This window comes from Phoenix dactylifera, chromosome 7 (assembly GCF_051530095.1).
Source record: "Phoenix dactylifera cultivar Ajwa chromosome 7, Ajwa_hap1_PhDact_Kaust_v1.1, whole genome shotgun sequence".
NCBI lineage: Eukaryota > Viridiplantae > Streptophyta > Magnoliopsida > Arecales > Arecaceae > Phoenix > Phoenix dactylifera.
The window spans coordinates 25,906,164-25,978,252 of record NC_143196.1 but is presented as its reverse complement, the minus strand read 5'-3'; the positions used below and the strand labels follow the sequence as shown (position 1 = coordinate 25,978,252).

General features: G+C 40.4%; 4 protein-coding genes across 5 annotated transcripts; 2 read left to right on the top strand and 2 right to left on the bottom strand.

Moving 5' to 3' along the window:
• Positions 1-8,265: 8,265 nt before the first annotated feature.
• LOC103718735 (plant cysteine oxidase 4-like) lies at positions 8,266-11,642 on the bottom strand. The gene is made up of 5 exons (XM_008807683.5): positions 11,438-11,642; positions 11,189-11,334; positions 10,735-10,879; positions 8,561-8,767; positions 8,266-8,453 (listed from the first exon to the last, which is right to left on the bottom strand). The coding sequence occupies exons 1-5, from the start codon at positions 11,616-11,618 to the stop codon at positions 8,344-8,346; spliced, it is 789 nt and encodes a 262-aa protein (XP_008805905.3). The 5' UTR covers positions 11,619-11,642; the 3' UTR covers positions 8,266-8,343.
• A 13,066-nt stretch (positions 11,643-24,708) lies between these two features.
• On the top strand, positions 24,709-25,155 carry LOC103718745 (uncharacterized). The gene has a single exon (XM_008807693.2). The coding sequence runs from the start codon at positions 24,709-24,711 to the stop codon at positions 25,153-25,155; it is 447 nt and encodes a 148-aa protein (XP_008805915.2).
• Positions 25,156-31,233: 6,078 nt separating this feature from the next.
• Positions 31,234-34,683, top strand: LOC103718734 (14-3-3 protein 6-like). The gene is made up of 4 exons (XM_008807682.5): positions 31,234-31,897; positions 32,037-32,159; positions 34,170-34,286; positions 34,391-34,683. Exons 1-4 carry the CDS (start codon positions 31,415-31,417, stop codon positions 34,442-34,444), a joined length of 777 nt encoding a protein of 258 aa, XP_008805904.1. The 5' UTR covers positions 31,234-31,414; the 3' UTR covers positions 34,445-34,683.
• An 11,144-nt stretch (positions 34,684-45,827) lies between these two features.
• On the bottom strand, positions 45,828-57,990 carry LOC103718732 (O-fucosyltransferase 7-like). Of its 2 annotated transcripts, none has more exons than XM_008807680.4 (12): positions 57,565-57,990; positions 56,921-57,019; positions 56,602-56,704; positions 56,438-56,505; positions 52,934-53,022; positions 52,672-52,852; positions 52,365-52,493; positions 52,121-52,254; positions 51,797-52,010; positions 46,781-46,965; positions 46,551-46,646; positions 45,828-46,479 (listed from the first exon to the last, which is right to left on the bottom strand). In XM_008807680.4, exons 1-12 carry the CDS (start codon positions 57,718-57,720, stop codon positions 46,326-46,328), a joined length of 1,608 nt encoding a protein of 535 aa, XP_008805902.3. In that variant the 5' UTR covers positions 57,721-57,990; the 3' UTR covers positions 45,828-46,325. The 2 variants fall into 2 exon arrangements, with proteins under 2 accessions (XP_008805902.3, XP_008805903.3); XM_008807681.4 differs by having other exon boundaries at positions 56,602-56,713; positions 57,565-57,581.
• Positions 57,991-72,089: the final 14,099 nt, after the last annotated feature.

Below are 72,089 nucleotides of genomic sequence, written 5' to 3'. Positions count from 1 at the left end.
CCACGGAACCACATCCACTGAGCCCAGCAAGGCCTAGCCCACCGGGCCCGTCGGGTACTCAAGACCGTCAGGAAAGGGTGCCTTATGCTCCTGGTTGGGCAGTCTTCAAGGGCGATTCGGCCCTCGATAATCTCCAAATGGCGCATAAAGTTTTTCGGATTGCACTGCTCCCGGCCGACCAGGCCAAAATCAGGTCCATGAATTATGGCGCTTTTATGGACGCGACCCTTTTTCTGCCGTCCGAGTAAGTTTACCTTTTCATTCGTACAGGTTCATTTTGAATTGGTTTTGTTTCTCATCTCCTTCTTTCACAGCACCTTCACGAAATCGAGACGCTGATGCATATAGCCCAAGACTACCGGGACCGGGCCCTAAGGCATCAGCCTGGGCGGGAGGAGGCCGAGGCGAAGCGCCTCGTATCCCAGGCCGAACAGAAGATGCTCCAGACAAAGGTGGAGGCGGCTGAGGACGAGATTTGGGTTCTGACCGCCGAGCTTGAGGAGGAGAAGGGCGCGCACACCCTAGCCAGGTCAGAGGTGCGCGCTGCAGAGGCACGTCTGGCCGAGGCCACTTTGGCCCTTGCTATTCGTGAGTAGGAGGCGAAGGAAGCTCACCTCAAGGTCCGAGAGCTCGAGGCCCATTTGTCCGAAGCTCAATCCCTGCTCACAGTCCGTGAGCAGGAAATGAGGAATTTGGAGCAGAAGGCCGAGCAACACGAGGCTCGGGAGAAGGAGGCCAGGGAGCAGGCCCGAAACGCTGTCGAACTCTTCCGTGAATCGGAAGAGTTCCGCGACCTGCTCGAGGAGGAGGGGGTGAACGGGCTCACCCAAGGCTTCAATGACTTCCGCAATCAGCTACGGCGGTTCCTCCCCGACTTCGACCTCGATCTGCTTCAATCGGGAGCGGGGGTCGAGTTCGAGGCAGGTACTCCGACGGTCGACGAGGCCGCCGAGGAGACTGGGTCTGCTGCCGAGGAGGGTTCAGCGGGAGCGCCCGAGGCTGCTCCCAAGGCCGCCGAAGACGGCCATGCCGAGGCTTTGGCCGCGGAGGAACCAGCTGCCCCCGAAGCCACCGAAGACGATAGGGCCGAGCCGTAGGACTCGGTCATTTTTTGTATCTTTTTATCATTTGTGTAAAGAAGGATGGCCTTCACGTTGTTATACGGCCAAGCCTCGATTTCGTACTTGGCCCTCGGGCTTTTCTTTTAAATGAGTATACTTTTCTATGATTGATCCAAGTTTTGCTCCTCAATAAATGTAAATTTCTTCGATCGAATTCACTTTATAGACGGGCTCTGCGGCCTCGACTGCATCCGTTGCGTGGTTAGACTTAGGTTTAGGCTCGGCATATTTGCCAAGTCTTTGAGCTCGGGTCCTAAATTCCCGCTGCTCGGACCTTCGACCAGCGATATTGCGGTGTCCAGGTCCAAAAGATATACCCGGGCTCATCAAGCCTTCTCGAGCTCGGCGTAGAATTCTGCTGAGCCCTGGACCAAAGGTCACTAGCCTGACTCAAGTTTTATTCGTACTCTGCGAGCTCGGACCTCTAGTGGCCGAGGCGGATTGTAGGACTTCTCCGACTTAAACGGGTCCGATAAGGGTCCCAAGCTCGGGATAGGGTTTCGCCGAGCTGCCGGTATAAACCGAGCTAAGGTTCGGCGTCGAGCAGTGCATGCGGGGCAGGTGAGGTAGGCGACAATCGGCCCGGCTGAACGCCCTGGCGCCAGTCGGGGCTTTATTTAAGCACTTAATAGGTGCAGGAACGAATGAAATAATGCAACCTTTGATTAAAATGTACCTTTTGTAGTGTCAGAGTCGAGCGTCCCGTGCCGAGGTTGGCAGTTTTGCTCCTCGGCTAATTTTTGAGGGCGCTCTTCTGCTCGGGGTCCGCTCCCTGGGGACGCCGGCGCATTAGGAGGAATAACCCATTGATTTGTGGGCGTCGCTTTATCATCCACGGACCTTTCGGGAGCACCGTTGTCGATCACGAACATTTCGGAGGGCCGCGAAGGTACTACCCCGTCATCCCGAGGTCGAGGGAGCTGGGCTCGCACCGTCGACACTCGGGGCATCCCGACCTTAGTCGAGGAGGCGCTACGGGGGGCCGCGAAGGTACTACCCCGTTGTTGGTGTTGAGCACCACGGAGGACCGCGAAGGTACTACCCCGTCTTTCCGAAGTGTCGAGGGGTCTGGGCACACACTGTCGACACTCGGGGCATCCCGACCTTAGTCGAGGAGGCGCTACAGAGGGCCGCGAAGCTACTACCCCGTTGTTGGTGCTGAGCGCCACGGAGGGCCGCGAAGGTACTACCCCGTCTTTCCGAAGTGTCGAGGGATTTGGGCACGCACTGTCGACACTCGGGGCATCCCGACCTTAGTCGAGGAGGCGCTACGGGGGGCCGCGAAGGTACTACCCTGTTGTTGGTGCTAAGCACCACGGAGGGCCGCGAAGGTACTACCCCGTCTTTCCGAAGTGTCGAGGGGTCTGGGCACGCACTGTCGACACTCGGGGCATCCCGACCTTAGTCGAGGAATCGTACGCGAGGTCGAGGGGTCTGGGCACGCTCTATCGACCTGCGACGCTTTCCGAGGTCGAGGGGTCTGGGGATGCACTGTCGACCTCGAGGCATCCCGGCCTTAGCCGAGGTATTTGAGGGAGATCGAGACCGAGCTCGACATAATGCACTCCAGACTTCTGGCCAAGGCGCCCGGTGTTAATGTCCGCACGAGGTCGTATGCACGAGCCGGGCCAGGTCGTCTGAGAATCATGAAATATGTAGTCATTAGGAGGAACACTGGTTAAATGATTGCAGAAATTATGGAGAAGGCGAGATTTATGTTCCGATCAGAGGATCCCTCGGGGTCCTACTGGTAGTACATCCGGAGATTTTCAGAGCTCCAGCTTCGTGGAATAGGGGTCCCCTCAAGAGACTCCAATCTGTATGCTCCGGGCCGCTGGACGCGCGCGATCCGGTAGGGTCCTTCCCAGTTCGGAGCCAACTTTCCTTGCTCGGTTGGCCGAGAAGCTTCAGCCCTTCTGAGGACGAAATCCTCCATTTTGAAAGATTTAACTTTGACCCTGGCGTTGTAGTATTGTGCTGTTGCCCAGTAGATACAACCCAAGAGGGGGGGGTGAATTGGGTCTTTTAAAACTTTTAACCTACTTCTAAAAGTTTTTGATTAATTATGCTAAGTTGTATAGATGCACAGTGAAGGTTAAACTTAGCAACAGTTTGATGTATAGAATGTGACTTGATTGAATATGCTTGCTACTAAAGAATTCGCGGATAATAGTTAAGCACGTAATTTATCTAAGTGAGTAAGTGTGTACGTTAGACAATAACAAGAAGCATTACAAACACAACAAACATATAGTGGTTCGGTGCATCCCAGCACCTACATCCACTCCCCAAGACCTCTTGGGAATTTCACTATAATCCTACAGATTACAGCTGGTTGTTTTACAAGCTCACAACCCAACTTGTTGTTTTACGAGGTCACAACGAACTCGGTCGGTTTTCCCAGGCTCACCGACTAGAACCACCCCGATTGTTTTTCCGGGATCACAATCGAACCCTTACACCGTTGGTTTCAACCTAGGCTCACCAACAAACCTATTACCGTTGATTTTCCCTTTGGCTCACCAACAAACCTTAACCCCTTGATTCAATCTCTTGATTGAATCAAGTTACAAGATATTAAAATAAGGGTTTAAAAACAAATCAAAGCTTCTTAAACAAGCAAATATAACAATATAACCAAATAGGATAAAGAGAAGCCCTCAAACGAGTTTTGAAGATGAAGGAGCTCGGCTTCTTCTTTACTTGACCCTCTTCTGATTTGGCACGAAGTAGAGGATCACCGAGGCAGCACACGAATGGAGAGGAAGCTTTGGGATTCGCTTTGATGCTCTTCTTCTCTCTATTTCACTTCGGATGGCCCTTTTGTGCTTATGGGAGATTTCTCTTGTAATCTCTTTGAGATCTCTTCTCTAAATGTTCTTTCCCACTTCCATGCCTTCTCCCCTAGCTCTCCTCTTGTTTTTATAGCTTTTGATGGCGTGGAAACAAGAATCTAGCCGTTAGAGACAAAAATAGAGCCGTTGGACACAGTCTGCACTTCCTGACAATATTACCGTTAGGATTGGAGTCGACTCGCGCGATCAGGAGTCGACTCGCCTGTTGCAGGAGTCGACTCGTGTTTTACTGGAGACGACTCGGCCACTGTTCCAAATTTGAATTAATGTGCTTGCTTTGTCCTAGAGTCGACTCGGACCAAACTGGAGTCGACTCGCCAATAGCTGGAGACGACTCGGGCGCTTAGGGGTCGGCTCATTCTCAGGAATCCAGAGGACATATTTTCTGATTTTCTTCCTCGAGTCGACTCGGATTCTCTTGGAGTCGACTCGGCTCTCAGAGCCCGAAAACTGATCCTCTGTATTTTGGGGTCGCGCTGCCTTGGAGTCGACTCGAACTGTCTTGGAGTCGACTCGCCTCTCAGAGACGAAAATACCGTCTTCTGTCTTTGGGGTTGCGCTGTCTTGGAGTCGACTCAGACTTTGCGGGAGTCGACTCGGCTCTCAGTGTCTGAAATTGGCTCTCTGACTTTTTCCTTGTGTTCCTCTGAGAGTCGACTCTCACTTTCTTTGGAGTCGACTTGCCAACCATCGGAGTCGACTCGCGTTCCACTGGAGTCGACTCGAATCTCAGACCCGAAAACTCCTCTCTGACTTTTCTGCCTGTGACTCCTAGGAGTCGACTCATACTACCCTGGAGTCGACTCGGCAAGCATCGGAGTCGACTCGCGCTCTTCAGGAGTCGACTCGTTGACAGGTTCTGAGATGAATCTTTCTGTCCGGCTGTCTGTTGCTCCTTGGAGTCGACTCGGAACTGTAGGAGTCGACTCGAGTGCCTTTCCTTTGAATTTTTCTTAAAACTTGCTCTTCTAAATTGAATCCTTTGAACTTGAGACTTGGGCCAATAAATTGTAGCTTTCTTCCAACTTTTCTTGAGAGCTTTGGAGGCCTTCTTGTGTTCTTCCAACTTGCTATGTTCCTTGCAAAATAAATATCTTTCTCCTTGCAACACAAACATTAGTATTTATACTTCAAGGTTTTGTGATCATCAAAATCAATCTTTAAATCAATCTTTGGGTCATCATGTGCCGTCTTTTGTTGGTATCTCGCCATGCGGACTCGGGCGGCTTCCCTTGTCTCCTTGATTAGGTCCAGATTGTTTCTGAGCTGCGAAGAGCTGGAGCCGGCGTCATAATGCTCGACCCTTGAGGAAGGGAGTCCGATCTCCAACGGGATGACGACTTCTGTTCCATATGTCAAATTGAAGGGAGTCTCGCCGGTGGGTATACGGAACGTGGTCCGATAAGCCCACAGGACGTTGTATAGATCCTCGACCCATTGTCCCTTGGACTGGTCGAGCCTGGCTTTAAGCCCCTGCAAAATAGTTCGATTCGTTACCTCGGTTTCTCCATGCTGTGTGGCGCCCTCTACTGGCCTCTTCTCTTCACGCCGGTTCTGCACGAACCGGTTAAGCACTCCTCGACGGATGAGCGCCTCGATCTCGTCCCGGAGCTGGAAGCAGTCTTCCGTATCATAGTCGTGATCCCGGTGGAAGCGGTAGTACTTCTTGGGATTGCGCCAGGCCCCGGGGTCCCGCATTGGTGGCGGAGGCCGGAAATAATCCTGACCCTATATCTCCATGAGGATCTTAGTTCGAGGAGTGTTAAGGGGAGTGTAGTTCTCGTACCTCCCATTGGATATGCGAGGACACGGTGGGGATCTCGGACGTGGTGGGGACCGAAGTCGGGGCGGTCCTCGCAGCCGAGGCGGGCTCTTTGGGCAAGGCGGGTTCTTTGCTCAGCATGGAGATGGGCTTCTGGGGCGGCTGCGCTCCTCGCGACGCCTCTTTTGCTTCTTGGAGGCCTGCTCGGCCCCACCCCGTCTAGAAGCAATAGCTTCTTCAGCCTTCGCGTATTTCCGCGCCCGGACTAGCATCTCGGCGAAGTCGGCTGGGAAATTCTTCTCGATGGAGAAGAGAAACCTATAAGACCGGGCTCCAGTCTTGAGTGCCGACATGGCTATTGACTGGTCAAGCTCACGGACCTCCCAAGTTGCGGCAGTGAAACTGTCCAAGTATTCCCCCAGCGACTCTCCCTCCCTTTGCTTTATATCGAGGAGGGAGTCCGAAGTCCGCCGCTGGGGTCGGCTGGCAGCAAAGTTAGTAGCGAACTGCCTGCCGAGCTGCTCAAAAGAGGAGACTGTGCTGGGTTTCAGCCCGGTGAACCAAAGCCGAGCTGCTCCTCGAAGCGTTGCTGGGAAGGCCTTGCAGAGCATGGCCTCCGAGGATCCTTAGAGTGCCATCAAGGCCCGGTAACTTTTCAGGTGGTCGAGGAGGTCGGTCTTGCCATTGTAGGGCTCCACCTGTGGCATCTTGAACCTCGGCGGGATCGGCTCCTCCTCGATCTGGTGAGAGAAAGGGGACTTCGTGGTAAACTCGTAGTCACCCTCACATCTCCCCCTCTTGCCATTGAGCGCTTCAATCTGGCGCTCCAGCTTCTCGACTTTTTTGTCGAGTTCATCATTCCGAGGGATCGCCACAGTGGTCTGTTCGGGTGCGGGTTGTCTTGGGACTGATTCGACCTCTGACGGTTATGGCCAGTCGCCTGGACCCCTCGCTAGGGGCTCCCTCCAGAAGAATGGTCGGGCGAAACCCTAGCAGCGGCACCGCTCCTCATCGTTGGCCCTTGAAGAGGCGTGGAGATCGCGGCCTTGGGGGGCCGGTCCATTTGGAGGGGGCACCGGTTGGACCGGGGCCTGAGGAAGCGGTGCTGCTAGGACGCCCTCGGGTTGCAGGTTTTGGACAGCGGTGGCCAAAGCCTATACCTGTTGCACCAGGGCATCAAACTGCTCCGGCCGAACTTGCGGAGTCGAATCGGCCGGAGGTGGCGAGTTCTGGACAGAATGTCCAGGACTAGTTGGAGGATGTCGGGAGACATTAGAAGCTCCCTTGCTTCTCAGCTTCATGGCCGCGACTCGGGCGCTTCCTCTAGCGCCAACTGTTGCTGGAAATTGGACCCGGGGGCGACCGCTGGGCCAGGAAGGGGGAGCTCCGGTGAGAATCGGAGGTGATCGGCGGCGGTCCGTCGACGCGTGGCGTCCTCCGGAAGACCTTTAAGAAGCCGGTGGCCAGGATTTCCGGCGCCGGCCCTCCGATGCTTAAGTCAGAGGGGGCAAGTGTGAGAATGGAGACAATAGTAGAGAGTCTGGGTTTTTTGCTTTCAGCCCCCCTTAAAATGGAGTCCCCTTTTTATAGAGGGAACTGGGTTACCTATGATGTGATGGGGCAAACAGCCTGTCGTACAATCTGGTATGGAGTGAAAATTAATGCTCGATCGTGTGAGTCAACGCTGTTACTGTTGGAGATTAGGTCGAAGCTCTCGAGTCATCGTTGAATCATGCTATCATCAGTTGTCAAGTAGGTTTGCCGTAAGAGGCTCAATGTCCGTAGACGACAGAAGTCATACGCTTTAATTGTTGAGTGAACAGGAGGTCGGGAGAGGTCATACGCTTTGATGGTTGAGTGAACCGGAGATCATCATGAACCATGCCCATTTAATGGTTGAGTGTGCTGGAGGCCTGCAGAGGCCATGTGCAATAATAGTTTGACAACAATGGCAAGATACGGTGAGGTTGCGTATCTGGAGTCAGACTTCCTTAAGGAGTTAGGCCGGGGTCGAATATTTGGACAAGGCATTTCGGAATTCGGCACCTGGTCGAGTGCCGAGCCAAGCCAGTTGCCAAGCTGGGCGCATTCTAGTCCGAGCGTCATCAGGTCGGACGCTTCTGGTCGGCGCTCTCCGGTCGGGCGCTTCCTGGTCGGCACTTCCTGGTCGGGAGCTTCCTGGTCGGCGCCTTTCGCTCCAGGATGCCTTATGTTTTTCCCCCAACACATACCAATGTACCAAACACCATTCTTTTTCATTTTAGTTGACATATATTGCACAAGACTCTCAACGTACATTAACACAAGGTAAATGGTATTAATTTCTATACATACATGTAGGTTGTGACTTGTGAGTATAGCCAGTGGAGAACTTCGACAGTTACCCACACCATTAAATCGAGGCTAAAAACATATATTCTTTTTATACTACCTGAGCAACCATTTTAAACCGCAACCTGGTATGCATACACCATTTAATCGAACATGATAAAATCTAATTCAAAACAGGGGAGGAACTGCACTGATATTGAGCTTGAACCTCTGAACTTTTATTGTATCTATACTCATCGGAGAAGGATGTGTACAAAATAGATGATACATAGAGTTAGTAAAGTCCATCAAAATCTGGATCCAATATGAGCTCAGGACCGAGGTATGGTGCTCCAGCGACGACCAAATCTTCCGGTAAATCTATTTCTTCAAGTATGGAAAATCCTGAGTTACATGAACAATTATAAGAGTATGTCAGTCTCCATGCCTTTCAAGAATATTAACCTTGTAGCAGATTCACTTGATAGCAGTCAAGAGACCTCAAGACTTACGAGGAAGAGAAGGGATCGGTATTTCAGAGAAGTAGGTGCATAGCCTTCCTAGCTCATCAGAGTAAGGTGGTGCTAAAACATCCAAGATAGCACAAGGAGTTAGGGCAGTGAAGGAGTGGATGTTTCCACCACTTCTTGGGAACAACACTGATGCCTTGCATTGTGCTTGCAGGACCCAGTCATCCGCTACAACTTTAGCTAGCCCACCTGCAACATTGAGCCAAATAGGCTGAGCCACTCTCACTCTTGTCTGAGTTTATAAATCTCTCTAGTTTACCTTCCCTTTGGAAAGGGTGTCTTTAATACTATGTATATGAATTGGTATCTTATAAAAAGCAACAACTTTGACGAAACATATTAAAGAGGCTAGAAAATTCGAAACAACAATTGGCAAAGTCTTGGTTATTTTTCGCTCAAGAATTACATATTATGTTTAACATTGGACTTCACAATTAGAAGAGAGAGTGAGTATGAATGCTGTTCATGATATACATTCTCCGAGACCAAGTGCATGATTTCATTTGGGTATATATATTTGCATACTATAATTTCTTATGTGGTTTATCTTCACATTCTCTTCCTTGACTAACAGAAAAAGAAATTATATTTTTTACATATCTAGGTTTAAATGAAAAACATTGTTCTACAACCATTACGCAAGGTATTAGATTCTGATATTGCCTACAAGGAACTTGCACATCACAGGGAAAAATGTTACAGGAATATGCCATGTTTAGACCAGAAGGCAGCACATGATAGGTAGAAAATGGTAGTCATATTATTAGAAATGAGAAAAATAATATTATTGTCTAATAGTTCTATGAGAGAAATTATTTTTAGTTTTAGACTTTTAGGGTTACAGAGGGAGCTCAATGGCATGCAGGCCTAAGGGGACACATATCAGAATAGGTAGATGTTGAATATGTTGGTATCATGAGACTGTTTCTTGATTTATAACTCATCAAGACATGGTATATTAACGACGTATTTATGGATAGTTTCTTTTGTCTGATGCTAGAACCTCTCATCTGATATTTTGGAAAATTATTGTGACAGGTTTATCTTACAAATAAAAACTACACCAACCTTCTTGCTAATGGGGACTGCAGCCAGGAGTTGCAGGTCTTCGCATCATAAAAGAAGTAACAGAGTCAAGAAATTCCCTACCAACTTGCCACATTAGGTCTCATCTTCAAAGCTTAATTAGCACAAAGCTCTTGTTTATTAAGTATCTTAATTGATTTTTATTTTTTTAAAAAAGAATATCTGTCAATAAATTATGAACAATCCCTTACTTTACATATTAACAAAATTTAGGTCTTGCATATTACCAAACCTGTTAGATATAAACATAATGAAATTTAAAAATTTATGAAGTCATATAATTTTGTTTATGTGTTACTTTTGACAAGTGAACAAAGAAAAGTATGGACAATCCCTAAAATAAGAATCATTATGTTATGATGGTATAAATCAATATAAAGGAATTATGCAAACAATTCTCTAATTTACTTTGAATATATTGATAAATGCATTGCTCTTTATTAATTTATAGGGACCCATCTGTGAAGAACACTACCCATATATTTAATTTGTTAAACAGGTCATACATGCCTAAAATTATGATGATATAATTAGTATTACTGCTAATATACCCACCAATGATTAATTGAATTCATGTGTTAGCCCTATGGCATATAGATGTATTACATGGTAATCTACAGGAGAGTGAACTGTTTTTGTTGATTCACCAGGTTAAAGATAATCCTTGCGCGCATTCTCAAATTTGTGCTTATAAAGCGAACCAAATATGTTAGGGTAGGTTGCTATTGATTTTTTAATTTTAATTTAACCAATCACACATCTACCATCGCTTGTCTAGATTCATGAACAAACACTGAATAATTAAAGGGAAGAAATTAAAGAATGTGAGCACATAAAGGGAGAAATATTCTAAGGTGATTTGGCACAGCTTTGATGCGAAATCCTTATATATATTGCTACAATGGACCAAACCCGGATTAAATTTGACCAATTTATCCAAACACGATATACCATGGGTGCAGTTTTATGCTATATTAAAAATAAGTATTCCATGATCAATGTTTTTGCAACAAAGATCTAAAAGAAGTAGCGTGTTTAAAAATAAAGGGCTTAGCTTCAAGGCTGCTTACCCTTCCTTGGTCTTGAACTTGGGGTGATAAACCAGTCATAGGACTTCACTGAGACTGAGCCATACAGTACTTTGCTGAGGACCACCATCCCTGGGTGATCATGGAGAGGTAGGCTCACTCCGGCCGGGAAGCAGAACACCCCCATCTGCCATGCCAAAACTATTGATAATGATGCAATCAGATGTCAAACCGAAAAGCATATCCTTTCATCTTCACAAACTTAGATCTATATTGAAGGTGACAATGCTTGAAGATTTCATGGTGATCAACATCCTAATTCAGAATACGGTCCAGTTATGCACATGCTGTGTTCACAAACAAAAGCAGACCTCTAAAGAAACACATCTACAGCAAGAAAAGGCTCATCATGATCATGCATCATTCAACTTTCCTCTAAAGAAACATCCACAGCAAGAAGAAGAGCATCAGAAGTTGGATTGAAGAGCCTGCTTACCGAGAAATCATCGCATTCATGTATGTGCACATATGTGATCTGCGTCAAGGCCTGTCCCAAGATAAGGCCATCTCGGCTCGCGATGCTCGGCTCATCCACTGGCGATCTGGAGCCATCAATTCCGACGTCGACCGGTTCCATGTTATCTACAATCCATATTACAGAGCACCAAGAAGGACAAGATCGAGAACATCATCATAAGCATTCAAAAAGGAGCTTAGCATACTTGAGAGAGGTGAAGTTTGGTACCAAGGATCTCTCGTAGCCATCTGATCTGCTTGAGTGTAGGAAAGCCCTCCTTCCCGGAGAAGACCGTGCTACACGCGTCATAAAGCTCTTGAACTTTGCTCCTCCCCTTGGAGTGGATAGCCATGGTTGGAGCTCTCTCTTGGATAAATGGCACCATATCTGTCGACTCCGATGCATTCATGTCAGTGGATTTATATGCGCATGATCCCTCTAGAACTAGAAAGTCTTTAAAGAGGGAAGGTTTTACCGCCTCCTGTACGTTAACGAAGCGAGAAACCGTGGGCTTGCCCTAGTTTAACCACGGGCTTTCTCTCTCACACTCCTACTGTTTTGTGGAGTCACGCACACCATGTCGTCTTACTCGGTTAGCAACGATCACAGCCTCCTCCACGTTAACATCCACCACCTTTGCTCCTCCCTATCCTCGCCATGGAACAATGGGTTACCCCAATGAGTATGCATCTTTTGCAGTACACAGGTAGCACCGCAGTGCAACACTAGATGGCCATTATCAAAAAAATAGATAACCATCAAAAAAGATAATTCATGAGTGCATACAATGTCCTATATAGCACACGTTTTTTGATGGTCATCCATCTTGTGATGGCAACCATTCAGAGATGTGGATCGTAAAGTATCTTAATTATAACCGAATCCTTTGAACAAACCTAATTTAGTCCGAAGTCGAGATCCGACATGTTGTTCTCAGTCTTATAAGACGATCTGCTCTCCAAATAGTAGGTCTCTGTGGCACCAAATTGAACCCGGACTAGCAATAGCTTAGCCAACTATTTGGACCATTTTGTTAATAGGTTGGACTGGGCTGGAAAAGCCAGCACTGGCGGTAAGCTTAGAAACGGTGACCGCAAACCAGTTTAAGGGGAAACAGCGGCTGGGAATACTAGCAGGCGGCATCCGGGAATGCCCCACGGCAGCCTATTTCAGCGGCCCCAGGGACCACCGATTTCCGATACGTCGGGAACCAACGTGCCGTCTCAAAATCAGAACCGTCCATACGGTGGGCCAAACACACATTGGCATCCACACCAGATCCGGGTGTGGGGGCACAATGGCTGTTTCATTTGAATCCACTAGTTTGGGACAGCATCTTGGTTCCTTTAATCAGACGGCCGAGACATTCCCAATTATATATTAGCTAAGGGTACACCCTGGATTTGTGGTCTATTGGCGGGAATCTTGGGCTGGAGACATGGGAGGAGTCTCAATTTGGGATCCGGACCCGGCTGTCCAATAGGAAATCGCCATGTGTGGTCAGATGCCATGCTATTTGTGGAAAAGGGAATCAGATAGTGCGGAAGTGATTGATCCAACTTTACAATGGATATATTTTAATTAAAACATCCACAGGTAGCGCCGGGTTAGAATTTATCTATTGAGTTATAAACAAAGTTTTGGTTGCTTGATTAACCAAGGAGTTGACTAACGAAGCTTTCCTTAAAAACGGCCATTGACCCATGAGATTCGCAGTCTGATGAATACAACTCCTACCAAATTTCACATGTATTTAGAGAGCGGCCAACAAAATGGCCGATTAAGTAACCTCCTATGTAGCCCACTACTCGGATAGTTTTATTTGAGTTAGAAGTAAGCATGTTATAGGGTTATTATGTAGTAGTTTATTTTTTAATTTTATTAGCCGTATTTATATCTCTAACATATGTGCTGCCCTTGCGCAAAAAAAAAAAAAAAAAAACCGGGGCCTCATGCCGTCCAGCTCCCGCCTGCCGCGCTTGGGTTTCTGGTTTTGACTAGGAAATGAAGCATGAGCATGCCCAAGTATGTAATTTTCTATGGTACGGGCTCATGGTATGGTGGATTTCTCTAGGGGCTTTTTATGGTGATGGTAGCTTATATGCATTGATATTGAGTAGTCAGCATCGATAATTTTTGTCATTATAGCTTAGAAAAAGATGTCTGCCACAATCTTTGTGACCCTAAGGAATGATGTAATGCTCTATTTGTCAACAACAAGTCAACATTTTCGGACCTTCTACGGTACGCATTTAGAAAGAGCTGTATCATCCTGGAATTTAGTGTTGGGCATCGGGCCGTGCCGGGCCGGCCCGGCCCAGGCCCACCGGGCCCAAGGTCTAAACGGGCCGTGCCTGGCCCGGCCCGCTTATGAAGCGGGCCGTGCCGGCACGGCCCGTCGCGGGCGCAAAAGGAAGCCCGGCCCGGCCCCCGGCCCATCTATTGGCGGGCCGGGCCGGGCACGGCACGCCACGGGCCGTGCCAGGCACGGCCCGTAACGGGTGCAAACGGGCCGTGCCAGGCACGGCCCGCAACGGTGAGGGGTGAGGAAAATAGCCGTTTCCAACGGCTATTTTGGGAAAAAGTCGGTTTTACCCCTCCCAACAGTCCAATAACGGCTGAATTGAGGGGTATTTTGGGAAAAAAATTTGGGCTTCTATAAATAGCCCTTTCCTCCCTCATTCTCACCACACCAAACCAACTATTCTCTCCTTCTCTAATACTATTATTTCTCTCTTCTAAAGTGCTCTTCTAGCAATTTAATTTTTAGTTTGCATTTAGCAAGTGTTCAAGTGCTACACAAGAGGAGGTTCCTGTTGAGAAGAGAAGGTCACTCCTGTTGAGAGCACAAGAGGAAGCTCAGAATCTCGGCTCTGCGGCTCTGCCTTTGCCCTCCGACCCTCTACTCAATTCCTCCAATCCTCCTTGTGGTTAGTTTTTATTTTTTTAATTCATCAATTTAGATATGTCATCTTTTGAGGAAAGTCAGTTTGGCATTCCTCCTGTTTCTGAGGGAGAAGAAACTAATCCCCAACCCCATGTTCCTAGTTCCTCTAGAACTAGTGAACCGAGTGAAGATCAAACCTCTTCTCGTAAGAGGACTAGTGCTGTATGGACTGAATTTGATAGAGTTATGGTTGATGGAGTCTGGAAAGCTAAATGTAAAAAATGTGCCAAACTTTATAGTTGTAGTAGTAGTGGGGGAACAGGGCATTTAAAAAGACATCAAGAGAGTCATAGGATGCATGATTCTCATGCTCAAACTCAAAGTACCCTTAATATACAAGGGGGATTACTTGTAGGTAATTTTGCATATAATCATGAAAATCAAAGAAAAGCACTTGTAAAATGGATAGTTAAGGATGAATTACCTTTTAGTTTATGTGAATCTTTTAATTTTGAAGAATATGTTCAATTAAACCTACAACCTGCTTACAAAAGAACTAGTAGGCGTACATTTAGAAGAGTAGCTATGACTAACTTTTTAGCAATGAAACAAAGTTTAATTGAATCACTTTCTACTTTAAATGTAAAAATTTCATTAACTTCTGATATTTGGTCAGCATCTGTAGGTAGTAATTGTTTTATTGCCATTACTGCTCATTATATTGATAATGATTGGCAATTAAATAAACGTATTCTTGCTTTTCGTGCTTTTGATTTTCCACATTCTGGGCAACAAATTTCAAATATCATTTATCAAACTGCATGTTCATATAATATTAATGATAAAATTATGTCTATTACTTTTGATAATGCATCTAATAATAATTCTGCTGTTGCATTATTAAAAGACTCATTGCATCCCATGTTAGATGGAAATTTATTGCATATTAGATGTGCATGTCATATCTTAAATCTTTCTGTTCAAGCTGGCATGGGTATGATTCAAGATGTGATTGGTAAAATTAGAAATGCAGTTTCTTTTATTCATGCTTCAAGATCAAGACTTCAAGAATTTAAGGAACTATGTATAAATCATGGTAAACGTTTTAAAAAATTTAAACTTGATGTAATTACTCGTTGGAACTCAACATATAGCATGATACATGATGCATACCCATATAGAAACTTATTAAGTGCATATATTAATGATCGTGGATTAGGCTTTACATTGACTGAAACTGATTGGAATAAAGGAAAAATTTTGGAAGATTTTTTGCTTAGTTTTTATAATGCTACCAATGTTCTTTCTGGTATTTATTATCCAACTTCATGTTCATTTTTACAACAAGCATATATAATTAGTCAAAAATTTGCAGAATATAGATATGATGATGTTTTAATGCCTATTATTGACCTAATGGAATCTAAATGGAATGAGTATTGGGACAAGATATGTCCTATGCATAACTTAGCTGCTGTATTTGATCCTAGAGTTAAATTAAATGGCGTGCTAATTTTACTTGATGCATACTGTGAAAATATGATTAAAGATCCTGAACCTGCTAAAAATGAGGTAAAACAACTTCTTTATGATATTTATGCTAATATGATGAAAAAATTCGTGGATCTAGAACACAAATACAAACCTCTATTTCTTCTTCTAGTAGTTCTCGTTTGTCATCTATTTTTTCATTCATTGCACAGAGAAGACACACACATGCTTCAAGTTCCTCTTCATCTTCTTCATCTTTAAGTAGTGAACTAGAATTTTATTTACGAAATGATCTTCATTCTGCATATGATGAAAATCAAATAGAGAATCTAGATGTATTATCTTGGTGGAAGAGTGTTAGAAATCAATATCCTGTTATGTCTGCAATTGCACGCGATATTTTAGCTGTGCCGATGTCCACGGTAGCATCGGAATCCGCTTTTAGTGCAGGTCGGCGTGTTCTTGACGAAAAGAGAAGTAGGATGACGGGCGAAACGGTGGAGATGCTTCTCTGCTTTAAAGATTGGTTGGATGCTGAGGCAAGACTTCAAGATAAAGGTGGACATAATACAACATCCTCTGATGATGATGATACAAACACTACTGAAGACTGAAGAGTGAATACTGATTCACTGAATCACTGATGATTAGTAAGATTTCTTAATTTTTTATAATTGTACATTTTTATTGTATTCTGGAGGTCAGACCAAGGTCCAAACCTCGGCCCTTTGGCCCCTTTCTTATTGTATTCTGGAGGTCAGACCAAGGTCCAAACCTCCCTTCATGTACCATTTTGATTTAAATTAATAAACTGGTAGGGGTCTATGCCAAACCCCCCACCATTAAGGTGGCTTTATATTCATAAATCCTTAGTTTTCAATATTTATTAATTTATTAAAAAAATTATGAAGCATTAATTTTTGCCGGGCCGGGCCGGGCCCAGGCCCGGACCGTGCTTGGCCTGCGGGCCTAGAGCGGGCCGTGCCGGCCCAGGCCCGAAGCGGGCCGTGCCTGGGTCGGCCCGCGGGCCAGTAACCTGTGACCCGGCACGGCCCCTTTAAATGGGCCGTGCCAGGCACGGCCCGGCACTGTAGCTATCGGGCCGTGCCTGGCACGGCCCTCTTTGTGCCGGGCCGTGGGCGGCCCGACCCAGTGCCCAACTCTATCCTGGATAGTAATCATATCATCCATCTTGAAGACAAACCGTTGTTGCTCACCTTGGAACATGCCACCCAAGGTACATCGCATGGATGAGCAATAGCCAACCGTTTTTTAGCAAAAAAAAAAAAAAAACCAACTATTTGCAAATGGATAGTGTGGTGCAATATGTTTTCTAAGGTTTTCTACCCCAAAAAAATATTGGTTAAAGCTATATATATATATATATATATATATATATATATATATATATATATATATATATATATATATATATATACTATTATTATGAATTGATATTGATGGGAGGTAAAATGGATCGTCCTACTCTAGCATGGAACCATCCAATTCCTACCGAGCGGGGCCAGCCTAGGTCCCACTAAGAGTTGAGCCGACCTTGGGCCCTGCCGAAGACCGAGCGGACCTCGGACCCCGCCGAAGGCTGATTCGACCTCAGCCAGAGGCCAGGCCGATCTCGACCCTGTCAACCTTAATCCCATCAAAGATCCCGCATATCCTCAGCACAAAAGGAATGGTTCCTTTCCAAAGCCTTATATAGCCTACCTCAACGGCTCTGATCGGCTTGCCTGGGCGGTCAAGCGGCCAGATCATGCCACATGGCAGACTCAGAAGCTTCCACAGCAGATATTCCTGGATTGCAGTATTAAAGGTTAGTCATAATGACGGCTGCCTCGGAGGGTGGAGCATTGATAATTGACCCCTCGCATACCATCAGGTAACACCTCGAGAAGGAGCGCGCACACAATGTGTTGCTGGAAATTGGACCCGGGGGCAATCGTCGGTCGAGGAGAGGGAGCAGCGAGTTCTCACGGCGGGGCGGCGGTCCGTCGGCGGGCGGCGTCCTCCGTCTGGGGCGGTCGGAGAGAAGGGACGGCTGGTCCACGGGGCGAGGCGACGATCCGTCAGCTGGCGGCGTCCTCCGTCTAGGTGCCTGCACACGAGCCGGTGGCCGGGTTTTCCGGCGCCGGCCCTCCGACGCTCAAGTCAGGGAGGGGGCAAATAGTGTAGGAAGGAGATAAACAGTGTCAGTAGAGTACATCCATCTTCCAACCCCCTCCTGAGAGGCCAAGGCTCCCTTTTATAGGCGGGGGTCGGTCTACCTGCGATGTAACAAGGCGAAGCCGTAGTACGGCTCGGCATGTCGTTCGGGTCGGCGCACGGTCAGGCGGATCATTGCACTGATGTCGGCGGTGAGGGCGTCGTACAGCCCGAACTAGCACGCTATCAGGCGAATTATTGCATTGGTGTCGGAGGTATGGCCGAGATCGGAGACTTATCATAGTTGACTAGACCCTGCTGGGCTGATTCGCCGTGGAGAGCTGAGAGTCCGTACATGACAGGAGCCATGCGCATTTATTGTGGAGTAAGCCGGAGATCCGCATTTATTGTGGAGTAAGCCGGAGATCCGCATTTATTGTGGAGTAAGCCGGAGATCCGCATTTATTGTGGAGTAAGCCGGAGAGTTACAGCGACCATGCGCAATAAATGCCAGAGGGGCGTCATGGTATGGTCCTCGGCCAGACCTCAGAGGCGCACGGCCGTAGTAGGTGGCTGACAAGAGTAGACCTCGAACATCGGGATTTTTCTTAGGTCGGAGGTCTCGAGGTCGGTCGTCTTGAGGTCGGGCGCTCCGAAGTCGGACGCCGACTTCGGCCGTCCGGGGTCGGAAGTTGTACGGCTTCTTAGGGGCATTTATGTCATTTGGGAAAAAATCTTATTCCCCCCAACACAATGCATTGAAGAGCCTTCCTCTATTACTTCCGTTTGAAATGACATGGCGGATTCTCAGAACAAATATAGAAAAATATCTCCTGAATTCTCCGCCGGTGGGATGGATCTCCGTAATTCACGCCACCTCCAGCTAATGGCCAGCTTATCACAACTCGGCCCGAGACTTCAGATAACAGCCGAAACTCTCACCCTATAAAAAGGAAGTAGGGAAAGACCCTTGGTAGACTATTTCAAGCTATTCTAAGTCATTAGAAGCATTTCAAAATACTCAGAAACCTTTCAAAAGGCCCGGCTAACTTAACCATCGGAGGGCGAAAGCTTTGTGCAGGGGCACTAGAGCGGAGGAGGTGGCCAGCTTTCTCCGTCCCCACCGGCGTCTCCTCGGCTTCCTCCAGTGTGGTCACCCTCAGGCCAAATTTCAACCACAACAAATATATTTTGAGGTAGTGACAAATTTAATAACAATATGTTAGCTGAATAAATTCATTCCCATTCTTTGGTACTAAGATTTTTCAATTAATCTAGGAGACGGAGATTGGATTCTTAATGGTGCCAAAGGGAAGAAGAGTGAGAAGCAATATCAAGATATAGAATGCTCAATGTTGATTCCCTTTTTATCTAATTGTGGGAGGAGAGCCACAAGGGTGAAAAATCTATTAACAAGGTAGCTTGATCAAAGTATATCGCTGGTTATGATAACCATGGTTAGATATATAAGAGACGAAGGGTTGCTCTTAAGAGCAACACTCAAGTTGGTTTTGTAGTCATTGAAGAATGATTTGAGGAGCATAACCTATCATGGCCCACCAAGACATTCTCATTTGAAGGAGGCCAGTATACGGAGAATGGCCTTATAGGTAATAAGAAAGATGAATTTAATTAATAAATGCAAGAAAATTAGCCAAAGTATTTTGATGTCACTCTATTTATTGGCGCATCCTTCTATAGATGCCACAATTGTTTTTCTTTAAAAAAAAACTTCAACTTCCAATATATATTTTGGTTAACCTTAGTATTGGGATCCAATTCTGATATGCAAGCTAATTGAATTTACAAATCTTGTCAAAAATAGAAATGGAAGAAGAATTAAATTTCAATATATATTTGTGCGTAAAGAAAGATCAAATTAATGAGAGAAGAGAGAAGAAGAAGAAGATAAAAAAACTCATCTTGTCACCTAAGTTCTACTAATTGAAACAAATACTAAGCAAGCTTGGTGGAGAAGGACAGGAGGTGATTCCGAACTTAGCTAGCATTGCAACTATTTTGTTGTAAGCATGATTTAAGAATCAAAACATGATGAGCAGTAGTCTTGCGGAAAATGTAGACCTTAAGTATAGTTGCAATTAAAGGAAAATCGAAAGAAGTTACTAACCAAGTAAAAACAGGAGATGATCTTGAGCTTAGCTTGAGCATGACTAAAGGATCAAGACATAACAATAAACTTTTAGAAAATTGAGGAGATGAATTATAACTAAACTTATAATATGAATCCTAAAGAGGGAAGCATTTCCCAATGTCACGAGTTATAATAGAATTCTCTCAAGAGCAAGTGAAATTTAATCTACTTTAAGATGCTTGTAGCAAATAGAATCTTGAACATAAATGCAATACGTGAAACAATCTGGGAATTAAAACAAACTTTCAATGAATTTCGCATGAACAACGTAGAGTAAAAGCAAAATTGGAAGCAAAAATAGCTCAGGTAGAGTTCACTTCTTGAAGGCCTTGTTTTTTTTTTTTTTTTTTTCTCGAATGCAAAGCAGAGGAATAAGGAGTGTCCCCCAATTTACTGTAAAAGTTAGAGATTTTGTCCTTGTGGTAGTATCCAAAATCATAACTAAGTCTAATGCATATCAACCGTGGAACTTATTCCTCCAATTAAATACACAAAATGTGAGGGCCTGGACCAATGACCAGCCCACGCATATATTAGGCTTGTGGGCGGGCCTGGAGAGACCAGGGCCCATTAAGGGCTGAGCGTGCCAGTTGCGCAGAAGAGATGGAACACTTCGGTTCTTCCTTTTTCGATTCCGGCGTGATCGAAGCCCAACTGAGTTCATCTAAAACTCGGAGATATCATCTACTTAATCCTCCTCCCCTCTAAGGCCCTCCAAGATGGTGATCGCATTTCCTTCTCTCTCTTTTCTCGCTTTGAAATCACTGCTGCCCATCACTCTGCTCGCCGAATCCCAGCACTAATAAACCAGATCCCATCAGAACTCCACAGTTAAGCATGCTTGGGTGAGAGTAGTACTAGGATGGGTGGCCTATGTGAGGACCCATACGGGCATGTGTTTAGCTCCACATCGTTTATTCGCTGGGTAGATCTTAGGTACTTATATAGAATTAAGAAACCCAAATAATACCTTCCAGTAAGCCATTTTAGATGAGGGCCTAGGTTGTTATATTCTATTCTTCAAGTAGATTTTTTTTTTAAAAAAAAATTATACTCTACACCACATGCACCAATATGGCTCTACGTCATGCCAAGCACTGCATCTCCTTCCTATGGGCCAATCACTGAGGCAGGCATATGATGAATAGGGCTTATAAGGAGCCAAGGTGATTGGCATAAGGTTCGCGTTGTATCTTTCGAACGAAAGAATGATTCACTTTTTTTTTTCACGATGTGCACCTTTGGATCATGCAATAGTTGCTACGAGATCTATACAAGCAGATGAAAAAGATTTTGGAATGCTTTGAGATCTGTGCGAGGCATGATCCAATAGTCGATGTTGCAAAAGAAGATCAATCATTCTTTCGTGGGAAAGATACCACCCGAACCCATTGGGGGTGAAGCACGCGGTGTCGGTAGAAGTGGCAATCGGATCGGGTCGGGTGAAAAATTCATCAACTCAAATTCGACCTATTTATTAAACAGGTCAAAATTTTAAATCTGACTCCGATCTATTTATTAAACAGGTAAACCAACCAGACCTACAAAATCTATTTATTAAACAGATTAAATGGGTCAGACAAATTTTTAACGAGTTAAATAGGTTTAAACAAGTTAAGCAGATTGGATTAAATAGGCTAGAAACAGGTTAAGCAGATTTCAAATAGGTTAAATAGGTTAAACGGGTCGGATTAGACGGGCCGGGTTATAATCCGACCTAATTATTAAATAGGTCAAAATAGAATAAATAGTTCAAAGGTTTAAACCTGAACTCAACTTATTTAATAAATAGGTTTAGAGGGGTTGACCTATCTACAACCTAAACTTATTTATGTCAAACCCAAGTCTACTAAAAACAGATTGTTCATGGGTTAAACTGATAGGTTGGATCATAAATTGCCATCATATCCCATCAAACCACCAAGCCTAGTAATGTGACCAGCCCCTAACCTTCCACCTTTATCTGTTCTGAAAACGCTCTCGTCTAATCCCAGGCCACCAACGTTACAACCCGGGCAACCGAGGATTTCAGAAGAAAAAAGGGTGAATTCATATTGTTAGGTGAAGCTATTTCAAATACGCGTTTCATGGATATATACGTTGCTCAATTATCATGGGGAGGCAGCCATGCAGTCCATGCATATGTGATATTGCACAAATGTTTTCTTCGATAGATACTGTCTCAACTTCTCTTCAATAAAACTATACAACTTTTTTTTGCTCTCTCTCTCTCTTTTTGAGGAAATCAAACTCCAAAGCTTCATCAAAATATGTATTTCATAATCAATTATTTTCATAAAAATATTAATTCTTTTTTAGATAGACAATGAAATATACATATACGTGCATATAATAATATAGAAACTCTATCAATTATTATGTATACTTAATTTTATTAGTTAAATTTTTATAATTTTTAATTTCAACTAGGCTGGTCTCCAGCCGGGGTTTAAGAACTATGATTCCACGTCAGCATTATGCTTCAAACAACTCAATGATTGGGGTGTTTTCACTGCAAGGTATCACTGGTCTACGACATGAGGGCATAGGACATTCCTAGTCTAACGGCATTTTATATATCTCTACTGCTGGTAAATTAGTTTTAGGGAACAAAAATCTCTACCTGATAAATTAGCTTTCATGTTAATGAATAGATTCAGGTTTAAATTCTCAAACCATAAGTTGATAGCCCAAAACCTTGAGCAAATTATAATATATAATTCATTTAATTCTTTGTAAATTAATTATTGCAACCTTTTACTTGTAACGAAGTTGTCCCACCAAGAATTGTGGCAATGATAATTTTGATGTTGTGATAGTATTTGAAAAATTTGCATTGAAAATAAAATTTGAATTACTTGTTTTATTCATGACGCAAGTGTGCTTTATATGCAAGTTGAGCCACTTGACTCGAAGGACCAAATATGGTAGAATACAACAACAAAATTCCATCATTTTGGAAAAGATACTAGGGACCATATATAGTATAATACAACAGCAAAATCTCATAATTTTGTACAAATACTAAATTTAAATATGACAATCAGATCCTATGATTTTTGGAAATTCCTCTAAGCTAATGCACTAAGATTATGTATGCAATATAAGACAACTGTGATATTCAAGATTGCATACTATAATGGGTGAGATTATGCATAATTCTGACAACTATAATAGATGGTATTCCTTATTTGGCTCATCATGTACACAAGACCTTCTTTTGAAGCTGAAACTCGTATATAATTTCATTAGAATGTTCGGTTATTTTGTGAGATAAAAGAAACCAGTTTACCAATGGGAGTCCTAGCATCTGAGGATGAAGAAACTGCATCTCCGGCGAGGGGAAGAATTGAGACAGCTCCTTGGTATATTGTGATCAGCCACTTGAACTATTATCACTGCAATGGAAAAGTTTCTGCTGCGATCTCCAAATGTAACATGCGTCATTGCTCGTGATCAATCACGAGTGATAATCACAGCAACTGTAGCATTTCACAGCTTTCATAATGTTTAGATGGCTGCGAGGGCTTCAAATACGATGGAAGGGAGCTTGGTGCTTTCCCTTTGTCATACCCTACACGCCCTTCTACAGTCCTACTTGCAATATCAACATTAAATGAAGAAACCAAAGTACTCTAACTACACTATCCCTATCCCTTCCCCACTCAGAAGAAAAGGACTTCTCACGTGGAAAAGAAGCTTATTTTTATTTGATGTACAAGAAATCTATTAAGACTCCCCTCAACTTACCTTACCTTTTGTTTGTACTGTATCGCCCACCAACGCAAAGATTCGTCCCCCTTGGGCACCCATATTGATGGTCCATGTCTATAAAAAGGGATTGGATGTAACACTACGTTCATATCAGCTAGGAGAATTCTGCTGTGTCGAGGGACCTTAGAAATGATGGAATCCACACCAATAACCAAAGAAGAGATGCACCTCCTTGCATCCAAGGTAAATATCATATTACTTATCATCAATGTTATGGTAATCCTTTTATGGTGACTCAATTGCCACGCCGGCAATTCTTCTAGGCCATTTCGACGTACCAATTTATTCTCTTGATGAAATTATCGATGATTATTCTCGCCTTCGTTTAATTAACAAAGAAAAAACAAAATTATTGTGTTCTTGTTTTGGCTAATAAGGCATGGACCCTTTTGCATGTCTGATGACCAAGAGAGGCATGGTCCAAACCGTCGGCGCCCTCGATCACTTGTTTCTTTAAGGTTCTAACTTTGTGATGCAGCATGTTTGGCCCCGAGGCTAGCCGCCTGACCATTCAGGGTTTAAATGCAAGTTAGCTCAAGAGAATTTTAGCTTTTTAGGTGAAATTAGCAAAAATAGAGTGCATGACCATTAAGACATTGCTATAGAAGCATAATATTTAGAACTACTTGATCTTTGCATGCTTTAAGGCTATGAGTTAGAAGGGTTTAAAAAAAAAAAAGCTATGACTTAGAAGAATTATTATTTTCATATCAGATTTATGATAGTTGGGTTTATTGATTTCATTATGCATGGCTTTCAAACTCACAAGCTCCTAATACTCAATAAGAGAGCGAAGAAATAAATTATTTTTGTTTCAAAATATGAATTTCTTAGATTCTCTAGCTTCGTAGTGGTTTGTTATAATAACTTTTATGATGTATAAGTGTGATATGATAAGACTGTTCCTGAAGTCTAGTTTCCCCTACATACTATGTTGCAACGAATATTACAGCACCAAACTTCTTGAGTTAATCTCAGTTTTATACAAAGCTGAGGTGAATTTACTTTTTTTATTGGCTCTCTGTTGCTAAATTCACCATGGCCTTCTCCAATTTTTTGCCTGTGTCTGATAAGATTAATGATGACTTGAACCAGCCTGCAAAAGCCAATGAAGTGGAGAGGGTGGAGTGTCGCTGCTGTGGAATGTCAGAGGACTGCACCCCGACCTACATTCGCCGTATCCGAGAATTCCATTGCGGCAATTGGATCTGTGGGCTTTGCGCAGAGGCAGTGAAGGAGAAAAAGAAGAGAGCTCCATCAATGGCGATGGAAGAAGCGTTGGAGTCCCATATGGCTCTCTGTAGGCAGTTCAACAGGACAGTCAGGCTCAATCCAGAGCTTTCTTTGGTTGGCGCAATGAGGGATATAGCAAGGAAGAGCTTCCAATACAGGGCTTCCCATGGCTCCTATGCACCAAAGATTGCAAGGTCCAGCAGCTGTGGGCCTAAGGCCAAAGCCGAGATCGGAAGCTCATCGATCCAGTGATCCATAGCAGTGCTATTGGAGATGACCAAGCTAAGAGTAGAGCAGAGTACTAACTTAGTAGATTATCCCTTTGGACTTACAGGTCTGGTTAGAAATTTAACCTGTTCTTGCAAGCATAACTATAGAAATTGAACGAGAGTATGACGAAAAAATTAATGTTAAAGTCTGTATTGGCAGAGCAATGAAACATGGAATAATTCGATGAGCATCTCAAGAGTGGTGCTACCTCACAGAGAATTTGATAGGTCTAAAGAGGAAGTCACACATCAGTTGTGTGACACTTTATGAGAATTCCGTGATATTTTAGCACTTTCCACATTTCAGTAAATTGAGAATTGTTTAAAGGATTATTGTTTTTGAGATCTAGGATGGGAGAAATGCTGAATCGAATCCAGATCTTTGATACCAACCCCTAAGGACTTCATGAGCTGCACGAGCCGGCACCCTCAGCATATTGATACTCATTGATGTAGATAATCCTCGTCTCAAAGAATCATCGGTAATTATTAATGATTTGAAGAATATCTCAATGGATTGTTGAATATTAAAGACAAAAATCAAACACAGGGCTTGTTAAAACATAAGCCTTCCTTTTCAATTAGAGCTGCAAGTATATCCTATAAGAATGTAACTGCCAAGTAAAGCTCTATCATGATGCTCATGATAAGCTTGGATGAAAATGGCTTGAACAAAAATAATTCCCTTCATGATTCCGTTTGATCTGGTAGCCAAAGAAAAGGCTTTAGTTGCTGATCTATTCAATCTCTGGGGAACTTGGATTGAAGCTTGGAGTTTTGCCAGCATATTCTCCAAGGTGCCAATTACGAGTTAATAGAATTAATAGATCAGCTGCAGAATGTCTACAACGCCAATAGAACTGATAAGTTTAGTTGGAGATTGAATGAAAAAGGAACTTTATTGGTAAGCAACTGCTATGGAAAGCTGCACTGTGGATAACTCCTTCACCAGATAAGATTTAAATGTTTCAATGTCCATTTCTCTAAACACGAATTTCGATGGCTGATGATTTAAAGAAAGAAATTGGGAAGGGGAATGTTCATCATCTGTTCTAGTCAGGTCCCTGACTAACCCTTCTTACCGAATGAACTTGATGAATCTTGGAATTTGGATGAATAAATTCCCAAAATTTGCCATATCAGTCGGTACCAGTGCATATGGACCGAACCGGTATACAGTACAAAAGGCATACTGACATTTGGTATGCCATACCCAATGTACTGACACTATAATAGAATAATTTCAGTACAATATCCAGTACCAAGACTATAGTTCTAGATATACTTTCTCACTGAAGACTGAACCAGATTAACTTCTTAAAAGGAAGCAGAGGCTTCTAACCCTTAAAAAAAGGAAGGGGACGTTACTGCTGAATCTTTAAAGGGCGTTGATTGGTTCCTGCTGTTTATTATATTGTTATGTCATTTTTCTTTGACTATAGATTTCTTTCGCTGATGTACTCTATTATTTACCTGTCTTGCACTTTTTCTTTCCTTTCATTTCCTTCGTGAAAGTGATCAAGCAGTTGCACTTTTTTTACGGAATGCAGAGGAAGTGAGAGTCTTCCTCCATGATTTATCAAGAGTAAATGGTTACAAGCAAGTTACATGCACAAATACAAGCTGAAGGAGGTGGAAAGATAACAAAGGGTGGGGTGCTGAGAGCAACACAACTACAAATACAAGGCAGAGAGTTTGGTAGAAATGTTTCTGTGGCTATCTATTGATCTGGCTGAGCAAGGGTTAGGCCATAAGCTGAACAAGTGGAGGACCTTGAAGAGAATAGAAGAAGCTGAGGCCTGCAGTTTCAAGAAAATCCTTGCAGTGAAAGCCCCATTTTCCTTACATAAGACTGGCGCATTTCTTTTCGCTCAAAGAGTTTTTATTTTCCTAATAGAAAATTGTATCAAGAAAGTTTCAGAAAACAAATTAACCCAGAAATCATTCAGAACAAAAACCCAAATTTTATGTATTCAGTACTGCTTAATCAATGTTCAGATTTTTATGCCAATTAGCCTAACCTTAGCTGGTTGGCATCTGTATACACTTGGAGAGGTCCAAGGCCCAAATCTTCAGTCCTTTACCAAAACACTCTATTGAAAAAAGTTGAAACAATAAGAGACTTGAAATCATCCGAACCAAGATCCTAAACTTTATTAGTATTTGATACACTGTTTGAAGTCTCGTCAAAGCTGAAACTTAATAAGAAGAGTGATTTGGGTAAATCAAGAAGATGAAACGCACCAGAAATCTTCTTGGAGTCCCATAACAGGTCAAAACAAGCTGCCCTAGAAGTTTTCAACTGCAATAATATGTGCTTTTCAATCCTTATGAAGTGAGTCAAAAAATGACTAGATGTTGTATCTTGACTAGTAAGACATTAACCCCAACTCCAATCCTTCTAGTGCTCAAGCTGTTGTCATCTTCCAATGACCAAGTGGACAAGATTTCTTCTGTTAGAACCATCTTAGAGATGCACTTCTCATGGTACTTGTGAGATCAGTCAAGAGGCGTCACCCTGCTCCCCACCTCGAAGTTCTTCAAGACATTACACGTGTTGTGATTGCAACCAATGGTACTAGCAAATTATGAAATAGAGAATATAATAAAGCAAAACAACCACATAAGAGAAACAGAAATTTAAGGTGGTTCGGCCTTGGGCCCATCTCCACCAGCAGTGAGAGCAGGAAATTTCACCACATCAAAAGAGAGAAAACAAGGGTGGCTTACAAATTTGAAGAAGAAAGAAAAGAAAAACTTTAGAACGACTCCCTAGAAAGGGTGGTGGTTGCCTTCCTCTCATATGTGACCAAAAAGTGTAAAATAAAGGTTTGAAACCCTTTCAACAAAGGTGGTTCACGTGACCTAAACTAAAGCCACACATAAGAATGAAAAAAAAGAATTGATTGGGTATGATAAGGTGCACCAAACTAACGTACACCAACCCATTCATTTCATACCACATCATAACAAATCTCCATCTTGGTTTGAATTAAATCAAGAGACACCAAATGATTTTTCTTTACTACCACAAAACCCTGAACGACATCTCACAAACTGCAAATACTAATCAAGTCCAACCAATTCTTGAACTTGAGAGTAGTAACAAGCTACTGTAGCAACTTTTCTAACTAAAATAATGACTTGTGATACAATTTTTCAAATGAAGTGATATCTGACATCAATATGTTTGGTCCTCTCATGATATATTTGATTTTTGGTTAAATGTATAGCAGCACTTCGGCTATCACAAAATATAATAGTCTCAATCCACTATAAACCCAGATCACTAACCAAACCTCTAAACCAAATAGCTCATTTTACTGCTTCTGTAATTGCTATATACTCTGCCCCAAAGCAATTGTAGACTGTAGAGTTGCTTTCTAACTAATGACACAACCACAAAGAGTGAAGACATAACCTGCCAGAGATCTCTTATCCAAATCATCAATATAATCAGAATTGACAAATCCAACAATACTAGTATTACTGCTAGAACTACTATCATATATCAAGTTGATTCGAGATTACAATCATCACTAGAACAACCAATAGATACGGATAAAACGGTTTCAGCACAATCAGAATTATCTGTTGCAACAATAGCAGTATCACCAGTATTTGAGACTTTTTCTTCCCAATGGTTCATCTATCACCTCTCCCTCAGAAAAAAATCCATATTAAGCAACACACGCGTCACTTGACGTAATGATAGTTAAAAAACTCTATTTTTAATATATTAAATGGGAAGTACATAGAGGGATTTTTTTTTTGTTGCTAAAATTGATGATTTATATAGTTCCAGGCAGCTCGGGTACTTTTGGACTGACTGGCCACATACAAGGTACCTAGTTCGCAGCTTTGTTAATCTTTTTGAATACATACCTGGCCTGAAAGGCCACACTGCCACTTAATATAGTCTAAATATCTCGAAGCAAAGGGTGGCACTCTCCACCGCCGCTGGAGGGACTGCCCTTTGAATGTAGTAAAAGTTTTAAAAACTCTTCCCCTAATTTGCCTATCCCTCTTGCATGGTCTCCCTCTTCCCTTCCCCCTCCTTTTCTCTTCCATGGATCTTGATTTCCTTCTCACCCATTCTCTTTTCCTCTCTCTTCCCCTTTCTGAGTGCTGTGAGATCTTCCTCTCTTTTTTCCTTTTTTTTTTTTGCTGAAAGAAAGGGGAAGAGGGGAGGAAGAGACAAGCCCACCCCCGCGTAGCAGCCCCCACTGGAACCCCACCCCGCCAAGAGAATATTCGATGCGGGCAGAAATGACCATGTGTTGGGCACCCCGGCCGGTTTTACTCATACCCTCCCCATCCGTGGGCCCAGCTCGGTTATCCCTTTGGGCTCCGGCACGAATACCACGTGTGAGTACATCACACCTGGCACCACCGAGGCTACCAGCAGAGCGATACGTCCTTCCAGACCCCGTGTCCGAGCAGGGAGCATCCGGTCTCCACAATTTAATCGACGCCCGTGCGTTTCGAACTCGGAACCACTTGGTTGGAAGTAAGGCCACACTCCCACTACCACCTCAGAGATCTTCCTCTTTCGCAATTTCTTTTATCTTGAACCTCTATTATGTGGGCTGTGGTGTGGGGTTTGTGATGATGACAGTCTCCCTATCTCAGCCTTATGTTTGTCGAATCCGGACCTTCTCTTCTTCCCCTCCCTCCTCTTCCCAGCAGGATCGCCTCTCTATCCTTTTTGTTAATCGATGGTTCGAAGCCATGCGTTCTCTTTTTATTATCGGATGGCATAAATTTCGACACGGTTCTTGATGGTAGCGGTGGACTGGTCTCTGTCAGATATTTGAATTTTAGATTCTAAATTTCAAAATTTGAATTATATTGGGGGGGGGGGGGGGGTTGAAATTTGAATTTGGGAGGTCATTTTGGATGACTACACAAGAGTTTGGAAGTTTTTCTTCTTTTTTTTTTCTTTCCTTTATGCTGGACGGCGGTCCAAATTCATTCAAATCTCCTTACAAGCATGAGTGGTCAACCCTAATGATTCTGTATTATAATATCTTCACTCTGATACCATGTGTAATAATTCAGGATTTTATCCAAACAAACTAGTCATAAAGTATTATTTGGGTTCTTTTGTTCTGTACAAATATCCAATATCTATTCAGTGCATAGTGAAGCATAGTGGTTAAGATCAAATAATAGCGATAGCTGCTAGGCGGAGGCGATCTTGCTATTTCTAATGATAGAGGATTTTGTGACGATCCTAGTCGCTAAAGAGGACACTGAAAGATCACGATAGATTGGTCGACCACAAAACATAGGAAAAGAACCGAGAGCAACAAGAAAAATTATATTCTGTACCATATGCATCACAGGGCCATGCACCATGATAATTATCTCGTTGCATTTTTATAGGCCTTATTCATCATACACTCATCTCGGTGATTGACTGATAGAAGATGAAATGATTAGCATGGTGCATGCCGGAGTTGGTGCACGTGATGTAGAATATAATTTCTTAAGCGATAGGATGTGGATATGAAGAAAAACTAGAATACGGGTTCAAACAAAAGAATCCCTCCTGTCTCCAATGTATCAAGGCTGTGCTCGCACCTTCTTGACATGCCAAAGATCTACCTCGAAGACAAAAAAAAGGGAGCTTAAATTAAAATAGGTTAGGTGTTGGGCCCGGTATAGATGTCAATTTACTAAAAATCAAAGCATGATGCTCTCGAAGCACTTGCCCTTCGTATGACATTATCACTTCCCATCATTAATATGCATCCACAAATATTAATCGAGCAGAAGTGGATTTATTTATTTTAGAAAAGCAATATTTGTAACACGAACATACATCCACAAATATACCCATATGATTCCTTTATTTCTTATCTAACAAAGAAAAAATATATTTAAGAATACTATTTTGCCCTCCCGCCACCTTCATAAGGCATGTCCAACTCATAATTTTTTCAGGCTGCCAGGGACAAAATTGGTACCTGTCGCTATCTCCATCTCTTGCCCCAAACTAAAATTAAAGCCAATTGGATTAAAAATACATTAGTTTAACTAAACGAATAATTGTCCTTAATTAAGCTTTAGTAAATTAAACCCACTTCCTTCTCTTCTTCTCCCCCGGCACCCCCCCCCCCCCCCTCCCCCCCTCCCTCTTCTCTCTCTCTCTGTCGTCTCTTTGTCATTTTTCTCTCCACGCCTTCCTGCATTTCCACTCCACTTATTTTCTCTTTCTTGGCATCGAAATTCCGGCGATGGCGGCGGCGACGAGGGAGGAGTACGTGTACATGGCGAAGCTGGCGGAGCAGGCGGAGCGGTACGAGGAGATGGTGGAGTTCATGGAGAGGGTCACGGCGACATTGCCGGAGGGTGTGGAGCTCACGGTGGAGGAGCGAAACCTCCTCTCCGTTGCCTACAAGAACGTCATCGGCGCCCGCCGGGCCTCGTGGCGGATCGTCTCGTCCATCGAGCAGAAGGAGGAGAGCCGCGGCAACCAGGACCACGTCGCCGCCATCCACGACTACCGCGGCCGGATCGAGGCTGAGCTCACCAACATCTGCAACGGAATCCTCAAGCTTTTGGATTCTCGCCTCGTCCCCTCCGCCGCCACGGCCGACTCCAAGGTCTTCTACCTCAAGATGAAGGGGGACTACCACCGCTACCTCGCCGAGTTCAAGATCGGATCCGACCGCAAGGACGCCGCCGAAAATACCCTCAACGCCTACAAGTCCGCCCAGGTCGGGATCCCATTCCGATCAGATCCGATGTTGCTAGGTTTAGGAGTTTCAGATCGGAACGAGAAATTTTGGTTCTTTTCTGCAATTGATGGTGGGTTTGATTAGGTTTTGAGATGTTGATTTGATGTTGGATCTGTAGGATATAGCGTTGGCGGAGTTGGCACCGACGCATCCAATCCGGCTGGGGCTGGCGCTCAATTTCTCGGTGTTCTACTACGAGATCTTGAATTCTCCTGACAGGGCTTGTTCTCTTGCCAAGCAGGTGAGCAGATTGGATCTTGTGCTTGTTTCTGCTCTTTGTTGAATTGATGATTATATTTGCTCTTGGTGTTTTGATCCGAATTTGTAGAAGTGAATTATATGCTAGGATTTGTAGAAATGAATTATATCTGATTTAGTTAGTTGTTCGTTTGACTGGAATTGGGAACGTTCTCTTTCTTAGGGTGTTTCGAATTCGCTGTAAGATTTTAAGTTGTTATGAATAGCTCCATTTTTTATTTTTTTTGACATTGCTTCGATTATAATTTCTCCAATATAGCTAAGATTTATCAACAGGACAACTGATGTATAAGAAAATATGAGATATCTTGAATAGAGAAAGGAGATAAAAAAAATGAAGAGTGATGAGATCTCAGAATGATCTGTAGGACATCTCTGTATTTCCAGGTCATCTGCTATTGCATGATATTCTAGATTAGTTTATTATGAAATCTGCTATGTAAATGATATACAGAACTTGGATGCCTCCTCTTATGGATGTTTATGGATATATCATCTTGTGATGCCAAAATTTGTCCAATGTATTCAGGAATTATCAGCCACATAGTTTTCAGGATATAATGTGAATTATATAGAAAAAGTACCATGAGACCTAACTCTTTTACCAAAAGAAACCTCTGCACTGATGGCATGTCACATGGCTCAAGGGCATTGATGCGATCCATGGTGGTTTCGTGATATAAAGAACCGATTCCTTAGTGCCATATGGCATGCCAATGGTGCATCCCTTTTTGCCCTTTGGTAATAGGGTTGGCCCTCTGGCTTTGCTTGAGATAATATTAATGGGGGGATATCTGGTAAAAGGTTGTGTAAACACTATGCTTGTTTCAGTTCACCTGCTTTGCCATGAGGTCATTCTGAAATTTTTATTATTGAAGGTTATTTGACTGGGCCATTGCGGTACATAGATAGTACGACCTGACTGCTAGATTTTTACTGGAAGATCAGCTGGTGGAGATAGTCATCATCTTTTTCTACTTGTGGTTCAAATCTTCAACCTCGTTGTTTAGGATGCTGTGATCATTTTTCCAATATGTTTCATAATATCGTAATTGCAGTGGATTGCTAATTTGTAGTCTTTCCAAAAATCTACCACATTTCTTCCTTCTTTTGTTTTTTTAAATATCATAACTAAGAGTGCAGGAACTAAGTACTTTGTGCTCTCTCGGTCTAGTTCCTGGATGCCCAGATAAAACTTAAAGATATCTGGGTGTCCTATAGTGGACATACAGTCTTGTTTCATACCATGCCCATGTCATAGGATTGTTGTTTTTTGAGTTTCAGTTATTACACAATTATGAAGGTTCCATTCGTTCATTTTCTCTGTTTTCTGTCAGAGCTTATCAACTTGTTTGGTGTATCTATGTCTCAGTTTCCATTGAATTACAGCATGTACCTCCATCAAAATAGGTCATGGACCCACTAAATGTCTTAACTGCAAGGATGTCCCTGGTGCAACAATTCCTATATGATTGTTTGTGTGTTTTTTTTAAAAAAAGAAAAGTCATTGATTCTCTACAATTTATTCAATTTGATATCCATTTTGGATAGTCAAAAATCAAATGCGATCTTCCTAGCTATGATTGGGTCCTTTGACTTTGGTTATTCTTCTACAAGATTCATTTGTTCCTACAATTTGACAGATCATCTTCTGTTGGGTGATCGTAGTGTGATGTAGGGTTTCTGCTTTCATTTTGCCCCATGTTTCTACTTCGATTTCAAAGACCTTGCGAGGCTATCGGTTCTTAATCCGTTTTAATCTTGTAATTCTCCAGATAATTGTAAGTTAATGTCTTCCTCTTTGCTGTTATCTGTTCTAAGGCTCGGATGGAGAGGACCTCTCCAATAATGTGGTTTCCATCATTTGTTGTACTTTGTCTGACTCATTCTTGCGAAAATAAACCTAAACCTTTTAGAGGGGGATTACAGTATATCCTGATTGCTTTCTATTGTATAAAAATTACTGAAATTACACTCTCATTTTTATTTTTAGGCTTTTGATGAAGCAATTGCTGAACTGGATACTCTTGGAGAGGAATCATACAAGGATAGCACGCTGATCATGCAGCTTCTCCGTGACAACCTTACCTTGTGGACTTCAGATATGCAGGTCTTGCACACGCTCTGATGAACATTGTCAATATTCTACCTGCCATATTTCAGCTCTGTCTTTATCTGCAATTCAATTAAATGATATGCATATATTATCTACAGGATGATGGGGCAGATGAGATCAAAGAGACAACCAAACATGAGGATGAGCAGTAGCTAGTAAAAAAATGTCTTCCACTACTGCTCTTTGTGATTCTTAGGTGTTTCAGCTTGCAGATTGACCACCATCTTCTTTACCAAGTCTTTTTTTTTTCTTCTTTTTCTTTTTTTCCTGGCTTGTGTTTTAGAAAATCCTTCCTGTTTCATGTCTCTTCTGCTGGTGTTGTTTGCATCTGACAATGCTAAAAAAATTGCTATCTTATGTTTGGCCTTGGAAGTTCCCCTCGTTTATGAGATATGCTGGTTGCATTGCTTATATAATATGGGGAGACTAATCTCAGATGCATGCAAATTATCCTACAGTTTTTGTTACTACTGCTCTGGTGCATTTTCCTGATAATTACCAACTTTTAGGATGTCAGTTGCCCAAAAGACCAGATGTATTATTTTATCCTATCAGCTTGAGTTTTATCCATGTTTATTATATACGATTCAAGTTATCCATCTTGATTAAATGTAACTATTTTCGAATTCATGATATGGATAACCATGTTGATATGATTAGTTTGGAAGAGTGTGATTAATCTGCTGAAGAGACAACAACATGTAATTGAAGCTTATTTTATTAGAAAAATTATCCAACTTTCAAAATGTAAAGAAATTTATATAATAATGAAACTTATTTAGGGATTTTATCCGACTACTCCAGTAATATTTTTTCCTTAACACCATATCTAACATACATTTTTGCATCTTTACATCAGATATGATCTGTATTAGTAAGATAAAAAATATCAACCCAAGCTTCTGTTTATAATTTGTCTTCTAGGTAGCTTGAGGGAGAATTTATAGAACAGCAATAAAAGATACGAAATTGTGTACTCAGAGTATATAACTTAAGCATAGCAAAAATTATGAATGCTAAAAGGGATGTATGCTAAATTTCAAAATGATAGATTGAGAAATAATTTATGAGAACTGTACATGTTGCACAGATTGAAGATTAAAGTGATGGAGAAAATATGTATAAAAAAAATCTGATATTCTCTTGATCTGATCATGAATGCGGCAGTTTACTTTGCTGATAAATTCTCTTAATGGTTGTATCAGCTACTTGAGTTCAAGCCCAAATCTTTATTAAGGTTTAAGGGGTTATTGGTTGTTGCATAATTAATACATCTTTCTATTGAAATTAAAAGAAAATGTATATAAATTGCCTTTCCAGTTCTTGTGATGCAGCTGCATGACTTTGCGAGACCAATGGATGGCATCTGACAGCATAGCAGCGGTGCATTGTGTTGCGGAGTTGGGGGGGCCACCCTGAAGCTGATCCACAAATGAAAATAGGATAAGATCAAGGATAGTGCCATGGCGCAACTCGTGTCACCCAAATTTATTAGAAAAAATAATAACAAGAACCAACAGTAAATTTCTCTCGATTCAGATATGGCCCATCGAATGGCAGTCGAAGATCACGTCTGATCTGATGTGGGAAAAGCATATGTGGGGTAGAGAAACGTTTGGGTATGTAAAAATCTGAAGTAGGAGCCCGGTTCTCTCTCTTTATTTTTTTCTTTTTCTGACATAGCTTACGTCTTTCTTGAATTCTGATTGGTGGCGGTGGAATATGTGCAGTCCCACCAAGGTTACTTCCTCCCAATCCTCGCAGTGAGCGAAAAGAACTTCTTGACCGGTTTTTGATGCGATTGTTGAATGCCATTTCCCTCATCCAAGATGTCCGTGTTTTGGTTAGATTTTTATTAGAATGCGACATATGTGATACATGTGAGAAGTACTATGAATGAAGGTGATCTTCTAATTTTAAATAAATTACTTATGTAATTTGATAAACTCTAATAAATGAAGATCTCTACTGCTTACATGAGGTGGCTGATCCTTGACACTCAAATTTTAGGAAGTTCCCTTATCTTAGGAATGTTGTGGGTTTCAATAGAACCAAACTTTATTTGTGCGGATGACTCATCACTATTGCGAGGACTCATGCAAGCGTGCATTTAGTTCCACATTGTTTATTCACTGGGTAGATCTTATGTATTTACACAAAATCAAAAAACTCAATATCTTCCGACTAGCCATTTTGAATGAGGTCATGAATTGTTATAAATGGTATCAGAGCAGATCTGAGCCATAACTTATGTGGACTAGAGGACACTGCAGTATAGATTTATTGGAAATGACCATAGGTCGATCATGGTGGTTGTGATTAGATTTATATAAATTTAAACTCTTAGCCTGACTTGGATGTCAGGCTTAAATGTTGGATATCGCCATTTTGGACGAGGTCCTGAGTTGTTATAACTATTGGAAGAGAAGTTTCGACGACTGGCATTGGATGGATCCAAAAGGTTGAAGTCGGAATTGGAGGAATCAATTGCTGCTTCGAATGCGAAACAGAACTGGTTTATAAATTGTATGAAGATGTCTGAAGAGATGATCCATAAATTGCATCAGGAAAACAGTAAATTAAGTAATTCGCGCGGCCAAGCATAAAAAATTCTAAGTCGAGGGATATACTGAAACAAGCGGTGAATGAAGCTACTGTTGTTGAAGAAGCACTACAGGTTGCTAGGAATGAGAATTCTCAGCTTAAGGACATCTTGTTGGAGAAGGGCAATGCCTTGAAGAGCATAAGGCAAGAATACAAATGCCTCGATGCTAGCAAAGCTGCAACCCTAGATAGTGTCGAGGAGCTGAAGAGCTTGCTTGCTGCAACGTCAACTGTGGACTCGAGAAAAACCCTCATTTGGTTTGAGACTAGATCAGTCTCGCAGCCGAAGGAATTAACTACTAAATAGTAGAAGGCACTAAAAGAATTTTCAGATTTCCATCTGGTAGATGAAAGGGTGGAGTCCACGACTTCAAAATGGGCATAGGCATTCAATTGGAGAGCCAGCAAAGTTCAAGGGTCCATATGATAGTGTCGCCAGAGCAGAAGGATTCGATGTTTGCATCACTTAGCAATGTCTCTGACGTGAGAGCTGTTTCCTCAGCTGTCACGGATGAGACACTTTACTTTGGTGTTCTTGATAATATAGATAGCATTAAAAGCTGATGTGGCAGTATAGAGCTTGATGTGGCAGAATACGAGTTATTATAGCAACTCAGAAGTTGATGTAGCAGATTAAGAGTTAACATAACAACTCAGAAACCGATATCTGATGTGTCTGACTGATGTAGCAGATTAAGAGTTAACATAACAACTCAGAAGCCGATATCAGACTAACATGTTTGTTAAGGTGGTTGATTGACTTGTCTTATGATGTGGCAGCAAGAAGACGCATAGAAGATGACAGTTGTAGTGACGACAAGCTTGGAGAGAAGGCAATCGAAAGTCGACAATCCTCATAGACGGAGGCACCATTGAAGAGGAGCAATTGGCTTCGAACTGGGGTGCAAAAGAGCCGAAAGCAGCAAATAAAATCAGAAATGGAGAGAATGTGGCCGAGTGACGGTGAGGAGAAACAACTGAAGATCTGAAGTTGAGAAAAAATGCGATGAAAAGGAGTTGAGAATTCATAGAAAACAAAGAATCTTCGGGTAGTAATCTATCAGAAATAGAGAATATGCAGATCTACTAATGAGATCAATATTGATTCATTAGAAAATAGAGATCTACGGAGAAATAGAGGATCTAAGATCTACCAAAAATAGAGAATTTTTGGCTATTTATTCATTCGAAAATAGAGATCGATAAATCGACAATTGGAGTCTTCAAAGCTTCTTGACATGGCAATGATGATCACAACAAAGGCGGAATAGATGATGACAGGTTATGTGATCAGTGGTTCTGATACCATGTTAAAATATTTGTTGAAGAAGTGAAAAACAAAAAAAAAAAGAGAACAATAATTTTATTTCTCTATTTTATCGTATTTGATACATCTCAGGGGTTATATGTACTTTTATATAGATTTCATACAAGATAAATAATATAGCCCGATATACAATCACACTAACAATGGAAAATATTACTGCCCAATACAAGTTGTTTTGTGACCCTAAAATTACTCTAATAAGATCATGCTAAATAAAAAAATAATAAAGGTTGAAAAAGGATTAAGCTAATAAAGAAAAATATTATAGGCGATGGAGGTTGTTAAGTGATCCCTAAAATTATGCTAACACCTCAAGCGTGCTTTCACCCATAGTTTATGGAAGGCTTTTTCTGATAGAGTCAATATCGTAGTCCAACCGTGGTCAGTTGGAAATGTAGAGTTTTTGCAGGTTATGAAACGTTAGACCTAAATGTCGCGGTGCTTTAATTGTTGATTTTTTGGATGAGAGCAATATAGGAACTTTTTCAAACATCAAGTATGTTGCGCCACAAATTTGGAACATGACATAACCATACTACCGAGGGGTACAACCCACGAGAACACAAAGCCGACATTGCTTTTTGATTTTAAATCCATCACAACAAAATATAACAATTAAATATCTAATTTTTTTATCCATTAAATAAAACCAATTTTGGTTCAAAGCATCTAAATCCAAATCAATACTAAACCCATCACCCTCATCATTCAGAAAATCATTAGCTACAAATTTATGGTCAATACTAAAATTTTTTTACAAAATCGCCAACCTCGCTAGCATGAACTCTAAGTCCGGACCAACCTTCGTCCCTACTGATCCTATTTATTTGAAGAGAAAAAAAATAAAAATAAGGTATATGAGCGACACAACTCAGTAAGTAAACCTTTCACTATATTACTGGATCAAGCATAAGCTCTTTATGTCAATACATCATTTTAAAAAAAATAAGAGATATTCTAAAATAAGCATTTTATAATACAGTATATTAAAAATAGATCATAAAATAAATCATGCACGAACAAATCAATAATCTTTCATCAACATAGTACCAAGTTCATATTGCAAATAAATTCATAAATTATTCTTCATATCATATAATCCTATGATGGATCAAAATATTGCTCATAGATATTCGTGCTATGGTCACTATAACTCGTGACATGACCATTTTCGTAATCGATAAGATGTCATAGTTTATATTCGTTACTAACTTTAACCCATTGGTAGAGAACCGTTTTCGTTAGATGCTAGCTCTAGGTTGTTGATTGACCCCTATTTCTAGAGACGGTCATAGCAATCTGAGAGCCTTTGAAAACTGATATCTTTTCTTAATATATATATATATACAAATAGATGAAAAATACTAAATAGCATGATCAAATTTATATTTCATAACAAAGTTATTTTCATTAAAACATTCATGAAACTATTTTTCATAATAAATCATGATTTTCATAACATATATGCTGATCCATAATTTTAAAAAAGCCTAATATTTCCATAAGAAAATTTTATATCATGAAATACATGATAATTTGAAAAGTAATGAGTGCAATATCTACATGCTTCTTCCATCTTAAACCATCAACGTTCAGTTAACCTTATAAAAATATTAAAAGCATAATTACTTTCTGTTTGACAATTTTAATCGAATTAAAATAATAAGGAATGGAGACGAGCATTTGACGATTCCGGGTAGGTCAAGCTTGAGCATTTTGATCAACATATTATAGGGCATGAACTCGATTAGAGCCAGAGTCATTTAACATACTTCATCATCAGTGGGTTCCATGGACCTTGACAAGGCGGGGTGATTGGTCCAACAGGCGACGCTGGGCACCCAAGCAATTCAAGATCTCTTTTTAGGGGTCAACTCGAGTTTGCAAATTAAGTCGACATGACCCGACTTCGAATTTCTTGGACATTCTAGAGAGAGAAAGTGTAGAGAGCGGAGAGAAGTGGAGAGAATAAGGAAAGGAGAACTGTGAGGCTTCCTCTCTCTCTTCTTCTTCTTTCCATGAAGTGGAAGGTGCTCGGCGGCTGAGCCGCTTGTGGCCGGCGACCCTCGGCAGTCGACGGTGCTGGCGGCATGCCACACCCAGCGATGGTCGGCTGGAATGAGAAAAAAGAAGACGAAATAGAGGAAAAGCAAGGGAAATCGTCTGAGACCAATCCGGTAATTTGCTAACCGGATTTGAGATGGAGACAGTGGCCCAAAGGCCGGAAAAAGGGAGAAATGAAGCTTACCTAGTCTCTGGCGAGTTTCCCTGGTTGGATCGATAGTGAAGCCCCCTAGATCCGCTGCGGAGCAACAAGAGATCTAAACCCAAAGGAGAGAAAGAAAGAAGAGGACTCCTGGTCGGAGTCCGATTCTTCCTCTCCACGCACACAGGCCATATGGGCCTTTGCTCAATGGGTTTTTGGCCTAATTCATATGTGGGCCGGTCAGTGGACCATGCCCTCACAAAGTAAGGGCAGCTGCGGATGTCAAAGGAGTGTTTTGTTCTTAGTTTTTACCTCGACAATAGTAGAAAAACCTCTCTTCTAAAACCTATCTTGAAGTATACATAGAAGCCAATAGGACGGCCGATTGGGTGGCTACCTATGCGGCCCACCACTCAGGGTACACCCTTTGGTCAGGGAAGGAGGAGCTGCCACTAGCACTCCGCGAGCTAGTATATTTTGATTTTATTGAGTGTATTGTCATGAATCTTTCTAAAACCGATATGTAACTCGTTTTTCGGACAGCCTCTGTTGATGTATTTGGCTAGAGAGAAATGGAAGAACTTTTCAAAAAGCAAGTCAGAGCAGCTGGGGATGTCAAGAGGAGTGTTTTGTTCTTTGTTTTTAACTGGACCATAGTGAAAAAAACCTCTCTTCCAAAACCTGCCTCGAATCTTTTTAGATCTTCGATATCCAACTCTTCATCTTCGGATAGCCCAGACTAACAGTTCTTGCTATATCGATTCTTCTTAATAAATTTGGATTGGGATTTTGCCCAATTCATTTCATTGTAAAGAAAAGAAGAAGAATTATTGTTCAAGAGTTCCACATCACAAAACTATGAGTTGCAAGTTTACACAATAAAGGATCCACTGCGCAACAAATGAATACATGATAACAGAGAAACAAGAAGCTCATAACAAATGTATACATGATAAAGACATAGAACAAATACAGAGAAGCAAGGAGTTCATAACAAATGTACACTTTGTGAAGAAGAAGAAGAAGAAGAAGAAGAAGAAGAAGAAGAAGAAGAAGAGAAAAGACAAAAGAAACAAGGAGGAGGTGATGCTTGGTACCCTAGCGCGAGGGCACGTGCATGGAGGACTTCGCTCGATGCCATTTAAAGCCCACAAAAGTCGTCGGGATTGGGCTGGCCCCTGTAACCAGCCTCCACGCAGCCGTCAGAGCAGGCGGGAGCGCATTCCTCCTTGGTCGTTTTTGGGACCTTCATGCACTTATTCTTCATGCAATCGCAGTAGCAGTCGAAATCGCCGTCATCGGCCATCGCTGCGGGGACCGTCGAGGCCATGAGCACCATCGCGGCGATCGCGAGAGCCAGGACAACCTTGTTGAGAGCCATGGCTTTGTGTCTTCCTTTGATGTTTGCACTGGTTTTTGGGAAGTTAATGAAGCGATCGAGCGGGGTGAGGAGGGGAGTGGAGAAGGCAGGATTTAATGGTGTTTGTGAGGGATGGTGTTGTCCGGTGAGCGAATGGATGGGAGTTGAAAGCGGGTGGGTTGTTTTGTTCTACCCATCATGGGTGAAGGGAGAGAGAGATTGAAACGGTCGTGAAGGTTTTGGTGATGGATTTTTTTTTTGTTGGTGTTGTATGGGTGAGATGAGATTGGGAAACAGCCAGTGAGAACGAATAATGCGCAATCCGGTAGGTGAATCGCTGTATGGCTGGCACGACAGTTTTAATGTGTATCTAATAGATTCCATTAACATACTATATTTTCTGAAAAGAATTAGATTGCAATAAGAATTAGATTGCAATATGATTCGACTGCAATTTAGACATAGGCAGATGAATTTGGTGTATTAATCTTATTTGCATCCCTTTCATTCGCTTTTTTTTTCATTGCAGTTATAATATATGGGAACCTTAATCAATTTTTTTAATCTATTGTCTAGCAGAAGATTCATCAAAGTTAGAATGGAAATCTCGAGGGCTTATGCTTGCCATATTTTCCTTTATTTTGAATAAATTCAATATTTTCTAAGGAAAAGTAGAGATATAATTCATATTTTAAGTTCCAGTCAATGTGCCCAATGCAACCCATTCAACCCTTGACCAATCACTCTTTGTCGATCGGGTCTAGGAAATCTTCAAAACTCGTATTGAAACTAAAGGTGCAATGGAGACCAAAAACATAAGTTTGGATTTGGTCGAGCTTGGTTTGAAATTAATTGCAAACTTGAATAATGAGATCAAATCACCGTGGAAGCTTTCCCACTAACACCGCTTTAGTTTCTATTACAGTGCTTGAGAATTTTATGATAGCTAGATTAAAAGGTACAAAGGTTTGGATAGAAGAGAATTCAATGATTGTTGTTGGTTATCTAAAAGTTGGAGGTAGTTGTGATAGCTAATGCCTTCTGGATATTTGCTTCAAACAGACCTCGTTGCATTAGCTTCTTCATAACACATACATTAGATTGGCCAACCAGGTGAAAAAATAGTTGGCCCAAATCGAGATAAAGCTTAGCTTGCTTTCGTTTTTTGGGTGGATCCCAATTTCGATCCATGCAGAAAGTGAACTTATTTTAAGAGTGGTCTCCTAGACAAAGTGTCCTTGCAGAACAAGGTCTGAAACATTCCCTGAAGAGAAGGTTACGCTCATCCAGAAAGGGTCCTTTTGGCATTTCCATAGAAATCCCCTCCTAATTTTGTCAAATTTTGACACCAGCCAAGCAAGAAGAAATAATGATCTCTACTATAAAGGGAGGGCTGAGAGTATGAAGCAGCAGGACTAGTTTCCAACTTGTAAATCTAAAATGAAATTTATCCAGGAGAGGTTTCCAATTGGATCTGGTGAAGGCTTTTGGAGAGAGGGGGAGTCCAATGTATGAGACTAGGAAGTCGCTCTGACCGAACAACTCATAATGCTAGCAGGCAATGATCCCTTTGTTGTGTCCTGATCCAAATGTAGATGAGAGCACCCTCAAAAATTTCCTTCCAATTTAAGATTCTTTTAATCTGAAGTACTAGATTTAGATAGCACCAATTCTCCTGTCTGGCCTAAAGCCATAGATTAAACCCTTGGAGTTGGCAAGGTGAATTATTCTAGTGATGGTATCTGTGACTAGAATGAACAGAAAAGGAGAAATTGGATATCCATGCCGAAGTCCATTCTTGAGGATTATGCTGTTGCCTGACTTTAAGGATTTTTGTGGTCTATCCAAAGTGATAGAATTCAGAAATCCCACTCGATTTGGACAAAGACTTTTTCAAAATGGATGCTGCATGGCGCACCTTCCTCCTTCCTTTTATAGCAATAAGATAAGAGTCTCATATGCAGAAAGATAGCAATCTGATACACACCAAACCTCAATGAAAGTATACCGCACTTTCTTTACCAAAGAATTTAGTTAAGGCTGTAGGCTCTTTCCAAGAGTATTGGTGATTTTGGAAGACTTTTCAGCAAACTCATAGGCCTAAAATTTTTTAATGGTACTTTGTTACTTCCTTGGGGTTCATCCGCTACCACAACATTCTGAAACAAATCCAAGGGTGTCTGGCAAAAGCTACGAGGGTGCAGTGGAAACAATTTTGTTTCGGTTCAGCAGCAAACTTGATCACTTTTTAAGTTATTTTTAACAAGCATTAGCTCCCTTGAGTGCCCATAAATCAATTCCATCTTACTTCCAAATACCTTACAAATCAAGAATAGATCCCATGAAGGAGCAGAGAAAGAAGCCAATGCTTAAAGCAGGGAAGGATCCTGCGATGGAAGCTGCTCTAGCTTTGGAAAACTGCTCAACTAGAGCAACCTGAAGGTCCTGTTGCTGGCAACAATGTCAGCTGTGTGCATGTTGCTGCTGGCCTCCACCGATGATGCCGCTCAACAGTCTGACCAAAACTCAAGTTCAGGACTAACTTGTTATAACCCAGGATGTCACCTAAAATTGGGCTAGCCGGAAGTTGTTATTTAGGTTTCTTGTCCAATATGAGTATCCAAGATTTATCCGGTGGATAGCCGATGTAGGACTAAACACACGCCCACATGAATTCTCGTAGAACCGGTGGCTGAAAAGGTGACTGCTCAATTCTAGTGGAGACTTAACAATGAACTCTTGTTATCATTTGCTCCATGGAAAGAAGAGGCAAATGAGAAGAAGAAAATCTTCATGTGGTTGGCCTTGCTCAACAAACTGATTGTCATTCAACAAACGCCCCTGCTCCACTAAACACGTGCTTTGCAAGTTCTAAGATCTAATTCCTTTAAAGAAATTAACTATAATATGAACCAACAAATTTTAGTATATTCTAATGCTTTTGAATTGAAGATGCAATACCTGACCAACCAAAAAACATAAATAAACCAAAGTTATCTCAGATAATCTTTGCTATCAGATGGGCAGAGAGCAGTGCTGAAGCTCTTCCTTGTTCAAGCGAGTTTGCTATCAGATTACATGAGGTCTCTAAAGATAAAAATCAAATCTTTTTCTAGCATCATATTAAATGTTCACATGAAAAAAAATAATATCCAAGAGTGGAGCTTTTTCTTGGTTTACTTTATAAAAACTGGCATGCAGTCAATAAGTGGATTGCGTAGGACCCACTTGAATATGGCCTGCCTCCAATGGTGAAGCAACTGCCATTCCAAGTAGCCATCCTTTTGTCATTTCTTTTCAAGCAAACTACATTGACATTTACCATACAATATAGATGCATACGTTATGTTTGATGTCCTTCAAATTTCATAGATTAATGTCTTTTTGGTAAATGATGGAGTGTGGGGATTAGGATGGCACCGAAGGTAAGGGTGAGCATGAGGAATGCTTGGTTGTGTTCAAAAATTAAGGATGATAGCTTAGAATAGATGGGAGCGAGAGTAGAGAAAACAACAAACCAAGTAGGGTGGGGAAGAAGGGGATTGACGGGATGACTGATTGAAGCAAACGAAGGAGAGTAATTGGAGCAGTTGGAATGAAGTGACTTCAGGACTGCAAGGTGGAGAAGAGAGTGAGGCCAGCGGCATGAACGGAGGAGATGGCGATGCTACCAGCTTGCAGGCAGTTGAGAAGAAGAGGCTGAATTCAAGACATCAGGGGTCTTGAGGCATATAAGAGGAGATGGAGGGAACCGTGGAGACTTCTCTGTGCTTCCTCAAAAGTACAAGGATGATGTTGCAATTACATGAAACACTAAAATTACCCCGCAATCTCAGACAAATGTGGGGGGATGATCATGCAGAAACCCCAAAAATAAGATGGCAAATAAGATATCTTTCATTACATAATGCCGCGGTATTCCACAGATAAGCAATCAACAGCCAACTAGTCTGCAAATTAGCACAATTTACTCTGTAGCCTTCAGGCATGCGTTCAAACACAAGGATACATGATTACACTAAAAAAAAACAGATGAGATTGACTCTGTGCAACATATATTTCTTATTTTATTCAATTATATTGCAATGTCAAGAAATTAATACATGCAATGTGATGTTGCTGATAACTTTCCAGTCTGTGCTGGTCTGAATTATTGCCCCACTAAACCTCTCAGTGATCCCACCTTTCTTTCTTGATATTTACTATAAGGATGATACTCTACAACCAGATATAATTAGCACTTCCCTACACTCAGCCCAAATCTAGCCTAAGTTGGCCATATGCCACTCAATTCCAACATGGAATACAGATATAACATCATCGAAAGCTTTTGCTACACTGCTCTCTGCCTCCACAAACTCAACCAGCATCATCTATGCCTCGATGTCAGCTTGGCAGCCCAGAACATAAAATATACTTATGAGGCTCTAGTCTGTACTTTCACGACCAACTCGAAATGTGTTTGGTTAGGCTAAATCAAGCAGCAGGATAGGATCTGAATCTCTTCTCCAAATAAGAGCATTGTTCATGCGACATCTACATGTTAGCAAGAGAACTGTTGCTATTATGAGATTCCCACTGGCACAGACAATCAGGCAGCGGGTTCTCATAGAAGGCTTCTTCTGATCGGAACCTCTCTTTGCCTCTTGTTCCAGAGATGGGACCTTTTCGTTTACGAGGGGAACCTTGCCTGACAAACAAATACATATAAAGTCAGTTCAGAAACTAAACAAGCACAAATTTAACTCCTGTTTGACATACCGTTTTTTATGGAGTTGTACAATCATGTCTGACAGCCTCTTCCCTTCTTTAAGAGAACCCTGATCAAATTTATCAAACAAACGAACAAGTGCTTTTCTGCATTGCAGTAGGCGATCAATAAAAGAAAGAAACAAACGAAGGAATCAGAGTGGTTTTACACCAAAATAGAATCTTCAAGAGATGGATATCAAACAGAATTTATAATGTTTAGATACAAAAAGACACTTTACCTATCAGGAATGATGGTTTTTCTGTGACCCAAATAACGCCGGTGTCCCTCAACTGCCCTTGCCATGTTTCCCGAATAGGATGGAATGAAAACATCACTTTCCACGGATACAATATAGTCTAAAGCTGCCATCTGCGATGCATGATGACTGAATGGTTCAAGCTCATTCACTGACACTAACTTTTCCTGCAAGGCAAAAAAGCCAAAAAAAATCGATATACTGATTGAGCTAGCTTCTAGCCAAAACAGAGTTTACTGGAGAAAAAAAAATCAGAAAGGGGAAAATAAAGAGCCTTTAGCAGAAGTGTAAGTGAAATCAGTTTCATCTCATAGTTACATAATAATAATGACAAAAGAAAGGCCTAATCATAGGCATCATAATTTGCAAATGGGTTTATATATATGCTGCATTTATCATAACACATTACATGATAGTTATACTTAGTAGGCCCTTAATACAGAGGGACAAGTTTGGCCATAAGGGGTGCCCCTGTCCCCAATGCATTGCTCGGCAGTCAAAATAAGGATGGGCACCTGACTTCAAAGCACTGCAATAGTGATCAACTATCAATATATGCTCTTGGACTACTACATTCATTGAACCAGTATAAAGATTGAAGTTGTTATTGTTGAAAGAAGTCTGTTGTCTTTTGATTTTTACTATTTTCTACTAGGAAACTACAGATGCCTACTTATGCTCTTTCAGGATTTATGCAAGTGAACAAAATGGATTTCCATCACTAACAATTTCTTAAACAATAAAAGAAAAGAGGTGATAAAGACACCGCCGATGTCTTTTTTTTTTTTTTTTTTTTTTGCTTAAAAAAAAAAAGGGGTAGGGGGGAGGAAGGGACAAGCCCACCCCCGCGTAGCAGCCCCCTCTGGGCCCCCGCCCCGCCAGGAGAATGTTCGATGCGGGCAGAAATGGCCGTGTGTTGGGCACCCCGACCGGTTTTACTCATACCCTCCCCACCCGTAGGCCCGGCTCAGCTACTCTTCTGAGCTCTGGCTCGAGTCCCACGTGTCAGTACGTCACACCCGGCACCACCCCGGCTACTAGCGGTTCAAGAGCGGTCCTACACCATAAGTCCAAGCAGTGGCCAAAGTAGTGAGCTCCGGTCCACAATTTAATCGTCGCCGCAGCGATTCGAACTTGGAACCTAATGGTTAGAATTGCTGCCCAGTACCACTAGGCTACCACCTTGGTGGCCACCGCCGATGTCTTTACTCACAGGTAATTGCTAACAACTTCCGTGGGACCCAACCCAGCACAACAAACAATTCATGGCCCTAGGATGCGCCTATCTTTATGTTTCTCCTTTGAGATTAGTCAACTGTTTTATTTTTGAGATAGCAATCATCCTTATTGAGCAAAACTGTCATCGATAAGATTGTCCACTGGCCTTCATGTTACAGTGCAGTGGCCGTTCCCCACATTTTAAAAGGTCAAAGAAGCATAATGAACTATGGACATGGATCACATATGAATATATCAAGTTATATTTATCTTTCTCGAACACCTTATACCTTTTTACATCAGTTATCCACATTTGTGCCATATATGGGGGAAAGAGCTTAAAAAATACTGTTATGGAAAACACCAACATTGTGTACGAGACTTATTAGACAAGAGGAAAACTTGATCCTGAGTTTTGGGCTCAAACTGCACTTGTGCTAGTATCATACAAAAGCTACAAGCTGAGGCTCATTTTTCAGAAAAATGCAACCATATGTGTTTAGGTTATCTTCAATAAACATCCCATGCCCCAAGATTTCTTTCCTGTATTTTATTCAAGAAAACAATGAAGAAGGATGATAATTAAAGAGAAAAAATGGCTACTCCTAACCAAGTGGAAGAAGGTTGATACTTGGATAGGAGAGGAGGTGAGCAGGAATCAAAAGTTGTATAGCAGCAGGGTGTTTGAAGCACACTATCTTTACTCCTGCTACACCTCTCCTCACATTCCCAAATTTGACCATGACCTGTTCCCTGGTAGAAATAACAGGTAGGAATATGAACTCAGCAGACAGTTTAAAGAAAAGTTGATTCTGGCCCCTAGTTATAGATCGAGAGATTGAGAGAGAAATATGGAAAGATTAATGATTGGTTGAATAACGCAACAATACAAACAGTTTCACCAAAGAGAAAGGAATGCAAGTCCTATGTTCACATCCACTCTACTTAAACTGTAACCAAGGATAACAACTTCCAAGTGTACTCAAGGAACCCTACCAAAAAATGTATGATGACGTGTAGTAATCAATATGGCAAGACTATCAAATAGAGAATGGAAAAAATCTGGTGGACAAATCTCACATGGCATGCAATCAAAGTTTTGATAAAGATCCAAGTGTAGTAATCATTGCATTTGTAACTGTGAAACCGGTAGATTATGAGCAAAAGCAGATTCTTAACCTCATACAACTAACAAAGGGCTCACATCCTCATAACACAAAAAACAAAGGAATATGTGCAATGACCAAGTTCAGATATACGGCATCAAATATATATAACAGACCATGACTAAACATATACGGTGGGTAACACATATGCAATACAATAGGCTACTACCCCAAGTTCCACCATCCATATTTTTCTATTTAAAAACCACTTGTATATCTATGCCAGTTGCAAGAAAAGGAATGATTCATGGTGGAAGCTAAGAGGGTAAGAACGTCTCATGTAGCAACTGGACTACAAGGCAGATTGGAAGGTTGTGGACTAAATTTTTTCAGCATAACTATCTTTTTATCAAATTCTCAGACTTGGCCAACACAATGAGAGTTTTAGAAACTTTATATTTCCACATATATAATTCAATAGACCGCTATATTTTATCCAAGCTCCACTCTGTACATTTTTCTGGTTTAAAACATCTATTAGTTCCATTCCAAACTATATGATAAGTTGGGAGGTCGTGAAATTTTTCAACATAAATAGATACTTTAAAATCTTTCTAATGGTCAACAAAGTGATTATTTTAAAGCACTATGTATAAATTATTTCAAAGCATCTAGTACCAAAATTATAAATAAATGTGATGAAATGAGATAAACTGGCCAGAAAAAAACCCTCAATTAATGCATGTTTCTATCAAATTATAATCACACAAACACTTGCTTGTGAAACATAACTTCCTCCCCAGAGCTAAAAGGTACATTAAGATGAAAACATGAATTGACAAATCCCCAAGGATACTGCATAGAGTTATTGACACTTGGGAGATTTTATGTAGGAGAAAAGAGCCTAAAGACAACATGACAGTGAACTTGTCAATCGACAGACATTTATATTGGTGGGGAACCCACAAAAACCACATTGTATTCTTCTTGAAGCTAGAATAGCGAGATAGAAGAGGGCAATCACAATTTAATAAGTCAAGCCTGGCCATTGCTACTTACTGCAAGGATGTAAATACAATTCAAAAATCACTGAATTCATTAAAAAAACATAATCATCTTCCTTTCTTATATCTCTTTGGGAATAATCAATTGAAAGCCCTCGGACAAAGAGAGTTTCCTCAGCTACCACATCCCATAAATTGGAAATTTACTTCCTGTAGCGATCATCTACCTTTGGGAACAACATAGGTAGTTAAGAATATTTTTGCTGGTTCAGTGTCCATATCCATAATGATCTCGAGTTCGACGGTGGCTTACAAGTTTAAGTCATAAACTGTATTAGCATAAAAACTTCTTGTGAAGGGTGATAGGTGTTCTTAAATGAGCTTGGTTCTTGTTGGTTTCTCCCTACACTAATTATAGACATGTAAATGTAGTTGTCAAAATCTAGAAATCGCAAGAAAATTCAATGGTATTTTCTGCATAAAATCTGGTAATGTATTTGTTTGTTGAATAATATTTGTCCATATGTCCACCATAACATGAACAATATTTTTTGTAAATCCATATAGTTCGACTTCTATCATCACTCTTCTGTATATTGATGTCATGGTGGAGCAGCATTTATAACCTGGAAAATGAAATCAAAGCACAAATATCGCGGTTCACCTTGAACTGCTCATTCTCAAAGAAATATGATAACCAATTTCCATGTTTACTAATAGGAAATGAAAAGGAGGTTCTCTAAACATGTATTGAAAACAAACATTGCCACAATGTAATACGGGTAATTGTTGAAGAAAGATGCCAATATCATAAAGTAGCAACTCCAAACTAGTTTTGTTATTGAAAGCAAGGATTTTGAATGCTGAAAAAAGTATGTTGAATTGTTTCATGAAACAACATAAATGAGGATTTAGGAACAGGTGGTGATCAAAAGAACATAGATCATTGGGGCAGCAAGCCAAAATTACTTCAGGGAAGCCAACAAAATACAGGGTGTTATGCCAGAGAAAGTGCAAGACTTGACAGATGAGCCCTTTGGTATGGATTAAAATGCATTACACTACAAGTGAACAAATCATGGATTGACCTAAATGAATACTCGAATGTGCTAAGTACACATTAGTTTATCATTACAGAGAATTAAAAGAGAGAACAAGATTTGATAACACACATAAAATTGTGAACAAAGATGCTTTCAAGTATGATCAAGCCATATGGATGAGGTAACAGCAAATTGAGGCAAAACATAATGATTGATTAGCTATACGTACAGCATATAGACATGATTAATGCTTTTGCATAACCTAATGAACATAGTGGTTATAAGAATCAAATAATTTCTACAGTAATATGTTAAAACAACTATGGTCCTATCATTGGTAGTCAAAATACCATGTCTGGGCTTCATAGTCAGGAAATATTTTACGTGACTTATGTCATCTTTTTGTCCAAGTCATTTCCATGAAATATATGCACTTAATCAGACTCATAAACAAATGCAACACACTTGATATGTTAAAGAAAGTTGGTATCCAATAAAAAAAAGAGGCTTTTTAATCATTTCTACTATTTTTAGCATGAATGCAAAACAAACAGACTAAATTGCTTCATTTTGATGATATGAGACCAACTCAAGCTACACCATAGATGAAAAATATCTATGTGATACCTTGCTCATTAACATGGGAAAGTGGGACTCAAGATCAGCCATATGAGAATCACCTCCATATATTTCCCCTGATGCAATATATATTGGAGTATTTGATGGGTATCCTAAGGCAGAAAGGAAAATCCCAACTTCCTTTGGAGTCAGGGGACAATACCCCCTGGCCCTCTGTTCTTGGGGATCGATATCCTTGACTTTCCAATATGTCGTGTTCTCTCTGCAAATGAGGGAGGAAGCAGGTTCAAGATAAAATGATTGGAGAGGTTATCTTTCAACTACAAAGAACAGAACTAGTGTTTTATAAAGCCTGCTAGAAAAGTCTCTTACCTGATTCTTGTCAGCTCATTAGCTTCACCAGGAGACAAACCATATGTGCACCCACTAAAAGCAAGCATGTCCTTCTCATAACGTAAGTGTAAAGCAATATATGGACCATATGATCTCATTCGCTCCACCAATAACTGCAGAATTAACAACCATAAAAACTCAAATGCTGCTTTTTGCAGTACAAGACAATGCAATAAAAACTAATACAAATTAAATCTAAGAAAAATAATAGATGAGCTGTTACTTTTCCTAGTGCCTCGATTCGGGGAGCAAATCGAAGAGCCTCATAGAAAGCACGACAACGGAGCTTTTGAATGTCAGGAGGCAGGTTGTTGTTGGCAAGACGAGAATCTGATTTAGCTGCTCGTATAACCTATTACAAAACAATGTTTCCAACAAGCCAGCTCAACAAGACTACTAACAAACATGGCAAGGTAATGGACTTGGTAATGCATGTATACACGGATGTGTATGCAAATGTATGTGCATGTTGCCTGTGTCTGTGCATGAAGTGGAGGACATCCAAAATTCAAATAAGATAGACACTACACCTGATAATCATCCCACAATCGAGATATCACATCATGGTAGTATTCTACTCCAGACCAGCTTGTAAAGTATTTTACTGCTTTGGTAGCCATTGCCAATTCCTTTGGTAATTTCTTCACAATTTTAACATCATTTGCCAAAGATTGTATAAAATATTCTTCATCAAAAACATCTGAGAAATTGCTGCATTCCAGATTTATTCCATTAATTCAGGTTAAATTTGGGAGATATACTCAAGAATTAAAAGTATGAAGGAAACTGTACCTAGAATCCTGCCAAAATGATTTCCTATCAAGTTTTGGAATAACAAGTGTTGCATTTATTAGATGCGCAACTGCTACCATGTCGCATATCTGTCATCCAAAGAATAATATCCAACAACAATCAATCAAACTAAAAAAAGTAAAAGATAGGGGGAAAAATCAGAGAGTGTTTTCAACTATCAAAAGTATTAAATATTTTTTAAGGAAGATAAAGTCATAAAAATTAGACGGTACCCTTAACAGGACTGAATGGTTTCCAATAACAATAGTAATATTAAAGGAAAGATATATGGACATATGCAGCAGATATCCCTGCTGACATACTGCACAATATGACATAGCGCACAGCATGATGTAGAATTGAAAGTTGTAGAGAACAAATATAAAGTTGCAGAAAGTTTATCCAGCAATTTTGCAACAATATGAAACAAAAGTTTTCTGTCATATCAGAATGTCATCCCCCATGCCATAGAGGTATCAATATCTCTGGCATCTCCTCTGATGTCATGGTGAGCAAACAACCAAGAGGTTGAGCAATAGATAGAGAAAGCATGTAGTAGTTTCAGAGTGTAAAAGGGAAAAAAGGTGTTTATTAGGTGGTAACGATGGCGTATGAAATGATATCTCATCTGGCCCTTTTTTTCCTTGCATATCTATCAGTCTATGGCCAATTCCTTTACATGATATAAAAAGGGATAAATTAGCTATATTCTGTTAGTCAACTAATGTTCAGTAACCACAAAGTCATTACCATCCTGCAAAGTTGTTTCAAGAAACTTTTAAACTTTTTGAAGATTCATCAGTACAAGCATGATCTATGACTTTAATGCAGTTAAGAATTGTAGGTTTTAACTCCAAATCGGAAAAGGCCACTCTTAATACAATATTATGAGAACTTGTTATCCACACTAAAAGCAAGTCCATCTTTTATATGGTTGTCACATTGTCTACAAAAAGCCTCAACAGAGGCTAAAGCTTTCTCCTCACTCGGCCTAGAACAATTACTTGGATCATTTTTGCTAGCAGAAAAGTCAGCTTTTATCTGACAAGCAAGAAACTTTGAAGTGCTTCCAGCTAATAAAATTCTCTGGCACCTTATTTAGATAAAATTTTGAAACTGAAAAAGCCAAAAGACCAAGCAAATCTTAAAGGAATTTGAAGAAGAAAAAATAAGTAAAAATAACTTTTACTTAAATATTGGAAATATATTTACAGAAGTGCATGCAAAACTAGTAGACATTGGTGAGACAACAACAAGAATAGCAATTAACAAACTGTTATTCAGGAATAATTACAAAATTCAAGACAAATGTGATTATTTAGAAATAGTAAATGATCCTGCCAGTGAATTTCGGTAACTTCATTTTCCTTAGGAAATAGGAGGATTAGAGGCCCACCATGGATTTGAGTAACTCAAATATTGCAACTATGGTTGCACTTTACCAGATCATGGGGATATTGATTCAAAATAGAAGGACGAGGCCAGTAGGTACCCTCCATCCCTCCCTCCTTCTTTCCTTTATTTCTTTCTTTCTTTGCCCCTTTTTTCCTTCCTTCCTTCTTTCCTTCATTTCTTTCTTTCCGTTTCATCTTCCTTTTCTTCTTCCTTTCACTCTTTATTACTTTCTTTTTTCTTCTTCTTTCTTTCCCTTCTTCCTTTCTTCCTTTTTTTTCTTTTCGCTTCCTTCCTTCCTTTCTTTCCTTTTCCTTCTCCTTTTTTCCTTTTCATTCTTCTTTCATTCCTTTCTTCCTTCTTTACTTCCTTTCCTTTCTTCTCCCTACCTTCCTTTCTTTCCTTCATTTTCTTCTTCTTTCCTTCCTTCCTTTCTTCTTTTTCTTCTTCTTTCCTTCATTGCTTTCTGTACTCTTTCTTTTTCTTTACCCACATGGACGGGTTTCAAAGTCCTGTCCCCATCCCTATCCAATTTTCTCACAAGAATGGGACAAGATGGTGGGGACGCCCCCGTCCAACTAGAATTTAAAGATTGGTTTCTTGTAAGCAAAGTTAGGTGGTCTTTAAAGCCAAATGGACAAAATAGGCTTGATATCTCCATTAGTATGCTGCCTACTCTAGAATTTTTCCTTTGTCAATTAAAATGGTTAATTCATCTTTAGAGACATCTTATCAGGCATGCATAAAATGATGCTAGCTTTATAGTCAAGATGATTGGTGAACGGACAATATACAGGCTGCTTGGTTTTCACTGAAGCACAGCAACTACCTCAGATCTCATCTATCAGGTCCAGGCATCACGCTACATGCTGATCAACTAAAGAACAATTACATGTAATTGTCAAGAGAGGGAAAAATAGAAGAAGTATTACATTCCAAGCTTTTAGTTTTAGTCCCTGAATCAGGAGACTATTTCTTGAGCTAAACTTAAATAGCCAACTTCATTCACCACCATGGGATGGTGTCTCCTTTTCATCAATATATAGAGGAAAAATATATTAAAAAAAGAGACACATGGTTTGTCATTTTTAATAGTTTTCCCCCTAATTATCAATCAAAAAGTATTATGTAAATTTAGTTTAACTACATAGCATATATGACCTGTCTGAGTAAGTGAAGTCAACTTCATTTGTACCATCTGAGTCTTCAATAAGTACAGGTCAGAATGACTTCTGAAGCTTATACACCTAGTCAATTCAGCTAAGTGGTTAAATTTTGTAACTCAGCGGGCCACTGTGGTTATTGGACATGCTATTGACCTTTGTATAACATCGTGTCTCTTTTTAAAATGGAAAATAAAAAGATATTTATCAGCAAAACTTATCATGCGGACATGGTCATCTCTAATCAGGAATTAATTGTTTAAAGGGCATTGAAAGATGATATGCAATGGCATGTGACAACAAGTGATGCATCCACTGATATACGGGCACCGATGAGCAAGCTGCAGCATATGAGGTGGTCTATAACTAATTCCTAAATACACAGAGATTAACAATCTGATAGACCATATACCACATTTGGAGTTCACCAGTTGCAGCATGGGGTCCTGATCTAGTTTAAGCACTTGCAAGAGAAATATAACCCATCCTTCATGATATCAAACTCAACTAGGGACTTTGCAACTATTTGACATGCAGTGTGCAACATGATTCACAAGTCAAATGAATTTCTAAAACAAACAGAGGAAAAAAAAGACTTCATATGAAAAACACACCCTGTGACACAAAGATAATACCAAAAGGAGCGATGACGTTTTATTCAAATATTAACAATGCTATCTATCATATTCAAAGCAGTATAACATTATCTGTATCTCATATTCATGTCACCTCTACTAGACATCTCAAAGTACAAATGGTTGGTGACATAGTTGAACAACTTAGCAACCACCAAAGTCAACACTGTATGATATGTAGTCAAATACAAGATTTCTAATGCCAATTCCCTCAGTTTCTATTTTATAAACATCTAGACACGATACCAATTAGATACTAGACTTCGATTCAGCCTGTGATGTAACACGGATAACAGAGAGAGAGAGTATCTTACCCCGGCCCGCATCTGGTTCAACCCACCATTGGTGCTGACCAGCAAGTAACCTCTTGATTCCTCGGGAGCTGAAACACAACGCACCAATAGATGAAACAAATTTCTAAGAGAAAAGTTAACAGAGGAAGAAAAACTCAAATTTGACATTGTTGTAGCCCTCTTACGCGAATGTGATGAGCTAGGCGCCACACACGGCACAAAACCACGGTTCGATGGAGGTTTCCACAGCTTCTCGAATCGCGACATACCATCACTCATGCCATCCAACTGTCAAATCTAGAGGAGTGAAAACAATGAAAGAGATGGCATGACTGCTTCGCTTTCAAATTATCAGAACAATACCCATGAATCCGATCAATGCTTTCTCAATTAACAGCATATAAAGGCAAAATCTCGGCATCAAATAGAAGAGATATTTTATAAAACAAGACTCAGAATTAATGATTGGATGGGCTGCGAGTGAGTGATATGATCATGTACCACCTTCTGAGAAGAAGTGAGCAATCTGGAGAAGTGGGGCGGTGCAGATTCTAGCATCCAGCTAAGCTCGTTGCTCCATCCTCGGTATCCCATCTCCGGTTGCTGAACAAAAATCCCTCAAACCATGAGTTAACATAAATTCATATCCAAAACACTGCAAAAGTCGTTTCACAGGCCCAAAAAAAATTGAAGTTTTCCGGAGAAAACCTTAGTATGATGGTATCAATATCACAAAAACTCAAAAAAAAAGGGAAAATATTTTTATCTCCAAATCAGTCCATGAATCATTTTATAGACCCAAAAACACAACTTTTTCCATCAAAGAAGATGTTTCAATGTCAAAATTACAGACAAAGCCAAAAAAAAAGAAAAAAATACATATTTGACTAAAACGATCCACAAACCCTCTGATTGACCCCCCAAAAAAACTTTTTTCCAAGAACAGCAGATACTTTAATATCAAAATCAGAGATAAATGCAAAAACAACAAAATAAAAAAGAACAAAACAATTTTTGGAATCGGTGTAGCGATATAATTTAAGAAAAAAATCTTAAAAACTTGATTTTCAATCCAGAGGATGATAAAATTCGAGACAAATATACCGAACTCAAGATTAAAAAAAAAATCGGATAGAGAAAGGCCAGACCTTGGGAAGCTTGCGAACGTCCGAGAAGGAACGGACACTGGGGAAGGGAGATACGTGTACGGCCAGCAGCACCCCCAACGCAATCATGCTGATGGCGCAAGTTAGCAGCCACCGCAGGATGGACAGCCTTCTCGTCCTCGTTCTGCGCCTCTGCATCCCCCCTCCTCCTCCCCCCTCCTCTCTCTCTCTCTCTCTCTCTCTCTCTCGTTCCTCTCTTCTCCTGTTCCTCTCCTCGCCGCTTTGTTAGGGGAAAGAGAGGAAGAGAGATTGGAATATAAAGCGTACCAGTGACTGCATTTACTAGAGGCCAGGCCTAAAATGACAACCTTTTAATTATCTTGGCAATATTTCTGTATTTTATTCCGAATATGACCCTATTGTGCGCCTTTCTGGTTTTGGGTGCGCGACTTTATTCCCAGAATGCCCACCACCCCCTCAACTGTACTCGGAATTTATTGCAAACTATATTCCAAATATATCCTCGTCCCTCCAACTAAATTTGGAATTTACTGCAGATTAGGAGAGTTCGAATGGTGTTTTTGACCGTTGGGGCTCTGACTAGTGACCGTTACGAAGGCTTTTCATCGTGCCACTCTCATTTTACTCATGGATGGGCAATCAATACTCTCATACAGATGATTTTTTGCCTCTGTCATGAATGATATGCTTATAAGATACAAATGTTATAGAAATATGTAACTATTGAATTAACTAGTTATCTCTTTTTTTTTGGTCAGTAATTAAGTAGTTTTCTCTTTAATGATGGATTCCTGCTCCTTTCAGGAATGTTATAGACTCGTTATTTTCAGATGGAATGTTCTCCATGCCCTGTGATATGAGAGGATCAGCATAGATTTGCTACAGTACAACAGAGTTGGTTGAATGCTGAGTCATCAAGCTGCCTATATATATATTTGTGAAAGTTTTCCTATGCACTTATGGATACCTTCAATTTGTTTTTTTCATATTTATCTCTTTGTCCCTGAAACATACCACGGTAAGTCATGACACACCAAAAGGATAGGTATCAATGGATACCCTCATAGTTAGTTCAAAATTGGCTGGATTCAATGATGAGTAGGTGTCGGAAACAATGGGAATCCTAAAAGCCCACAATATAACAAAAGTTGATGAAGAATAAGGACCGTAACGTAGATAAAAGGTATGCTAAACATAGGCTAGCTGGCTTAATAGAAGTTATATGGATCAAAGGACAAGGAAGAATTATGAGGTTTGAATTTAGAGGAAATCACATCTTCTTTTCTTTTTAATGTAAAAGCTATGCCATTATTGGTACAAAAATTTGTATCATTTAAATTAAAAAGCTGCTAAACGAATGCATGTATAACTAGGTGAAGACTAGGTTTAGCATTTTTTTTTTTTGTTGGTAAGAGTTGAACCTTAGAGGAAAGATGTGAATGTAATGTTGTGCTAAAAACGAGTATTAGGAATCAACAAGCATTTAACAATGGATCGGAACATATTTTATACTTAAGATACAAAGATATTGTTTAAACACTCAAACTAGGGCAATTTTCCGGGAATTTAGGTAAACGTCGTTACTAGATTAATGTCCGGATAATACTAATCTAAGAGGTGGAGAGCTCTCATTGGCTATCTACTTGTCTTAACATTGAGATGGATGCATTGGTCCTCCCAAGGTCCCGTCCCCGTCTTGGAAGTAATCACTGCGATAATATCGCTTTGGAGAATGTGAAAACGCTCCGGCCAGTGGGGCCACCTTGATGTCCGTGTTCTTCCACTTAATGGCATGCACGTGAATCTCACGTGAAAATCGGGTAGCTGGATATGGGTTTTGATGATTAGGAGGACCGCCGGTTCTAAATAGCGTGATATATGATTAAGATTTGGTGTTTCCTGAAAGCTAAGGCTGTTGAAGCAAAGTATCTAAAGTATGCTTTCAGGCAGAAAAGCATCTGAAAGTATGCAACCCTCAACCACCAGATAGCATCTTATTATTCTTCCATGTGGCACAAATATATAAGCTTGCTCCACTATAGGCATCCCCCACTATAGAATGTTTGGTGAGATCTAGTAGTGATGCATGCCAAACTCAATCATCAATAAAATTATGCATCACTAACAAAAAAAAAAAAAGAAAATAATGTGTTGATGAGCTCCTCGATGAGCAATGACTCCATGTCAATAAAGTTTCATGTTATAGCATATAAAAAAGTGATCAAAAGAGGAAAAAAAATCAAGAAAACAAACCTAAATTAAAACATTGATATGTAGCCTTTTAGGTTTCGGCCGATAGTCCAAGATATGGTCTATTATTTGGTCGGCAAGAATCATCGTTCAATGCTTCCATTTTATTAAATGTTGTAAATAATATATATCCAATTAGAACTCGTGGGTTAGGCACTACGCCAATTGTACAAGAGATTCTTTTTTTCAGCAAGTTATGAGTTGGATTTTAACTTTTTATTCAAACAATAGAATATTAACAGCATAATGCGTAGAAGAAAATGTCAATCGAACACTTATATACACCATGCATTACATAGAGCTCCTGATTGTGGACATAAAAAATTAAAAAACTTTAAAAAGGTAATGCTTTTGAATTTCTAGAAAGGAAGAGTATACGAGACCCAATTTGTTGGATGACATAGTCTTTAAGTGTTGGACCCAACTTACACCCTCAAAGTAACTTATAGGTGCACAAAATTGGCAGGTGGGAAGATGGCGGTATAATATTATTGTACCTATAATCAATAGTAAGCTATGGAAAGAGCTACAAAAGGCTATAATGAGGAAATAAAAGTCAGTTTTGGAGTTATAGTAACCATTATGGCTAAGCCTATGTGCATGAGCCAATAATATGAACTAAAAACTTTCATTCAATTCATAGTGCCAAAGGTTGTGCGCTTTACCGTGCTCTTTTTTATTATGACCTTACTATGAATCTATAAAAGGTTTAGTATGAGTTGTAATCCGTGTTTCATCTATCTTTTCCAAGACGAAGTTATAGATGTCGTCGTTATCTCCCAAGTATTAAAAAACCACACAATCTTAGAGTAGGTAACAAAGATCCAAGCAGTAGTTGGAAACCCAACTTTCGCCCAAGTCGAAAGATGAGGTGGCAAGTGTGGACAGGGTTGGGAAGAGGTTGGATTTGGGTGACGGGGAGAAAAAGGTGGCAAAGCATGGTGTGGTATTCTTTGCTTGTTCCTCTCCTAATCTCGTGACAACCCATCACAAACTTTGCCCCACAGGAGAGGCTTTTGCCTATCAATATCATGCGCAAAAAGCTAAAAAGAAGAGAAAAGGACATGGAAAGAGTGGGGCAGGACATCACGGATCACACAATCTCCAGCAAAGAATGACGTCCCCAAATTCTCTAAGGGCTGGTTTGGTTTCTGAATATATATATATATAATTTTTTAAAAAAATATTTTTTTATAAAAATAAAATTTATATATTTTATAAAAAAATGATGTGGAATATTAAAAAGTTTGATTTCTATGAGTTGAAAATTAAAATATTTTTTTTTCAAAAGAGCTCTTAGATAGATAAAACTTTTTGTTTATTAAAGACATAACAGATATTTTACGCAATTTTTTAAGAAAAATAAATGCTCTATTAAATATTGGTTATTCTTAAATATACTATTTTTTATATTTAACTCAACATAAAAAAATTATTTTTTTTTCAATTATATATTCAGATATTAATTTTTTAGAAAAAATATTTCAGTGAAGAATAATTTTTTGGCAAACCAAATGAGTCGTAATTAGTTCTTTCATATATGGCTATTGACGTGGGATCCACCATTATTTGTGTCGAACCCAAAACCAGACTAGACGGAAACTATACCGTTTTGTTTTCTGCCTTCTTTATTGGCCTCAAAGGGAGACCACGTCACTCAAGCGGTACTTTATAGATGCAGGAGGGAGAGCTGCCTAGGGCTCTCCGCGATATTTTATTTTTTGATTTTATTGGGTGCGTCCGTACTCGTATGCTGTGAGGCGCCCGCTGAAATAAAGAAAAGAAAAAAAAAAAAAAAAAAGAAGAAGAAGAAGCAAAAAAATTAAAGAAAGAAAAAAGAGAGGAGACCACCGTACCATGATCTCCAGCTTGGTAAAAATAGATTGATCATACAAATTTGAGACCCACACAGCAAAATGGGGATGTTTATGAGGTACAAACGGATGCTGAAAGGATAAATTAATATTGGAGGAGACTCGATGTAAATACACTATAAATTCAACCTTATGAACACACTAAATTGGAATCTGGTATGCGATTGTGTTGTTTCTTTGGATATGCAATAGAACACAAAAGATGCCAATGTTGGAATCATGTTTAAGAGCGGCTTCATGTATCTCTCGCCATATTTTTTCTGAGAGCATAGAATATTCTCCACTACATCACAATTTCATGCCCCTCTTACATCTCATCTTCGGCTTTTTATTAATCCTTCCATTGAATTGTTTCCGGAAGATTCTGCTCACGGTTCTTTTAATATTGGAGGCGACTCGATATAAATATACTATAAGTTCAACCTTATGAATGCACTAAACTAGAATCTGGTATGCGATTGTGTTGTTTCTTTGGATATGGAATAAAACACAACGGATGCGAATGTTGGAATCATATTTTAAAGCAGCTTCCTATATCGCCATATTTTTTCTGAGAGCATAAAATATTCTCCACTATATCACAGTTTCATACCCCTCTCACATCTCAACTTCAGCTTTTTATTAATCCTTCTATTGAGTTGTTTTTATAAGATTCTGCCAATGTCACTCCTATGTCTTCCCCTGAAGTGTCAGCTCCATTAGATGATCCTGACAATGATCATTCCTACTCTACCAACTACCAAGCCATGTCCACCATCTTCTTCTCCTCCATTACTTCACCATTTTACTTGGGTAAGAGAACCAGATATTCATCTTGATGATTATCACTATTTTTCTGCTTTTATTTTCTTACATGAGCCTTAGTCCTATCATGAGGCTAATACTGATCCTATTTGGCAGCAAACAATGGTAGAAAAATTGCGAGCATGGGATAAAACTCATACTTTGGATTTGGTTGATCTACCACCTGATAAGTTTGCTATAGGTTGTAAATAATTTATAAAATCAATGCACGATCAGATGGGTCTGTGAAGCAGTATAAAGCACGTCTTATGGCAAAAAGCTTTACACAAAAATATGGTATTGATTATGAGATGACTTTTGCACCAATTGCTTGTTTAACTTTCATTTTCAGAGCTTGCTTAGCAGTAGCAGCTGTATGGAAATGAGGATTGTATCAAATGGATATAAAAAATACATTTCTAAATGTCAATCTTTCTGGAAAAGTATACATACAGCCTTCTCCTAGTCTTGATCATCTTCTAAACAAAGGCCACAGACTTCGAAGAGCTTTATATAGTCTCAAGCAAACTCTATGAGCATGGTTCGCTAAACCTAGTACTACTATTGATTAGTTTGGCTTCACTTCCAATCCGTATAATTCTACACTTTTTGTTCACCGGGCAACTTTAGGGACTATTCTTTTACTACTATATGTGGATGATATAATTATCACGAGTTGATAATCTTGCAAGTACTTCTGACCTTGAACAATATCTCAGTCAGCATTTTAAAATGAAAGATTTTGATCCTCTTAGTTATTTCCTTAGTCTTGATGTCTCCTCTGGCCTTAATTGATATTATCTTTCTCAGATTAGGTATGCTTTTGATTTAATTTCCAAAGCTGATTTGACTAGAGGTTGGATTTAGTTTATTTGACTGTCATCCATCTTGACATTGTAGGTGTTGTTCAACTAGTTAGTTTTTGTCAGCATCATTCACCACCTACTATGCAGCTGTGCTCTGCATTCTTTGTTACAGTAAGAGTACATTATTTCATGATCTCTATTTTTTTGCACACTCATCTCTTGACTTATGTGCATGCTCGAATGTTAATTAAGTAGGTGATGCTACTGATGGACATTTTATTATTAGCTATTATTTCTTTTTGAAAGATTCTCCCATATTTTGGTGAAACAAGAAGCAAACAGTTAATATTGGATCCAGTACTAAAGCAGAGTATCATGCATACACTATTTTGAAGCTTATTAGGTTACATTGGCTATTGGAAGATATAGGAATTAAATATTCCAATGCCATCATTCTTCACTGGAACAATTAAAGTGCTATCCAAATTGGTTACAACAAGATATTTTTATGAGCGCACTAAACATATTGAAAATGATTGCCTTTCCTATCAATTCTTTCATGGATGGCTGTTGATGTGGGATCCACCATCTCTCGCTGTGAGACACAAAACCTGACTAGTTTGTGGTTGACTAGACTGAAACCATGTCCTTTCGTGCCTTCCTTGTTGGTCCCAAAAGAAGACCACCTGATTCTGATCTCCACTTGGTAACAATTAATAGATTGGTCATGCAAATTCGAGGCCCACACAACCAAATGGGGATGTCTATGAGGTGCAAACGGATGTTGAAAGGGCCATATGCAATTCAGGTTTTATGTCTTTGTGCTTTAGGCATGGCGTCATTCAAGTTTAACAATTCCATCGTTTAGATAGATTATTGAATGCTTATTCGCCTTATCTTCTGGTTTTCTTAATTCTTTTGATGTAGGGATTGAACAAGATTCAATCAGGAGAGGTGTATTTATTTAAAGAAAAACATATTTATATTTTTTGATACAAGATAGACAGATGAAGTAGAGTAGGGTACAAAGAAAAGAGAGAAATAAAAAGAATAAATATACAAATGGAGCCAATGACAATGGAAAATATTTCGCTCGCAATCACTTATAGTGAGAATACTGTGTTCTAAGTAAATCCATTTGTATCTTGAGAAAAAAATAATTCCGTCGAGTGTTTCTCGATCTATTCTGTAAGCTTTTATTCAAGCCTAGCTACAAATAGGTTCTTGGATAGCTGAATTAATGTGATAGGGAACTTGAATTTGAAACCATGGCTCCAAACTAAAATATTTGCATTAGAGCGAAAAAAAAAAAGAAGCCTAGTACATCTTGATCGAGAAAAACTAAAACCCTACCTCATTCAACACAGTCTGTTTCTTGTAGTAAGGTACAATGGGTCCATAACATTAGGAGAGCAACTTAGCTATCAAGCATGATAGGACCCACAATGCACAATAATCTTAGCTAGATATATCCCTTTAAAAATAAAAATGGTAACAGAGAGGAAATCTCTACATCCGAATGAAGGGAATTCTCCCTGCATCCACAATAATGAACTGAGCTAGAGCAGGAGAAAAATCCTCATGCTGGCCTTGAAGATCTTGATCAAAGCTTGCTGAATGTGCCGGATAATCTTTGCTTCCCCGAGCCCAGCAACAGGATAAGTTTGATAATGTGGAATGAAGCAATCTAATGTTTCTTTACCCCGGATGGTGTGAAGAGTCTTTGCCATTAATCCCTTTTAACATGGTTGGCGTCGCTTGTGAGCCCCATAAATCACCTTACAGATGTTTGACACATCATCAAAGTTTACTCCAGTTCAAAAATTGCTTCCATTGTAAGAACATCCACTAATCACCTACCAACATATCTAAATCAAGTAACATAGAACGGGATTTAAACCTATGCTTATGAAGGGTTTTGCTTTTGCTCGATCTCTCTCTCTCTCTCTCTCTCTGTCTGTTTGTCTGTCTAATTAATATAAGAAAACTCATGAGTCATAGTTAAACACTTGCATCTCATGGGTAGAACTAATTAACATGATTCCAATAGTCTACAGGCTCCATATGTTATCCTGCTGGTGTCTGCACATTTACTCTCAAAGGTGAACCATGTCTGGGGATACAATCCTTTCAACCAACCAAGATTTGGACGCAAGGTGTGGCATTACTTTTAAAATCTCAACGCACGGTAGTAGATGTACAACTCGACTAGGAACTACTAAATGACATTATTTGTACGACAACATGACTTGATTTACATATCAAACAATCATAACATTAAAATAAAAGCAGCTTAACTTGGTTGTCTCAGTTCGGACATAAACCCAGAAAGCTAACTTGGGAAGGAGTTGAGCCTTTATAGTGTTTGAGATCCGCAATCCGTACTCCAATACTTGCAACTTGTAATTCGGCAAATGTACATCATCTGACTCTGCTCATATGGCCGGCGAGCCTCACAATGTAATTGTATTAGTGTATGACAAAGTTTAAATCTCCCCTAATTCAAAATTAAACAGAAAAACTTTAATTATAAATCATAACTTTTTAGGACTGCAAGCGCGTTAGGTTGGTTTAGGGATCGGCCAATGCAATTCAAATCTGTAGTTGATTCAGGTCAAAAAAAAAAAATTGAATTCATACCTAATCCAACTCCCTTCGGCCGGATTGGATTGGTTATAATGTTAATTTTCCCAAGCCATCGGAATTTTTGGATCAAATCGGGTTAAAGTAACATAAACGTAAACCATAATAAATATACACAAATTGATTATCTAATTATATTGTAAATATACTATAAAATAAATAATGATATCTATCACGTAGACATTATCAAAAATATGTTCTACACAAAATTTTATTTTTAAATAATTAACAACACAAAATATTGACTAACTATATTATGAAAAGGAGACTAATTTCTGAAATTTGGGAAAGTTTTGAAGTGTATATTATACTAATTTAAAACTGGTTCAGATTTGGATTAGGAATCATAATCTAATCTACATTGAGAACAGGTCATGTTTTCGTATCCAACTCTCATTCAAATAAATTTGGCTTTGGTTGCACCGGATTTGCTCTGAGTCGGCTCTAGATAGAAACCAGATTAGCTTGCAGCTCTAATAGAATTGTTGTGATTTAATGGAACATGTCATCACTCAATGCATTGCAGGATAGTGATAATTGATAGGAGTCTGCATCCATTTTTTTTAAAAATAAATAAATCCACTTGGCCATGACCATGTCGAGCTGGACCTTTCCCAAGCAACCTTGAATTAGATAGGCTCCAAAACTTATCTGGCACATCGTTTCTCCAAATTAGCTCCCAATACAAATAATCTCATCTTTGCAACAGTTAGTACCTTCTTTTTTTTTTCTTTTTTTCTTTTTTAGATGGACACCTCACAGTACACGAGTAAGGAGACACTCAATAAAGTCAAAAAATCATATATCACGGAGAGTGCTGGACAGCTCTCCCATGCATCCACAAAATGCCGTCTAGATGACCGATCATGTAAGAAACCATCCAATCTACAATTTTATTAATCTTCCTATAAACATATCTCATCTAATCTACAATTTTATTAGTCTTTCTATAAACATATCTGATCAAAAGGCTTTTCCATTTCCTTTTTTTAGTTGCGTCGAAGGCAATATTTCCCGTTCAAAAAGTAGCCTTGCAGCAGGCCATTTATTTATCATGCATTGGTTGGCAGCTGCATGGGACCCAAAAGAGCCGGCCGTCAGCTCCTGACACGTCCCTTTCCCATTTCACGTCCATTGCGGAGGGAAAGAAGCCACATGCAAAGCGCGGCTTCTGCTAGAATCTGTCTCTCGAAATCATTGCAACGTAGCAGCCGGACGATATGATGGCTTTCGGTGGTCGCCCGTGGTTTGCGTCGATAATTAGATGCATGTGAAACAATAACGGCTACGAGGGATGTGACAGATATTATGTTTTTTTTTTCTTCGGGAGAGTTCAGTCCAAGAACTTGGCCGAGCAAATGGTGATGATTTTCTTTGATTATAACGAGGAATAATGGTTTTTGGGAAGGGGTCAGATGATAGGAAAAATCCAGACGAGTGGATTTAGGTGTCAGACGAGCCTTTTTCAGTTTGGTTCAGAGTATTGCGAGGCACCGCAGAGATCATGTTGCATGGGATTTAGGCTTGGTCTAGTTTAAAATTTACCATTTTAATATTGAACTTTATATCGGTATCATAATAGCATAATATCAGTATAATAAAATATGAATTTTTTTAATATACCGAATATCGGTACATCATCCTACCGAATACCGATGTTGAAGCGGTTTGGTACGATATACTTTATACCGAAACCAGTACGGCATACCATAATCAAGTTTCTAAAAGTATAACAAAAATGCTTGAAAATAAGAGATGAGCAACAAAGAGTTCCATCCAGGAATATTACCTGTGAACGCATAAAAAAACATATAGATGGAAGCGTATTCCAACTTGAAATGCTAACAAGAGAATATCACAGTCCATTATCTTGGGGGATAGGAAACTTACTCTTTTATTTGAAAGAAATAACTATAACTAAAGGTTTGCAGGTACCATAAGGAAATTAAGCTGGATCAAGACTTGCAAATTCAAGAATTAAATTCAAGAATTCAAAACTCAAAACTCAAAAATTCAAAATTTGAATACTAATTTTTTTTTCTTCTCAAGGGATTGATGAGGTCCTTAGCAAAAAAAAAAAAAAAAAAGAAAAAAAAAGAAGAAAGGATTGATGAGGAAATTGAGCTAGATCATAATTTGAGAATTCAAAAAATAAATTTAAAAATTTAAAATTTGAATTCTGATTCTCTCGGGTGATTGAAGGCATATAAGAATAATGTCTGCACGATGCACGAAAAGATGGTAAAAATATAAATATAAATTTATGTAATAGAAGAATAAATAATATTTTTGGAAAATAGAATGAAAAATAAATTATACATGGAATGTATTTAATAATTACTAAGAATAAGTACAAATGAATAACTAAAGAAAAGAGAGAAAAATAATTTATCTTAGGCCGTTGATGTAATAAAACTATCATTAATCATGAAAAATAACAAAATATTAGCCCTTTCGATTGCTTCGATCGTCGTGACACTGACTGGCACATAATTTTTCAAATTTTGTTTTGGATGTCAAATTTAAATAGAGCTCAACAAAAAATAAATAAATAAATTATATTTCCTAAATTAATAAAAGTTTCCACATTTTCTTAAATTATAAAGAATAGTTTCCTCCGTGGGGTGAGTTTTTTCCTGATGATATTTCTAATTTTGATAAATTTAACATAGGTTCCTAAATTAATTTTTCATTATACTTTCCAAGAATAATGATGAAGTGTCCGATGCGTGAAAATATTTCTAGCGAATTTCTAAAATAATTTTTTCCTTTCTATTTCTAGTTATCTTTAAATATTTCTAAAATACATTTAAAGATAATTATTCCTTTTTAACAAAATATTTTCATTTTTTAATTTTTATTTCTTATGTTTGAATTTATATTCATGTTCTAGTTTGTTCTCAATTTTTAATTTATATATTTAATTCTATGTTTTATTTAATTAACTCTGTTTTCCTATTTTATATTTCAAACTTTATATTTTCATTTATTTTATTTTCTAATTATTGTCCTCTAATTTGCAGTTTTCTAATCTATATCCTTTCTTTTTTTTTGGTACAACGGCGGCTCACACCCTATGGGTGTAGATACGGCCAACAAAATCCGAAAATAACAAAGCAGAAAGAGACTTCGTCGCGTTCCCTCCAAACAAAGCCTTCAGAATGGTGAGCCGTATAGGAAGCGACCCAATCAGCTGCACAATTCGCTTCCTTGCAGACGCGTGTAGCCTGATGGATGCCACACGCCTGCAAGAGTCTGCGAATATCCAGAAGCAGCGGCCTGCCCTTACCTGCATGTCCCCGACCCCTGATCCAGTCGATCACAGTAGCCGAGTCGCCCTCGAGGATGATCTGGTCTGCACCAAGTGTCCGTCTCGCATAAGATATGCCCTTCCAGGCGGCTTGAAGCTCAGCACATACCACCGATGAATCGAAGCTCTGCTGGCCCCCCATCGCTACTAGTCTGGAATCATGATCTCTAATGATGTCCCTGGCCAACCCGGTAGGTGAACTCGCAGCAGTGCTAAAGAACTCCTCTGCATGCAGTAATGCCCTGGCCGCCACCGCCCACGGGGGCAAGCTATGACCCTCAAAGACTCGTGCATTCCTGTCCAACCAGAAATGGTAGGCTAAGTAGGCAACACGAGTCCCTCTCTCTCCTCCACCCTAGGTCCTGATCCTGGGACCTCCAGAAAGCGCAGAAACTCATCAAGGGATGGCCACCTCTACCCTGGATCATAGGAGAGCCCCGCACACCTCCTAATCTGAATAGTTCGCGGCACTCGACTAGCACATGATATATAGACTCCTCCACCTCCGGACATACTCCACAATCTGCAGCTATCTGCACTCCCCGCCGTGCCAGGACGCTCCTAGTGGGTAGGCAGCCCCATACTACCTTCCACAGGAACATTGCGACGCGTGGATGAACACGTAGTCTCCAGATCAAGCTGCCATCAAAATGTTGGGGCACCGCTCCTCCTCTCATCTGCGCTATGTCATGGAAACTCACTACCGTCCGCCTGGATAGACTCCATACCCTCCTATCTGCTGCCATCCCTATCGGGATCGATAAAGTCAGCACTCGCTCTACAAGCTGCTCACCAAACACCTGTCTAACAATATCTGCATCTCATCTCTGCTCCCCCTTGACAAACAAATCACTCACTGTGTGACCCTCCAACCATCCATGGTCCATCGGTGTGGGCCAATCCTGCAATGTGCCCTCCGATAGCCACCTATCCTCCAGAATGCTGATGGCTCGACCATCCCCAATCTTCCATCGGATCATCGGCAGCACCTCCGAGGCACGAGCACATATCTCTCTCTAGATAAAGGAGGACTCTCGTCCAGCTCGGAAAGTAGCCGAGGTGGTGGGGTCCCCATACTTCGCTCTCAGTAGAGAAGCCCAGAGACTTTCCGGCTCCAGAAGAAATCTAACTGTAAGCCTAGTGGCCAGTGTCTCCCTGCGCTCGAGTAGAGAGTGGACTCCCAGCCCACCCCGACTGGTTGTCTGACAGATGACCTCCCAAGCCAGTAAGTGGACGCCCCCTCTATCCCCACGACGCCCCGAAATGAAACTCCTGAACATTCTCTCCAAGTCTCGGAGCACAGTAAGCAATACCAGTGTATTGGATAGTAAATAAACAGGGATGGAACTCAAAACTGACCTCAGCAGAGTAACTCTACCCATCATCGACAGCGCACTCACCTGCCAGCTCTCCAACCTGCATCTAATGCTCGCCTCCATAGATATGCACTCCCCCCGCTGCAGGCGCCGACCCATGATCGGGACCCCAAGGTATCTAAGAGTCCCTTCCTGCTTGTCAATCCCCAAACTGCTCATGATGGAGGCCTTCACCCTAGAATCGGACCGCAGACTAAAACAGATGGCTGACTTAGATAAGTTGACCATCTGACCTGAAGCTCCACAATATCTCCTCAGGATCCCACTAATAGTATGTGCTGATCTCTGTGTCGCACGGGTCAATAGCAAGCAATCATCCGTGAAAAGCAGGTATGAGATGCAGGCCGCACCCCTTGCCGGCCTATAGGCCTCTACCTCCTGTGATACTGCTGCATGGCGAAGTGCTCAGCCTATATCCTTCCTTTGCTTACTCAAAAAAAAAGCTTACTCAAATCCTATCACTATTATTACTTAATTAGATCATTATTTTCCTTGGCTTACTAAATATGCATGCGCATGTATCCTAGTTTTTGATTATAAGGATACAAGGTTTCATATTGAAGGGAATTCCTCCCCTCTTCAACAAATTCTCGTATTTCAAATCCTGACCCACATATCTATAATTGTCTCTGCAAAAAAAAAAAGTTATGTTTTAAATTTTTTCTTTTGTACTGCTAGGATTTGTTCACACTAGTCAGTCATGCTCAACCCATGAAAATAGCATCAGGATAGACTAACCAAAATATATTATTTGAATTTTCTGACCCATATAAGTAGTTAAGATCTATCTGTGCATACCCAATATGGGACTAAATACGAATCTTCACATACATATTTCTCTTGTTTAAGTTTCATCCTATCACAAGTATCACAAATTGAATCACTAAAATCATAATCAGCTCGTAGTCAGCTCAAATGAGTTTGTGCTGCAATGTCTCCTAATCTGCGTAAGCCATAGGTCAGATTCACTCTGTATTATTTGTAACAACTAAAGATCTCAACCAAAAAGCCGATATAAGATTAAATATAGGCCCATATGAATCCTTGTACTAGCTACACAAACTTAGGCCCTGTTTGGGTGAGCTTTTGAAAGGCCAAAAAGCAATTTCTGGCCTCCAAAAGTACTTTTGGATGAAAAAGAATGTTTGGTAAAAATTTCGGAAAGCTGTTCTAGCTTTTCCAGAAAGTTGAAAACAGCTTTCTGGAAGAAGCTCCATTTTGCAGCTTTCTAAAAATGCTGCTTTCAGCTTTATCGAAAAACTATTTTTTTTACTAAAATACCACCATTTAAAAGTACATTTTCTCTCCCAAAACTCTTCATCTTGCCGCCTCTTCCTCTCCAACCCATCCCCCTCCCTCCCCCTCTTCAACGTCACCCTCAAAGCCCTCTCCCTCTCCCCCGCTGCCGCCCCCTTTCGCCCCCCAGGCTGGGCGGGGATCTCGACAAAGCAAGGGGCCGAGACTTTCGGGGGGGCGGCGCGCTCGACGACCTCGCCGCAAAGCT

What these genes read in the sequence shown, in the direction of transcription:
- LOC103718735 (XM_008807683.5), bottom strand. Translation starts at nt 11,618, where the DNA reads ATGAATGCATCGGAGTCGACAGATATGGTGCCATTTATCCAAGAGAGA. An exon ending in ATGGCTACGAGAGATCCTTG is followed by an intron (nt 11,335 to 11,437) that starts GTACCAAACTTC and finishes TATGGATTGTAG; the next exon opens with ATAACATGGAACCGGTCGAC. An exon ending in ATGAATGCGATGATTTCTCG is followed by an intron (nt 10,880 to 11,188) that starts GTAAGCAGGCTC and finishes TTGGCATGGCAG; the next exon opens with ATGGGGGTGTTCTGCTTCCC.
- LOC103718745 (XM_008807693.2), top strand. Translation starts at nt 24,709, where the DNA reads ATGGCCTTCTCCAATTTTTTGCCTGTGTCTGATAAGATTAATGATGAC.
- LOC103718734 (XM_008807682.5), top strand. Translation starts at nt 31,415, where the DNA reads ATGGCGGCGGCGACGAGGGAGGAGTACGTGTACATGGCGAAGCTGGCG. An exon ending in ACGCCTACAAGTCCGCCCAG is followed by an intron (nt 31,898 to 32,036) that starts GTCGGGATCCCA and finishes TTGGATCTGTAG; the next exon opens with GATATAGCGTTGGCGGAGTT. An exon ending in TGTGGACTTCAGATATGCAG is followed by an intron (nt 34,287 to 34,390) that starts GTCTTGCACACG and finishes TATTATCTACAG; the next exon opens with GATGATGGGGCAGATGAGAT.
- LOC103718732 (XM_008807680.4), bottom strand. Translation starts at nt 57,720, where the DNA reads ATGCAGAGGCGCAGAACGAGGACGAGAAGGCTGTCCATCCTGCGGTGG. An exon ending in TGCTCACTTCTTCTCAGAAG is followed by an intron (nt 56,705 to 56,920) that starts GTGGTACATGAT and finishes TAGATTTGACAG; the next exon opens with TTGGATGGCATGAGTGATGG. An exon ending in GTACAACTCCATAAAAAACG is followed by an intron (nt 46,480 to 46,550) that starts GTATGTCAAACA and finishes TTTGTTTGTCAG; the next exon opens with GCAAGGTTCCCCTCGTAAAC.